Here is a 72089-nt window from a genome sequence, read left to right on the forward strand (position 1 = left end):
AAGTTTCTGAACTCGTGAGTTAGACTTTGAAGTTGTTCGATCACAGTCATAATTAATTCGCTCTGCTTTGCCGTACTCATGTCAGTTGGATTCATCTTGATAGACGCGATATTTTCGGAAGAGTCACTATCTTCAGAACGTATTTTGGGTTTAGGATTTCGATAATATTCGAAAACCAGCTTACCGAGATTCTTCATAGACCCTTCTTTTGATCAAAGAGGTGACCGTGGTCCTTCGCTGTAGAATCCGTAGACTTCCCTTTGAAGTTTCCCCTTGATGCGATGAATGGATCGTGGCAGGATCGCCAATTTTGTCACGTCGGAGACACAAAAGATTGCGAAATTAACAAATCGTCGGTGATGTACTCGCGTCGCGGCACGAACGAACGATTCTTTCACGAACAGGATGAAGGAAATGAAACTTTATTTGGGAAAATGAGATTTATTGCAGAAATCCAACAGAGTGACGGTTACAACAGATAGCTTCGAGATGCTACGGAAGACTGTCCTTTTGTCGGTTTGGGAAGGTCCCTCCACCGAGGACTTAGTCCCTTTGGAGGGGGTCTCGTTAGTCTATTGTTTCAACAGATGCGGCATGCAGGGTGTTCGGTCTATCTGGTTACTAAGCGGATGGTTTTCTTGAGTGTGTGACACTGGCGTGATCTGAGTGTAGTGGGGGTTGTCTTCCCGGAAGACAAAGAATCGGTCTAAGTCTCATTTGAAAATTCATACTGCACGCATCGAAAGCTCTGACAAATGAAATCGGTAAGTCTAACGAATATCGAGAAATATCAAAGGTCGAGTGGAATTTCTGTAAAGCATTAACTGTATCCATCGCCAAATAATTTGTGACGCTCTTATTATTGTACAAGTTATTGTTGAATATACACACTATATTAACCTGTTAACACAGTGTTAAATTCATTGAACCATCCCTGTTATCTTAATCGAAACAAGGGGAACGACAATTTCGCGGCGTCGATTATACGAATCGTAGCGAGAATTTGCGCCTCTCGCTGACGCGTTTTCCTCGCGACCGCGTCTCTTCGCGAACGGTCGTAACACCAAACAAATTCAGTCAGATATCTGGGCATGATTCTAGACAGAAGAATGACATGGAAACGGCACATCGTAGATAAATCCAAAGAACTGAAAACAAAACTAAAAAAATTCTACTGGCTCATTGTCAGACACTGTAGTACCAAGGGAGACGGAATACAACCTATAGTAAGCCTTGGGGCGTAATATAATGTATAACATATGAGTAGTATATAATTTATTCTCCGATGAAAATTTAGTTATAGTTTATTCTATTGTACAAATAATTATAATTTCTTAATGCTAGTAATTGCAATATCGGTAATTTGTTTTCTCAATCATTCTATACTCGGTATATCTATTATTTTCTTTTTATAAGTAATTGTGATTTTATATATTATGTCATAAGCTTAGTTCGTAATTAATTGCAGAAAACAATATGTTCATAACAACAACAACAACCAATGACAATGACAATGACAATGACAATGACAATGACAATGACAATGATATTAAATTCGATAATTTGCATCGAACTTTTCACACTGAACTTTCATGGCACTTTAAAACATTTCGTATAGTAAAATTTCACAGGTTCCTTCTGCCACTAATGATCGCTCAAATAATGGGAGTTCACGTTTAGATAAATACATAAAATAGGCAGGAATTTATTTAATTAAAATTAACTAAGTAACTAAAATTATAGATCAATAAATGGAATTCACATGAACGAAATTCTACTGTATTGGCACAAAATCGATGCATTTTCTGAACTCTTTAGATGTTAAGATACAAATTTGAATTTTAAGATATCATAAAGCTCTTTTATGCAACCAATTGTGAAATGACATCCAAATAGTGTTATCAATTTCCAGTCTCTAAATTTCATTTAAATGTGCGTGAAGATAATAAAGCTTCTAAAGCCTGTAAATATGTTGATTATGTCTCCTAAAAGAGATTAGGATAATTTTGGGCATCGTTTTAAACTTCATTACAAATTCTGCTACATCTGTTGGCTTTATGGATTTATTGTCCCTACGTGCTCTTCTAAGAATGATACGGATTTTAGAAAATGGTTTAAGGATTTTCGAATGTCAGGATAATAATATCGAATATTCTCTAATATATGTATCACTTATATATATATATATATATATATATATATATATATATATATATATATATATTCATATATATCATATATATATATTATTCTCGTATTATTTTTAACCCAATTGCTTAAGGGGATGTGTAACTATGTTGAGTTCAAATTATCGAATACCTTTGGAATTTTTTTAAAGTTTGATATGTATAGAAAATACTGTGGTGAAAAGGCATTTTGATTCTAGCAAATAAAGTTCTAGTAAAGTTAAAACACTGAATACGAATGCATTCTTTTATTTTAAAGGAAGATTAACTTAGAATTTGAAACGCGTTTTTCTTGGAACTTTGTTTTTCGATCTTGCATTCAATACATCTCCGGAACTCTTCGTCCGATTGATTTGAAATTTTTGCACATTATCCTGCGTAAAATTATCTACAACGTAGCGCATAATTTTCTTGATATCTTAGTTCGTTGAATTTTTATAATCACTTAAAGTTGGTTTTTTCAGCGAAAAATAAAATTTTATACTTAAAAACCCGCCATTTTCTCAGATTCCAAAATTATAGCAAAATCGTAAAGCCACATTGGAGATAATCTATTTTTGTATAAGTTCGCATCGAAATTTTTTACATCTTACAATCTAGTCACATTCCTCACTGCACACGAGTACACAGGGTTCCGCTAAATATAAGGTCAGATAATGTTGTATCACTTCACCATTTTGTATATTTACGTAATAAGAAGAATATAAATACAGAGTTAAGATGTTGGTTAAAGATTCCTATAAATATCTTGATTCTTTACGAAATACTTGTAGAGAAAAAAAGATATTAATTTACCCTATCTTTTTAGATCTCCAGATTCTTATATTCCCCTTAGTAAAGTTCTAATCATCCGTTCATTTCATTTTTCCTACTAAATAACGCAGGATTGATTTCCTATAAATACAATTTATCTAGCTCCCATAAATAGATCGTAATAGATCGTATCGTTTTTTATGATGGCTAAGAATAAAAGAATATTTAAGTAGAGAAATAGAAGTAGGAGTTTGAAGAAGTACGATGCAGTCATTCAGAGTTTTAAATGAACTCGTAGCCATTAGTTTTATAAGAATATGACAAAAGACGTGTCAAATATTGTGCTGAAAATCGAAGAAAATACATACGCATAGTAGAATTATAAATAAATAGTTTACAGAATGTCTGTAAACAAGGCCGGAATTGGAAAAGCAGTGTTGAAAAAAATCAAAGTTTCGTGGGCGTTTTCTGTGAAGCAATTGGTTTCAAATTTTTATATGAGTATATAATTATCGAAAGTGGACTAAAAAACAAATTTTATCGTAAACGTATTTTATACAAGATACTTCTCTTGTAATGGATATATAAAATATTTCTATTGAGTAAAAAAAAAAAAAAAACAAGAAACAAAGTATTCATAGTAAAAAGAAATGATTAATGATAATAAAAGAAACTTATATATACTATGTACTCAAAAGGTACATTCTGGAATTAGCAAAACAAATTCATTATTACATATTTCATTCAAATATAATTTATTAAAGCTGCGAGTGTGGTCAAAGTAGCCAATTCATTCATAGACATTTTGTACATTTATTACAATGCAGTTTTGAGGATTTGAGTGATTTTATGCAAAATTCATATTAGAATGAAGGCTTGTCTTCCCTCTTTCATTGTGTATTTTGTCATGTAGCTTTTGATTTCTTTGATACAAGTTTTATAGCGTAATCATGGGTAGTTTATCAAATATAGAATTTGGCCAAACTAGTGTTGAAGGAAATGCTACTAAAGCAAAAACGAACATCAATAGCAAAAATAAGAAAGAATTGACGCGTTCCGTCATTATTATAAATGAGATTTACACTAGCTGGCAGACGATCGAATATTTCAGTAGGCAAACCAATATATATCGTCGTTGTTGTGCGCGAGTCAGGGCGCATGCAAATAACAGAGATTGGCCAGTACGTGACAAATATTTGTTTTGACTTCTCATCGGGGACGAGCTAAAAGATCCTCTCCTAAAGGATATACACGTCGCTTTCCACGGGAATTCGCACCAGTTTTAATATCGTCCTGTATTTACACGACATTACTTGTAATATACGCACCGAGGGAGATGCGGCCTCGAGCGTTTTACAACGGGGATGCACATTTTACAATTGTACTAGCTGGAAGCTGCGTATGGTAAGAACTAGGGAACGGTTTACGCTTTACGCTTTACGCTGCCAGACTAGCGATACCACTTTTCAATGATGCCATGCTGGATATTTCACGCGCAATATTATCGTGCTTTTCTCGAAATAATAAATGCGGCGTTTTAAGCCAACGTTACCCAAGGGTACATTGAGTTTTTACGCTACTCTCATTAGCCGAGAAATGGCAGGATTGCTTAGTTGCTTGTCTACAGTAGGCAACGAAGAGGGGCGCCAATTTTGCGTGTAGATACCTAGCCAATTGAAAAAATATAGTCGACTTGTAACTGCTTTGGAAACTCGACAAATAAAATGTCCCGTGACTTTCTCGAAATGAACTTGCTTAAGGATATTTTATACCTTTCTTTCCTCCAACCGACGTTGAAAACGTGTGTGATAGGTAAGTTTTGTGACTAGGAAACACCTGCTTTTTAATCATAAGTATATTCATAAACATGTTTGTTTTTAATACTTTTGCTACTAACGCAATCACATCGCGTTTCATTGATTGTTTAAATTATGCTGTTAACATGGGCATTGCATTATTTTTATCAAATACTCGTTGCTGCCATATCTTCCCCTTTAAAAGGAAGATATTGTACCGCAACAATAAGTACACATGGTATTGTAATCGGTTTTTTATGAGTTTACCTAAATAATTTTACTACAATAATTAATAACAAATCTGAAAATAATAAAAACATTTCTATAAAAAAAGATAGAAAAATTATTATTGGTCTTAAGGAGAAAGAGAATATAAAATATCGACAACGCCAAAAATGATAAACTTATAAAATCACAATGCTCAGTCGCTTCAAAGATACAGTGCTCGATAATAAGTGTCTTTGAAGTCTATAATGTTAATTTCATCCAGAAAACGATGTTCTAATTCCAACAAACGAAATCTTTCGTAACCATCTCTTGTATCGAATTCATTTTCGGTAATCTTTTCGTTCCGGCATTCTCCATCGATACATTATGCTGATCCAACGTAATTAGTGCAAACAGGCGTCTCATTTTCTACGAGATGGTGTGTTATTCCACTTACGATTAGATACAACTTGTCCGGGTGCAAAGCTTCTTCGTTCTGTCATTTTCGTCCTTTTTTTCGACTTAATGTCTATCCTTTACAAAATGAGCTAGCATCTTTATACAACGTCTTTTCCTCCCTTTCATCTATTCCCTTCTCCTACCGACCTTCGAACTTTTAATCTCACTCCAACGCGTACCTTTATCATTAAAAGGACCATTCACGTGAGCAACCGAGGAGAAACGGAATGGAAAGGTATAAGGCACCTTTTTTTCTTACTGGTGGCTGTTCAACCGATAAACTTATTTAAAAATGCGCGTTATGTACCTACATGTACGTATGTTTACGTTGTTAAGAATGATAAGATGAAAGCGATATACTGATATCGTAGACAATCGGTCAGAACTTTGCATGCTTCGTGGATCGAAACGTTTTAGGAAACATAAGAATTTAGAATTTCGTTTCAATATCATACAATGCTAGCTCAAAACCAGTATTATACTTTCCCAATATTTACCTATATACAATAGAAAAGCAGTATTACATGTAATATTTGAAAAATGCTATCTTCTTACAAGGTTCTTATGATGAATGAGATGATTATGTTTATTTCTACACGCATCATTACTACCGATGGTAAAAGTTAAGTTCAAAAAATTAACCTTGATATGTAACCTACCTACGTGCGTTCAGAACGCGTATGGTTATAGAGGAGACTAGATCAGCCTACGTTATCACTTTGCTTTAATAACCTAGTAAAAATGTTATTTAGGGAACTCACCTTCAATGACCTTAACATTCTTATATTTTGTCAACCACCCCTTCTAAGATGACGTTTCGAAATTTTAGCCTTCGCTCATTATTTGTTAAGAAGTTATTAACAAAATAATTTTTATAAGTAGAACATGCCTTTTCAACACTGAGTACACGTTTAATCCCTTAACTTACAGCATCGTGTGAGAGGCATGGTACGTCGATGTTATTGATTTATTATTTAATTTAAGATAATAAATCTTTCTTGTTTAATGATCAATTCGTGGTAATTATTTACCATACATCTTGCAGAATAAAATTAGTTGTATCTTACACATGCATTTATATATCAAACGACATGTGCGATTTGCACAACTTCGAGCGCTCAGCCAAACCGTGAAATGGCTCGACGTGTGACCGACCATGTTGCTGCTTATGGCACGCACTATTTTAACTTAAACCGTAAGGCAAGGAGTTAAGGTGCCAGTATGTGATATATGTGTGTTGTATACAAATATTTCCACACTTACCGTTCTGTTTCGGTACGGGTCAGTTTGCTCATTGCTGGTTGCACAGTTTAAATTATTTTCTAACCCAAACTTTTTCCATATCAGAGAAAGAAACGCACAAAATCCTAGAAACTGCGGTTGAGAAAACACAGTAAGCCGAAAGTAAGCCGAAATATATTCCAAACTTCAGCCGAAAACACAATGTGATTTCTGGTCAGTGCTCTGAATGTCAACGTGGAGAAGTTAATATAGCATGGGTGAACTACGACAGTAACTGTAAGTCTCCTAACTACGTTATCACAATTAAGTTTGGGTTAGGTTTAGGCATTTTTACCTGCCTGACCTATATAGAACAAAACAATTATGTACCTATAGATCCAATATTGGTACCTCCCTTTTTACACGAAGCCTTAATAGTCCTTTAACAACGAGAGACATCTAAAATGTTCTGAAGGTCACTCAAGAGGATGACATTAATAACATATGTCAGGATCAAGGTCATTGGAATGGGTTTCTTAAACAACCATTCTTATCAATGGTTCCACTTTGTTGCTTTTGTCAAATATACGTCGCATCGTCCAAAGGTAAGAACTAGTAAGAAGCAATAAGAAATAAATTAAACAATATAGATATCTTCTCTAGGTACTTTTTAAGAACATACCGTAAATTGAGAGGATATCACCTGTATATAATTATTTCAACAAGAGGGAATTCACGCAGTTCAATTCGGTATCTGCGCATGTTTCGCTAATTACCCAAATGAATTCATGAAACAAAAAATTTCGCTAAGAATTATAAGCAATTAAAAATTTAAAAGGCCGGGAGTCTCTAACCATATGTATTGAATGTGCCCGAAGAACACGTGACGTCATAAATTTAATGGCGCTACACACTTTCTTAACTCCAACAATCAGCACGCGACATGGTAAGTATCGTGGTTCATAAAAGTATTCGAACACGATTAGTTGACTAGATAACGTGTAAAAGAATTTTCAATAAATTACAGTTAGCCGGGATCGCGAAGAAAATATTGATAAAGGTCGCTTCCTACAACTTTTTTCATTTCGGCTTGTACGGAAAATCTAAACAACAAAATTTAAAGAGTTATGTCGGATATACACATGCTGAGAATTTTATCGAAGTCGGTTAATGCAGAAACAAACAACAGACATCGAGATATAGACAAAAATTTAGATTTATTACAATTATAAGCCGAAAGTCGAAGAAAGCTACGATGTTCTTCATTTTTAACCATTTGTAGTTCGTAATAACGTTAACTGATTTCGATGAAATTTTCAGTTATAGCTATCATAACTCTTCGAAATGTATTGGTTAAATTTGCATTACAGACCCAGATAAAAGATTTGAAAGAAGTGAGGTCTACTATTTTCTTCGCGATTTCGACCAACTACGTTGTTTCAAAATTTCTTTTACACGTCATCTATCAACTAATTCTTCTCTAAGCTCTCAAAAAACTTAAGTCGTTTGGTCCAATTCTTAAAAAGTCATTCTATTTTGAATATCTTTTTCGTTCGAATACCCTCGTGAGCCATTGTATTTGACTGTGCATCAAACAGACAGAATCGAAAGAATCGTCGCAAAGATAAGGGCCAAGAAACACCTGTTTCTACGCCGCCAAAATATCAGCAAAGTTGTAATTTAATTATTTTGACTAATAAGTAGACATATGTGACGAAAATATGAATTAACAGTTTGTAATAACCGAAACTTTTACTTTCAACAATTTTTTTAATTATAAAAGAAATTCAGATACCGAATTCCGAATGACGCAACAAACATCGCTTTCTCCACATCTTTTTCTGAACGATCAAACCTTGCATACAATCCTTCCAACTTTATTATCCCTCACGTGTTTCTTGTTTTGGCCTTTAAAACGAACTCTGGATGCACCAGCATTTGAAGCGAAATTGAAATGTATATTCTACGAGGATTTGCTGTTAGGCACACGTTTTAAACACGTGCGTTGTATCAAAATACATGTAACATTAGAATAATGGAACAAATTGATTATGAAGTTCCTTCTAAATTGACACCAAAGCGAGAAAAATGTACGACGTTACGTCGCTTTTTACACCAGTTTAAACAGGATAATATATAAACTTGTTTAATTTCTTTATCTTAATTTTCTTTCTTTTTCTCTTCTCCTTTGCCTTTTGTTTTTAATTTTTTATATTTTTGGACTTTTTAACCCCTTATGATTTAAATTCCAACAGCGCGTGCCGTAACCATCGCCAGGCGTCGAGTCATTTCACGGTTTGGCTGAGCGTTCGAAGTTGTGCAAGGTACAACTAATTTTATGTTGCAAGATGTTTGATAAATAATTACTACCAATTGATCATTGAACAAAATTTTTAAGGGTATCGTTCTAATATTTTTCAAGAAAATATATCTGCACGTCCGAATACGGGCAAGAAAAAGAAATGTTTGTCGCATCTACTCCGAAGGACATACCACAAGTTTAATTCATGTTTCTTATGTTTGACCCGAAGAATGTACCGCGAGTCTAGCTTGACGTTGTAGGTTAAGGAGTTATTTCATTATGACAAATCACGACCAATACACGATGCATTTTATAGATATCAGTTACTTTATTATCAAGTTTTTTATTAACTCTCGACAGATTCCCCCTTTTATATATAGCCGAATGCGCGGGCGCGCACTAGACCGTTGCCTTTCTTTTATTTCGCGCACGGAATGTATCGGCCAGATAACAAAAGCGGCGCGGATTTTTTGTTTCGAATATCCCGTTCGATGACGCGACACCATGTGTCAAGAGACCTTTTATTGCATTTTCGCGAAACAAGCACACACAACTCCTCTTCTCCATTTCAAGCCGAAAATGTTTGACCGACATTGCTTTCACGACACCTCGTACGATTACACGCGTAAAATATCGCGTTGAAGAATGGTGTTCGCGCCAAATAAAGTTCCAGTCGAAGCGATTAAGATTTCCTACTACATTGCGTGAATTTTATCTTGAATCTTATCTTAATTTTATCGTCTACTTTTAGAGGTAATGTAACGAAGGGGTTAATTAAGTTGGGGACTTGCATTTATGTGAAAATTAAACTTTCATACTTGTGCAGCCACGAAAGATAAAAATAGAGAACTGATAGAGGGGAGGCCGAAGGAGTAAGTTTCGATTTTTTCGAATGGCGTCATTAATCTTTCTGCATTCCCATTGACTTTTCGTTGGTTTTTAAGAAACGAATTTGATTTTCAGATGCGGTACAAAATTCAGTAGATAGTACATTAACAGCTTTTCAATACATTCTTATAATACACATTGCATTATTGATAATAAACAAACATCACTAATAATCCCACATAATATATGTAAATGTCCAGTTTCACATGGTCAGGCTCTTATTATACAATAATGTGTCATCTAATGATATTAATTAATTGACAAAGGACAATTGCTAGATTAAATATTTTTGCTGTACAAACAATACAGGATAATCAACTAGGGTGAGACTTGCAAAAATTCGCTCGGATAATAATTAATTATTTTCATTTGCATTATTATTCCTGTCACCTAACAGAAATTATAAATTAATTGTAAAATTTCTCTGGTGTCTAGTTCGACTACACAAGAAAGTCGAGATATTCTATATTTATATCCTATTTTAAAACTTAAAAATTATTTTTAAGATACTTCCTTATATATTACGTTGATTTAATATTATACGATTAATAACGAATAGTACCGAATCAGCAAATTCGTTTATTCACGTTATTCGTTCATTATCAGTTCAACGATTAAACTGTAAAATCTTTTAAGCAGAAAACATGGCCGAGCATGTTCAAGAATAATCAATCTGAACGCGAGAATGCGATTAATTTTAAAATATTTAGGATAGGCACTTCTCTCGCCATTTGCAAATTTTGCAAATTGCATAATCTCTAAATGTTCAGTGCTTTTTATTGCCTCGTCATCTGTTTTCTATTACCTCCTTAGAACGATGATGTATAACCCTATTTGAAATATTCTCTAAAAGGTGAGAAAGTAATTATTTTAAATACAGCTGTGTTGGATAATCGACTAGGAAAATTTCCTTTTATTTGCAGGAAGAAACAAAATATTTCATGTTAAATTAATATTGCTAATATAATATGAGGGTGGTGGCACAATATGTAGTGGGCAACAAAGGGCTGACTCCTTCGAGATTCCTCGTTAATCAGCATAACATCCTGATCCCTCCTGAACGTTAGGATGTTCTCTACGTACATCGCAGCTCAAACCTCCGATATGTGTCACTCAGGTTATACCGCGTTATCTCCCGCGCTGGCATACTACATAGCATTATGGTGGTCGTGCTGCTCCTTGTACATAGGGGCCGTTTAGGTGCGGACATATTCTACGTACAGTAGTTGCAGCAGGAGATGTCAGACTGCGATAGACGGTCCAGTTACACATGGCGTCGAGTTTCTAGAATGATAAAAAATGCGACTCCACTCCCCCTTGAACGGAAATAAAATGCATAGCCAGTGAATGGAACAATACTTCCATAAATGTGTCGAACAGGATAGTAAGGAATGAGGAGCGAACGGTGCTTCACGGATAACGACAAGTATTTTATAGCTTTTTACGAAACCGGTCGTACCTTTGTCAACATTGTGCAAAGATGAACATTCATAAGTACGGTACTGGCTCTTTAGTTGCGTTTCAGAAAACAGATTCTTCCCTGTATTCTTGGTCAAGTATTTTAGACTAATATGTTATATTTTATACTATTTACGTTTCTACAATTCCAGATTATTCATATTCGCGTAAAAAGGTACTAATATTTCATCTAGTTATAAAACTTTTAATTGTTTTGGATTATTATCGTGATAGAATTTTAAATCTAATACAAGAAGTAGAACGCTCAAACTTTCCAAAATCAGTGTTTACATATCTTTTGTCATTTAACATTAACTACGTATCAAATATATAAAAAAAACAATTTTAAACCATTAAATTCGTTTTCACGAACCTGTTTCAAGTATACACATTAATCCACCAATTCGTGGAGGACCAACGAAAAATCAATGGGAATGCAGAAAGATTAATGACACCATTCGAAAAAATCGAAACTTACTCCTTCGGCCTCCCCTCTATCAGTTCTCTATTTTTATCTTTCGTGGCTGCACAATTATGAAAGTTTGGTCATTAATTATTTTCGTGATACACCTGACTATATATAATATAAGTATATAGGAAATAAATATGAGTAGTCCACGGAGGGCGGGTCGATACTTTTGCCAATGATGCCACATGAGCCCATCTCTTAATAATTCATATTTAGAAGTTATTTAAAAACCACTTTCCCGTTCGTAGGACACATCATAGAGGATGTAGCGGCCCCAGGTGGATCCTGGTATTCTCCTGTCAGACCGAGTCCTATTAATTTTGTTTTGCTAATCTCCAATCTGTGTCTCTTTATGTCGCAATCTTAGAAGGAATCCATGACCCTCTGACAGCCAATATTCATAATAGATTGTTCTGCGTCTTAAAGAGGGATTTTGGTAGTGAAAACCTCAATAAAATTATTGGAAAATATATAGTTGGAAGATAAAGCTGATTGTTGTTTGAATGTAGGAACAGAACGCAAGTAGAATAAATTCCATTCGTGATTTTCCATTCTACCTTCGAAAAAATTCAAGAAGATTATAATTCTTAAAGGTTTCAGTAATTTCCTATAATTTTCAGACACATAATAAGTACACGATTCTAATATGTTTAGAATCCGTGTTACACGCAGTCTGTTGATATATTTGGCACACCAATTAATAGCACATACATGTGTACATGTACAGAGTGTCAAAAAATTATTTGTCATGGGTTTGGGAGATAATACTATACTTTCGAATCGGTGGAGATCTGTTTAAAAGATGGACCACAAAATTGACTGAGCATGATTTTCACAGTCAAATTTTTGTCTCTTGTATCGTATAATACTCATTACGAGGAACAAAATTCTCACAGAAACAATGGAATGCAAGAGATCGGATTTCTTGGGAAAAAATGGTTAAAGTGTCATTAATCCTTAAACTGGTTGCATTTATTATATTGTGATAATATATTAGCAATAAAAGATAATGTTGCGAATTCTCAGCTAACTAGCGACCGGTCAGATCAACCGGTTGATATCGCGAACCGTGAATGAATTAACACTCAAGGTGGGGATATATTTAATATATCAAGTGTTAGTATAGTTTGGCACTTTATTTGCACTTTTAGTATACAAGCAGAGTTTGACGTTCTGATCAAGACGGTTGTACGATCTTGTTGAGACTAAATAAAATGAAGTTTTTCACGACCGGTAAGACGCTCTGATAAAGACTGTCGTAAGATGTTGTGGATACTGCCTCCGGAAGCTTCATCTTGTCCTTATATACTGAAGTCAGTAAAGTACGTTCCCGGGTTTTCCATGGTTTATTGTCCTTTTGTCGGCGCATATCCTCTGGTATTGCCAGCTTTTTACCTATGCTCTGAGCCATCGGTACTTAAGGTATTTTTTAACCTCTTAATGATGTCGGCGGCATAAGGTTTACAGGCAATTCGGGTTTTCCCAAAAAATGGAGAGGTGCTGTCCAAGTCATAAACGGACAGCCACTTCAAATCCCGAACGGATAATATAAGCACCAAAGTAAATAAATTGAAAAGTAAACAAGAACTAAATAAATTAATTAATCAAATAACATAACATTATTATGAGTGCAGTAATATGAATTATTCTCTATGTGAATCTAATGTGAATTATTCTTCATTCTGTGGTATATATGTAATATGTATATATACAATCGGCAAGAATTAACGGAAAATCGCAGCGTCGAGGAGAAGTTTTACATAGTTATGATTTCTAAAAAGTTCGACGATCCACTATTGTTACACCAGTTTCTCACTTGACGGTCCTCGTGTCCATTGGCGCAAAAAAGGGCAAGTTATTGTTCGTGTCACGTATGTACCCATTGGTATCTTTGCAAAAAATAGCTTATCCGAGATCAGTAGGGATTTCATACGAAGCAGTGAGAAGAATAATACGTGAAGAAGGTCTACATCCTTACGTTCATGCAAGAACTTCATAAGATATATTATGCTGTTTGAGAAAAATTTTGTCGCTAGATGTTAAGGAAGGTAGAAGGCAAACCATCTTTTACGGATGAGAGCAATTCTTGTAGCAGTAATCATCTCAATCGCCAAAATTTGGGCGTATAGGACTCAAAGTCAATTTTGCGTTCCACTTTTCTAAACAGATCTCCACTGATCCGAAGCTGTAGAATCGTCTACCAAAGCCACGACAAATAATTTTTTGAAACCCTGTACAGAGCAAGGTACGTAACTGGAACCACTTTAATTATTGCATAAGTAATAATATTACTGAAATATGTTTCAGATAGAAGTTGAATGATTTCTAAGGAGACATAATTTGGCATAATTATCTTCTTTTACGGGATTTTTAGATTCTTTTGTAGATTAAATTTGCTTTTTTAAATGGAATTACAATCTCTTTTTTATGTATATTAATTCTTCGGAACATTTTACGTCAAAAGGTATTGGGGTATAATATTAAAGAAATCAACAACTCGTGAGATATTTTAAACTAAAAAGTGAAATATTGTATATGAAAATCTGAAATATCTCAGGAATTATGAATTTTATTGGCATTGTACCGTAATAATAAATTATGCAAAATATTCGAAAGGGTTGTTGCATAATAATAAATATACCGATCTCTTATAAAAGCAGAAACTTCATCTTGTTTATACAAAATTGAACAAATTAACTTTTTTTATACAAATCTTCTGTTATTTTCTATGACAGATCTGTTCCTCAAAACACTTTGTCTTACAAAGCATAAAGATGCAGTGTCAACAAAATCAATAATTCATAAGATATTTCAAATTTTTATATGAAGTATCTTACTTTTCAATTTAAAATATCTCGAGAGTTATTGATCTTTTTGATACTGTACCTTATTACTTATCGACGAAGAATGTTCCGAAAAATTGATACGTTGATATGTGCAAAAGGATATAATATTGTTGTTTTATGTTCTTCAAATTATGTTCCTCTCGAATCCAGCCAATTTTTATTTGACACATGTTTCATTAAAATCATTACTTGCGCAGTAACCGAAGTGGTTAGTTAGCTCTAGTTAGCTCCGACTAGCGAAATGATATGTGATGCTATGTACTAGGTTTTCCCAAAAATTTCTCTAGTTTTATAAAGAAATAATAGATGCACACTTTTGTTTTATATTATTTTATTTAATTTTGTATGATCCAATACATATATTTTAATGGAACAAAATGGATCATACCAAATTCAATAAAACAATATAAAACAAAAAATGTTGTTTCCTTATAAAACGAAAGAAACGTTTGAGGCAATCTAATATTATAAACCCTCTTCTACTCTTGGGAAACGCATGTATTTATAAAAAATTTAAAATATAAAATGCCAAAAATATAAATGAATTGCTCTCCACAGTTCAGAGAGCATTTATATCAAAGTACATATTTTGTCTTTGTGCCGCCCCATTTGATGATCGATACCGCACCACGCCGCACCGCATCACATCGTAGATATTTGCCGAAAGAACGAATAACAAAAAAACAACAGAGTGACGAACGATTATATAGTGTATTCACATTCCTCGTCGAATAAAGTTGTCGTGATTACGGACCTGATTTCTTTTTTCTTTTCGTGTATTACTTCTCTATAAAAGTATATATTCCCCCATCATTTACCTATTGAAAATAAACGCTTTAGTTTTTTAAATATACACTCTTTTAAATACATACTCTTTTCAACCCCAGCTTACAATGCTTTTTAAATTGCAGCAGATGTCGATTATACTCGAAATTTACACTAAACAAAAACAGAATTGCGATTACTAGGAGTTGATAGAGAATTTTGCAGAAAAAAGGTCAATTAAAGGTCTTAGTCTGTGTTAATGCTTTTATTTCTTAAACTTTGCAATATACATGTATATGTGTATATAATTTCCCTGAAAGTACAATCTTGATTTACAAAAAATCACACTGTATGCGATTCACACAGTTTCGGAACATAAAAATATCTGAGACTTAATCGTGTCAGAAGATAAGCCTGGATCGCGCTCGAAGTCTAAACGCGGTAATCGAAAACAAACCATAGAGCAAAGAAGAAATACGACGAGTAGGTGAACGTTGAAAGAAAATTGGAACAAACGGATAAACAGAAAGTTAGTCGTAAAACGTGTTTAAGTTTGTGGTTCAAGGTTTGATCCAGAATTTAATGACATCCACGTCTTTGAAAGGATGGTCTCATTGTTTTTCACCCTTAAACCGTGAAATTTTCGCTTTACAAACTCCATGCGGCAGTTTATTGAATTATTCACTAGATAACAAGCCACCGCGGTTCGTACCACTAAGAGGGAAGACAATTACCAGGAAACAGCTCGAGATAACAACAACAACCGACATCCCAGACCCGATGGTGTCGCAGGACTTTGTCGTCGGATATGGTGCCGTGACTACTTGAACAACAAGCTTGCATAGCTGCTTCCCATTTACCCAGCATAGAGAAAGAGAAAGAGAGAGAGAGAGAAGCACCTCCTTGCACTGGCATATACTGTTATCTTTATAGTACGGCCTCTATATCGTGATCGGCAGCGACTGTTAATTAACGCGCTTCTTTCATTAAACGCAGCCCGCGCTCTGCCGCGCCGATTCCTTGCGTTTCTCGTCCACCTCCCTTAGCAGTTCCGAGTCCACCAATTGTTCGACCGTGTCATCGCTCCTTTGGTCCTCCGAGTATTCTGGGATTCGTTTCGATTTCATGGACAATCTTAGATCTTTTATTTCCCTTCGTAGAGAACGTCTGCTTTTGGCTGTACTCGGAAAACGAATTTCGGCATTATTTCGAAATAGTTTCGAAGAGGAAGATTGATGTTGAAAATTTGTGGCAAATGTTATCACTTTATTTTTCTATAATCGATCAGAATCGAAGAATTGAAGAAATATGAAAGACAAGGAAAGACACGAAGCGGTGTTCTTGTGTTTAGGTTGTTTCTCATATATTAAAAATGATAAATTAAAGTCAAAATATCTGCTAAACTAGTAGTTTTTCGGCATACGTAGATTAATACTTTCTTGTAGAGAATACAGAGATGGATCGACTAATGTATTTTAAAGAACGCATGATTCCATTAAAAAAAAACAAAAGTGATCTTCGTGTATCTTCTACGTATCCACTTGTCAAGAAACCGCTATTAGCATATTCTGTATTCCTTTAAATCCTATAATATTATGATACTTGAATACGCGCAATTCTTAATGTAACAGTTCATTTTTCGGATTTAATGATAATTGATAAGTAACTTAAATCGGACTTAATTTCATAACGAAAAATCAAGTATGCATCCCTATTCCCGTATATCTAACCCAAAGTTGACACAAGTTGAAACAAATGTCCGAAATTAAAGATATGATGTACATATAATTTCGAATATAAATACAATATCTTTGTGAATATCTCAAAAATTAAGGTCGAGCGACGGTAATATATATAGGGAAAAGCTGTTCAGAATTCCGCACCCGATAACATATTTCAACGTCATCGTCATCAACATAAATATTTCATTTGTTATGTGAAACAAACAAGTTCGATTTTAGATAATGTTTACGTTGTATATCTTTTATCTCCAACATCTTTATAACATTTGGATGTCACAATACAATTCAGAATATTTACGACTCGATGCGGTACCTTGGTGAAATATTTGATAATTTTTATTTGGATTTATGTTACGGTATACGTGGTCCAACATTTTGTTGCGAGTTGCGAAAACGTTGAATAGGAATGTATATTATATATTCTGCCATCATAGTATGGACTATAGAAAATTCGTTTTTCCATAAATGTGGATCGAGCTTCGATCTCGCGCAACAAAATTTTATTTTACACTGCTTTTTGCATTTACGTAATAAATTCAACTAACATCACTCATTTATACGCGTCCTACCGCCCCGTCAGTATATCTGAGAAAATTTCCATCGCAGTATAAAACGGATTTATTATATATTTTCCATTATTTTCTCACTAAAATACCTCGAGAATATTCCATTTTTCCAAATAACAAGAAATATTTGTATGATCGTTAATATTTTGTTCCTCTTTTTCTTTCTTCTTCACAAGAAACTAGTTGACTATTTTAACTCACATTTTTATCGCATTGATTAGGCTTCGATATATTGTACATAATATCTACTGTTGCGTGTGTTTTCCATCTGCTTGTTGTTAACCGTTATTTCTTCTAAACTTTCCATTTTTATTATTTAGATATTTTTTCAGTGTCTTCGCATGTAACTGCCCGATTGCCGATATTAAATTTCCTACCTGTCAACAAACTCCATAATATTTTGAATAAATATTTTAAACAAATTTTCGATCAGCAGTTAAAGTATACGACATTTCAACATGTAGTATTATGTACATATGTAAGAACCTTTTGTCAAGCAAAGTATGGAAATCTTTAAGTGAAGTTATACCTAAATGTAACAACAGAAAAAATGTAAAATTTAACGACAGAATATAAATAACGATCAAAGCAATGTGGTAACGGTATATTTATTTCGGTAATATTTTGTTTAATAATCGCATCATGCTTCTTTTAATCCCTTTCTATTCAGAGCGAATTATGAGCATCAAATTATTCATTCGCAAGCGTTATCCTCGCGGAATAGTTGCATTGAAAATGTAGGCCAGGCCCGGGCCATGCTGAGACATGTTTCGAGGTGCAGAAATATCGCATAACTCAGGATTACTTTCCTCAACGCACAAACCAGACGAGGAATCGTCTTATCACCGAGCCTGTACTGGCTTTTACTCGCTGGGGAAGACGTTAAATTCAGCCAGCCAGTCAAATTTACGGCGCTTTATCACTGCAGCAGACTTTTTTTCGTATAAATCACGTCGCTGCAAAAAACGTTTGAAGATTGAAAATAAAACGGTCACGTATTTGTTTGGTTCTCGATCTGCGCTTTCGCGAACAAGTTTTTATTTATATCGGGCATAACGCAGCTTCCGTGCATAATTTTTTGCCGTGTTGAGAAACGAAATACGAAATATTTATTTATTAATCAATCATACAGGATTTATCTCATTTTTCATTAATAATTGCTATTCTTTAACAAACATGAAAATTTCAATTCCGATATAAAATATTGAGAATCTATCAATGTGTTACGCCCTCAACAATTTGGATAAATTTTGGATATGTTGTAGAAATTAATATTTTGAACATCTTTTTCCTATACATATGACTAACGGTCTCACTTGGTTTCCGAGGTACTCACGATTACGACAATCAGATTAAGACTCGGTACAGTCGAACGACATTAAGACCCGATGCAGACGAGCGATTTGAGGCAAATCGCCGCAGCGGTAGCGGGTTGGGCGAATAGGGAAATATATATGTATTTATTTTTCTTTTATGAGACAAAGGAACATTGTTTCTCTGTTATTTCAGCGGCAAGTCAACGGTGCGATACGATAAAATGTCGCTCGTCTGCACCGAGCCTAAACGACGCCTGGATTTAATCTAAATCAAATTCTAATCTTTATATAAGCTATAAACATATACCATGGCCGCCGTGGGATGGCCAACAAACCATGGCCAAAAATACTGACGCATATTCTGTCACAGTTTCCTGCAAATATCTCGAGAACTAAACGAAACCGCCGGTTGTATGTATAGGGAAAAGTTGCTCAAAATATCGATTTCTACGCATATCTAAAAATCATCCAAACTGACGAGGATGTAGCATAAATTCACCAAATAGTAGATTGAATTGTTATGAATTATCTATTGTTCCGGATTTTAATTTCCGGTTCCTAATCTAGACAAACATAATATGTTTCACTTTCAAGGATCACTGAATATTTCTATATGTAAGCGTATAACCTTACTCAAGTTTTTCCAATTTATAGAGTTATGCTTATAAAGTACTATTTCCATCGAATTGTACACGTATATATGTTTATGTCCTAATAACACTTTCACAACATAATTTTTGTTTAAAGATGAGGATAATATTTATGCGATATTTCTTGTATACCAAAAGATACTTATACTTCAAAAATATAAGTAAGAATATATGTAAAAGAATAAATTCCATGTATGCTATGTATAAAGTATTCGTATGAAATCTTGTCTTTTCTCGTATATACATTAAATTCAATATATCTAACCTAGTATCATCGATACATATGTATACAACGATTTGTATAATTAATTTTAATTCTATTTTATTTTAATTTAATTTTCAATTAAAATAAAACAAAATTATCACTAGAATTATTTCTTGATATTTCAAACGTCTATAAATTATAAATTCATTCAAACATCTATAAATTCATCGTTTATCGGTGAAACGTTGATTTTATATTTTATCATGAAGAGCCACATTCACTTGCATTACATAACCCAACGTCGGATAAGTTCCGTTTTACATGAAATATTCGCTTGATAATTATAGCCGCGTCCTGCTGTCCTTGGAGTTAATCAAATTCAGAAATGGAAAAGGACTTTCCTAGATGTCAAACAAGGAGCGAATATACAAAATGAACAACAGTCCTTTACTGTCATTTACCGTCCGTCAATCCTGCCATTACGCTCATCTGTGACCAGTTCAACATGGAAAAGGAAATACACGTTTATTCGTTAAACATGAGGATAATACGTATCCTTATCCTACGTATTCTATGTATATTACTGATTAATTTGGTGCAATTTAAAATGTCGTAGTATATGTCGCTCGTCTATATACTACATTTTTTCTTAGACTCCATTCCGATCTCTTACTATTTCATTTGTACAAGGAGCATAATGTGTAATTATATACAAATATTCAAATACAAACATTACAAATATAAACATTATACAAATATAATATGTAAATACATACAAATATTCATAAACTAGATAATGAGTTCATCAAATTTTATGTAGGAATTGTGTAATTATTTAATTAGTTTTAACAATTATAATAGTTGTATATATTTAGTTATGAAAGAGAAATCTTAAAGTAGCAATTTAATTGTGAATAAAAATAATCAAGGTAATTGTACTTGAAACTGCTGTAATAATAGTTAGTGGGAGGATAAGATTATCGGTACTCCTTTAATAAAACACTCTTCTTCTTATCAAATTTGCCTGAAGGATGTGAATTAGTAATGAGCCTGCACAGTCAATCTCCTTTCAAATTATCGTCGGAATATCTTTGAAATAGATGTGACTTTTTGACAGATTAATCAAAGTTGGAACAAGAGCAAGGCATTTGCGTATCTGCTGTTCGACCAACACACGAACAAACCGATTTTACATCGGAGGTGGAATTCAGAGTAAATGAGATTGAATTTCCAAATGAGAATTCTTCTGGTATTTATCCCAAATTATACGCCGAAAATGATAATTTTCTACGTCTACCAAAAATCTACACGTTTCATTCGCGTTGAATTTGTATTGATTATCAAATGGATTAACTAATACATAATATGTAACAAATTGTATTTAAACAATTTTCTTTCAAGTAATAATTTAAATTTTGAAATTTCATTACAGGTAAGTAGAAAGTTTAAAAAATTGATATGAAACAGTTAAAGAAATATAATAGTAAAATTGTAATAGCGATAAGTACCAGAATAACGAACTTTTATTTTGAATGCTCTTTCCTATTCTTAATAAATCAATTTGAATGCTATCAAGCTCTTTTAATGGATTATAATTCAGGTATTAGTTTCAATAATACAGTTAATGTAATTTTTAGAAAAATAGAAGTAGCTGTTTGCCGAAGTATTTCATTTCTCTGATGTACAACTCATTTGACTCCTGACGTTACAAACATTATGGAAGGATCAGCGATAAAATAACGACTATAAACTAATAATTATGCTCTGATTATCAAATATTGATTTCTCGTAAATGTATAATTGGACGCTGATTATTCAAATAAGCACGATAGTAATAATTTTCAATAGCTCTTGGTCTCATTTATTCAGATAAAATTATTATTTCTTAATTCCATATTTTTAGATGCATGTATTTAAGTAGTGAAAAATGAAAAAATTGGAGTTCATAAATTCTTATGGAGATTAAATTCCTATTAAGACTAAGTAAAATATTTTGCCTAGAACACTTTGTCTATGAATAATGTTAAACCGTTCCATTAAGTAATATAATTTAGTTCGATCACTAATTAAATTTTAACTTGTGTCTCCAGAATTCGCTTGAACTGCTTTGAACGTAGGTAATGGAGTAATAGCCAATTAGTGTTTTTTGACTCCCTGAGATTTGCATATGTAATAATATGCACGTTATTGCACATTATTGCACTTGTTGATAGTCGCCACTTTTCCGTGCCTTTTCCTGGTGAAACGATATCTAAACTGACGCGAAACGTTGTGTATTTTTCAGAAAAGAAAGCGGGTTTTTCTCTAGTACCGTTAGATGACATCTTATTAAATTACTTTTTGTATAAAAATACCATTTTGTGTAAAATAAAATTTTGTATAAAATACCAAATTTGTATCACGTTTTTATCGATTGCGAATATGAAACAAACTAAAAATTCGAAAAACTATCTATGCTGTTTATTAATTCCCCTTTGAATTTAAATATTCTAACTGAAAAATAGCCTTTCTTCGTCATTAGTGCTATAAGCTTTATTAACAAAGATTCACGTGTTCATGTGTTTCCGCCTTCTGAGTTAATAGATTTCGAAGTTCATTGCTCCCAAAAGTATGCAACACTGCCGATGAACAGAATTTTACTTTTCAAGAAAATATATGAATCAGTATCACACACATCCTACTCCATGAACACACTAATAGGAAGCAACAGAATTTTCAATTTTCACCATATAAATTGTAAAATAAGTGACAAAAAAAATCCATAATGAGATAAAATTTCTTTTTTTCCCATCTTCTCTCTCTTCTCCTTCTTCTTCTTCTTTAGTTGTCTAATTGTTGTAACGTAAGCACGACGAAACGTACGTCAAATGGACGCGCCCGCCGACTCGGCATATTTTATTAGAAACAAATATTCATGTCACATACCCGGTGCCGGCTGGTGCCAAGTGTTTGACTGTTACGCCACGTTGCACCTGCGTGAAAGACCCGGCATATCCTTCGGCATATGTTTCGGAGAAGTTTAAAATAATATTGAACGAATTTTTCCTTCCACGTCGTGGAACCTCCTTACGCCCTTCCATTTCATGCATAATGCGTAATCGGATGTTCTTCCTCTCCTCCAGATAAAATGTCTCAGTAGACCTATTAAATAACATTCAATTTCCGAATCCTACAGTATCTATGCTATTAGCGGATATTTTTGTTTGAACCTCTTCTCTGGAATCAATTTCATGCACATCGGAACATATCGTTTTAATTGCACAATCACAGTTTCCTTGCTTCACTGTTGTATTTTGATTTTACACCCGAACTTTGATTTTCCTTTTATTTGCCTTTCCTTTCTTCTAGTACGCGAAACATTTTATCTCAAACCGATTTTCTAAAAAAATGTACTTTTCTCGAATAAATAGCTATGTCGCTCCTCTAGCCACGTGACAATAGGTCGTATGATTGTAAAAATGTGGATGTCAAATACAGAGCATTTCTGTTTATAATTTTATATTAATTAATTTCTAGTTTAAATCTGTGGTTCCTTTAGTTCTTAGTTCTGGGATGTGAAGTTATCTTGATTTCTAGGAAAATTTCTTGGTTAAGAACTGTTTTAGTTCTACGAAGAACACGAAGGAAATTCGAAGATCCAATAAACTTCCAAGTTTATAAGAAGCAAATAAGTAAAATGTTTAAGATGAAATTGCAGAAAAGCTACCTTTTCTCAAATTTCGCCGATTTTGAATTATGTTATAAAAATCAACATTATTGAACAACTTTTTCTCCTTAGACATGTGACCGGCTTTAGTTTCCGAGATAGCCACAAAATACGGTCTGTATTACCACAGTGAATTCTGCCCATAATTGTACGTCCGTGGTAGCGTATGTCGCCACTGTCATACCGCCGGCTACCAAACCGACGCATACGCTGCCACAATTGTAAGCAGAATTCATTATAGAGGCACTGACAGTTTTTTGCAAATATCTCGGAAACTAATTCCGATCGCCAGTTATATGCATAGAAAAAAATCGATCAAAATATTAAGCTTTACAACGTATTTGAAAATTATTGAAATCGGAGTAGAGCTTTCCTCCAGTTTTGCCATATTTAATTTATTCAGTAGTTTAATTTATTAGTAGATTAACAAAAAAAAAAGACACTTAAGAAATTTTCTATTAATCTAAGAAACAAATAACTCTTTCACATTAAAAGTTTCATTTTGGTTTCGAATACAATGTATTATACCAATGTAAAACATTCGTGGAAATATTCAAGATGTTTCATGTTGAAATTTGTTCTCGATCAATAGATTGATTCAATTTAAATCGCTTCTGGTTATAAAGGAGAATAACATTGGCAGAGAATTAATTTCGTTTCGTTTTATTTAAAAGTGTCACTTCCGTGGTAGTATTTGTATCCGCAGAGTTTAGTTTCCGCTTTCTGTGAACGTCCACGGAATTTTCTTCACCTCCAAAGATTCGTGTTGCTTGTCTTGCTTTGCTTTACGAGCACGTATTTCACATGTGTATCCGATATCAAATTGCTGGACTGTATCGATCTATTGGCAGACGCATACCAAACAGAATGTAAAACCCAGAAAACGCGTATAAAAATATTTCATTAAATTCAAATGAAAACGATATCTATCATTTTTCTCTGTTACTTTAAGAAGTACGTTCCTTTCCTCGATAAATATCTCTGTGGAATAAATGTAATATGGAATATAAAATTGATACGTACCTTACGCATATTTCCTTCCATTTGATTTCGTTTCGCTTTATTTCTGATACATATGAATAAACCTGATCAGCTGCTACGATTTTATTTTTCCGTTTTATTTTTACTTGTTCTATTCTCTGCCGTTCACCAATCTCACACCGCATTGGCATACACTTAATGTTTACATATATATGTAAGCAAAAGCTAAAAGAATAAAATTACTATTACGCATCTGAAATTTCCAAATACTTCTCAGCTGTTCGTTACTCACCATCAATGAAGAGGCATCGGACATTCTCTCGGTGTTCAGTTATATTACATTATTTTAATATTGGTATTAACAGATTGGTAAAATACGGCACAGAAATTCCTTTCTATTTCAAAGGAATAGATTTAAATTACACATCAGTTTTTTAGATAAAACTATAAAGAAGTTACTTCTTCTCTAGTTTTAATGACTTTTGGATATTTTGTGGAAATCAACATTTTGAACAACTGTTTCCTATACATGTAACACTCGGTCGGTCGTGGTTTCTTTCACTACAGTGAATTTTACCTCTAGCTGTGTGTTCATGACAGCACACACGTTAGTATTGGTTGCCGATTTTTTGTTTATGGTATATACGGCAACAATGAGGGTTGTGCGTGCTTAAAGCTCCGTACGCAACTGCATATGCGAGGCTGTAAGAATGTCTATTATAACTCAACTAAAAATGAATATCATCAATGTATTGGGTTTGGGTTTCAATTAGATTTTTTAATCCGCGGGACGGCTGTCAGCGCTCTCATAAGATAGTAACAAATTAATTAAAAAAATACTAGACAGCTGAATAATTAATGTTATTTCATGAAATAGAAGAATTGTTATTGTTTTGTAGCGGCACTCGACAGTAAAAATACCATCACTCGACACTAACTAGTGTCGAATGACGGCAGCGCAGTAGCTAGCGCCTTAGGTTACGAACGTTCGGAACCCGGGTTTTCAAATCCCGGCGACCGGAGTCCGATTTTTCTTCCACGGCATCAGATATGAGAAGGAAAATGCAGCAGTACACTCCAGCAGCGACACTGGCGACCCGCAGCAGAACCTGTCTCACGCTACACATTAGCAATAGCGCACTATCACCACAACTATCCCGGCAAGCGGGCTACTACAAACAACTATTGCCACCTCAGTTTCATACAAGCGTTGCTGGTCGCTTCTCGCTGGATTGAAAAGACCTAATTCCCAATACTGTCGTTGATGATATTCATTTTTAATTGAATTATAACAGGTATTTATTACAATCTCGCATTTGCAGTTGTGTACGAAGCTTTATCCAACCTCACCATACTTTCGTTTGTATACGTAAACAGAAGCTATTACAAATGCTGCCACGGATGCACAATTTATAGGCAGAATTCACTGTAGTGGTATCCATAGTTTGTTGTAAACATCTCGAAAGCTATGGCCGAACCGATTCATATCAGTTACATATATCAGAAGGAAAAGATTGTTTAAAATGTTAAGTTTATTACAACATATTCAAAAGTCTAAATCGAAAAGGAAGTAACTTTTCTACAATTTTGCAATTTTTTATAATCACAGATATCCTAACCGGATGTGTAACGTAAAATAAATAGATAAACAAAATAAACAGTTTAGTTGACATTAAATATTGTCACAATGCAAAAGGCATACGTATTTATCTTGTGAATTAGACAAGAAACAAACAATTAGCAGGAAAAGATAGTATCTCGAAATGGAAAAATTGGATTTTCTCCATGTTTCAGTTTTGTTTAGTGAATTTCTGTTATTCTTAGTTTTATTACTATCCTACTTACTATTCTGCTACTATTCTCTTCTATTACTAATTGTTACGTCGGCCGACTCTCTACCTAGACCAGGCCACACACCGCGGACAGAATGGCAGCCAGATCCTTATTGCGTACATCCTTATTGCGTACCCTTAAGATTCTCAAGGACCGACTATAAATCTCAGAAAATCTTAGCTAAAGTCTTTCAGATCGGACAAAGATCTTTTTACAAAAGCGTTTTCTAAGGTTTATGGTTTGTTTCGGGAAAACACGTGAAAGTTGGTTTTTCACACGGGCGATGCTTCTTACTACCAACTTTCTATCGAGGGCGGCTAAGACCCTTCTTAGTCCACCAACAGTCTTAATAGCCAATAGAAACAATGTCTGTTACCCTCACTTTCCCAGCCAAAAACTGTCATCAACAAATCCGATGGTCCCGTGCACTAGACACACCCTTCTCTAGCTCTCCTCCGACACAGCATCGTCACTTTCAAAGTAGTTCGTTTTCGTCGTCAGAACAGTCAACAAGTCTATAACGGTTCCACCCTTAAATCAGTCCATTTTGTAAAGCCTAACTGCATACATCGAGAGCTTTGACGAATAAAGTCGCTTAGTCTAACGAATTCATTGAGAGATATCGTAAAGTCGGGTCGAATTTCTGTAACGCATTCACTGTACTTATCGCCAAATACTTTGTGACGCTCATATTGTTGTACGATTGATTGTTGAATATACACACCTGTTAACACAGTGTTAAATTCATTGAACCACCCCTGTTATCCTAATCGAAACAAAGGGAACGACTATTTCGCGGCGTCGATTAGCCGAATCGTAGCGAGAATTTACGCCTCTCGCTGACGCATTTTCCTCGCGACCGCGTCTCTCTGCGAAAGGTCGTAACACTAATATTCTATATTATCTATTTTGACAAAATATTTTTTAATGTTACGAGAGGCCTATTTCTTAAGCAATTGCGACCGGAAGGAGTTAATACATTACAGTTTCCTTTACTAGGTAAATCATAGTACAATTACAAACATATTCCTCCAAATAAATGTAATGTTGAAAGATATTATTGCCAATTATTTTCAACGTACATTTCATCCATTTGTTATAAAATTATAATCAAAGTTAGCAATTACCAACTTTTCGCTCTGTTCACTTCATACTTCAATTGCTTTTTTACAATTTCCCCATCGTATTGCAAGTAAAAAATTGTGCTTTTATAATTCCTTGGAACCCTAGAATGATGTCCTATAAATATTTTTGGTGCCTGAGCTGCACAAAAATTGATCACCTTCTATTATCCTTCTTTCCCTTACATTCAATATCATGGAACTAAATTCAAATTACGATAAGTATCGATAGTTACTGAAACTGATGACATTTTGAAAAAAATCAAATGTAAAATAGTAAAATGTAAGAAATAAAATTACGACTAGCAGTCGTAACGTAATTGTAACCTAATTAGGTGAATACAGCAAGAAGACAAAAGGAAAGAGGCGACGAAATAATCTATATCGTACAGCTTCATATGGGACATACGAAGTATGTCTCTATCTTTATTTCTTCCTGATACTGACTACAATATATGTATTCACAAATATTTACAGGATTCCGTTGCATCATTCTACATCTTTTATAAAGAGTTCTGCATTCGTCGATAATTTTTGCCAACTTCCTGGAAAGAAGTCGGCCATTACGACACGAGTAGGTATATAAAATTATCGCACACACCTAATATACATACATTGCATTGTCAAACTAATAGGAAACCGTACGCTTGGTTGTTTCATTTATACAACCAATTATGTATCTCTCGTTTTCTTCTTTCGCTGACAAATTAAGGGATCAGTTATAATTATACGGCCATTATACCTAACAAATGTCATTAATTGAACATTATTCACGAAATAAATGTTACAATATAAAGTAATTGAACCTTCATTATCATACCCTATGAAAATTGCGATTGACTTAATTGTTATGTTCGATAAACAGATATCGAGTACAGATGGATACACATCCGAATATTACGTTCATTCTCAGTCAACGGATAGTAAAATACTTGTAATTTCAACGGTCCCAACAAATTATCAATTGCTTCGTCTCATACCGTAATTTAATTACTGTACTGCCCGGATTATCGAAATCCTATCAATTTCTTTTTCTTTACCGACAAAAATTTTGTTTACGATATCTGCAATATTCGCCATCCGTGCAACTTAATCATTATATACGTAATTTCATTGCATCCCATTTCACAAGTGAAACACGAAACAAAGAAAAGTAAATACACACCCTCATTTGCTTCGCGTGTACTTACATATACATATGTATATAAAATTATGCATTTTGTTGAAAAAGAAACTGGAACAAACTGGAGGAAAGAACTCGGACAATATTTAAATACCTCTTTCACTGGGAAGTGTACATAACTATATTCGTCGGGAAGAAAACTCTTTAATATCACGAATGTTTGAACACTGAAGATGTTTTTACTATCGATGATTTACAGTAACTTTATTTCCTTCCTTAAATACGTTCGTTCGCTGCATTTATCGTCATATTCGTTATATAGAAAAATGTTAATACATGGAAGCCATGGATTTGCAACGTTCGTCGCATCGCATCAAATATTCTCTTTTCTTTTAGCAATAAGTTTCGAAACAATGACCAAAGAGAAATAAGAAAAATTAAACAGAGAGAAGAGACAGAAACCTATGTTCAACACTAACCTTACCACGGCCGATCAAATGACCGGTTTCAAAATTTAATTTAAAATTGTACATTCATTGTTATTTCTTTCTTTCATCCAACTTTATGTAAATTTTTATATTAACAAAAATTGAAAAATTGATTAATCAGCTAATACAGAAATTTACATAAAGTTAGACGAACAAAAGAAGTAACAATGAATGTACACTTTTTAATTAAATTTTGAAGCAGGTCATTTGACCGGGCCTGGTAAGGTTAGTATTAACCAACGAGACACTTGTACAAATTACTGTACAATTCTCGCCGCGCAAAAATTCGCTTCAGACTTTGTAGTCATAAAATAACTTCTCTCTTTCTCTCTCTCTCTCTCTCTCTCTCTCTCCCTCTCTTTTTCTTTCTTTCTTCTTCGTGAAGATTTTTCCTTATGCAGAAAAAATAAGGACAAATCCCGCGGCAGGCAACGGAGCCTATTGAAATTAACTTTATGGTCCTCTCTAATATGCGTAAGTACGAATTCGCTGTCGTGCCTATAGATAATCCAATAACAATCCAATAACTGATAACAATAACTGATCAATTAAATATTTCGAAAGAATGGAGAAAATAATAATCAATATAAAAAATAATCAATTGACTGCGATAATGTACATACGACAGATTCTTAGGAAACCTAACTGTACAATTTTTATCGCGTTTACCTCCTTCAAAGACCAGTTTTTTCATTCGTATTGTCTAGTGTTATAATCGGAAAAACGTTTTAAAGCGTCAGCTTTCAGAGATCATCCAGAGTTGACGACGATGTATAAATAATCCTCGGTTAAATCGCCTTGACACGGGTTAGACATTACAGATGCCAAAGACGATTCAAAGATCCGGCTCGTTTACTTGTGCGTATGTGTATGTTACAGGCAAAGATTATTCCAGTATATATCAAAAAGGCTTTCTCCCGGTATGCAGTCGGGGAGTCGGATAAGCCCACTCTATGTCAAATTTCGTAAGATTTATCACCATGGTTATTAACGTTTTTTTAACTTATAATACTTGTCGATGTCTTTGGAAAACAAATTTCCTTACATTCCCTTTTAGGTTTGTAAGTCTTTGAAGTCGCTAATAGTAAAAAATTTCATTAATTCGATGTATGTATTATGAATTCAAATTATTATTATTATTATTATTTCATTGTTGTAATTTACATTATTTTGTATATACGAATAAATCAAGCTGATTAAGAACCTTCGCGCGAAGCTACATACAAATTATATTTTGCATTAAAAGTACCGATTCTAGAACCCGTGTTGATTAAATATTTTTTGTTTTCCTTGGTGAATACTAGAATCGCTTAAACTTCTTGAACTCTTCTTAGACCCTTGGATTCTCAAACTTCTTAGACTTCTTAGACTTACAAACAGTAAAACTAATAGTTTGAATAAAAGTGAAATTCGATTAAAGAATAAAACTCGATTGAACAGAGGCTACTGGGTAATCGATGTCGGTTAGTTTTTATCGACGAAGAAACTCGGATACTGGATCCTCTGATTGTTCGTATTATTGTTGCCTATAACATACACTCTGTTGCTCGTTTGTTTGTTCGCATGCAAACTGCAGAACTACAACGACTTCTATAAATTATATGTACATTCATGTAAGTAGAATTTTATATAATACAAATTATTCCTCACATGTGCAACATAAAGTTATTCTTTGCCCTTTTCTGTTTCTTTACAAAATTCCTTGTTATCGTTTTACTTTTAGTTTAATCATGCAAAATTCACTTACGCGTGGATATTGTCTTCTTTTACAAGAGAATTCAAAAATAGAGACAGAGCGTGAATGATCAGACATGAGAATCACTCGATGATCACCTAGAGGTACATACAAATGTTACTTCGATATGCTACGAGACATTCTTAAAAATAAATACTTACATACGTTCGATCTTTCTTTGTAGACGCTTATAATTACAGAAAAATAAGTCTTCTACGTCTGTAATTGTCGAAGGAAAGATATGTTTAGGAAGATATGTTGGAGTTAAAGCGTGAGTATAGTTAAAGTGTACGCTCATTGGTAAACGTATGCATTTATTATTTGCATGTAGCGGAGAAACACATGAGAAAACACATGTTTTACATATAGATAGGATGGTTATACTCGCTTTTAGCGCACTGTGTCATGATAAAAAATGCAACTCCATGATGGAAGCGAATATTACGTATCATAATACGATAAATACACGTTTTAAGAACAAATAACTTTTTAATAATTTTCTTGGTAATATGATCCAAGTATCATTTTATTTTAATTAATTGTAACATGTTGTTAGAAAATGTAATGCATTGTGTATATTCGTTGATGAATTATTGAGCATGTTCGTTGCTCGAAGAAATTTGATTAGTGCATACGTCCACTGTGCATCTTACGCTTTAACTGTGTGTGTATATAAACAGAGGAAAGTGTAGATGAACGTTGAAAGTGACAGTCCTAATTTCAATACCTAAATAGCAATATTGTTGATTTGATTTTTTTGCCTTATTCGAATCATTGGTCGACAGGCGCGAGCGACATGCCAACCAAAGTGGCAAGCTACGAAAATTCCATTCAAGATTATTGTCCTGGGACGGTAAGGATGAAGAATGTATTGTAATTGTCTCCCTGATCGACAATAGGCATTTATCTTGGTTAACATCGTATTGAAATTCCGTAAACTATTTTGAAGTTATTTACAATTAGGAAATATCGGAGAGGTAGAGATTGAATTTGACAACATTGAGAAGCTCTTAAAAACACACTATTAAGTAAATGTTGAGAAAATAGTTTAAGCAAATAAATAATTGAAATTCTGTGCAGAAATCTCAAGAAATGATTAAACTGTTGCTCTTCGACGTACTTTTTAATTATAACATTTATTAGGTATAGAAGTTTTGTACCTTATTTTGTACATAATTCCACGTTTGAATTTATTCGACTTTTACTAATTGTAATAAAAACGAAGATAGACGATATTTGAAAGGAACGTGTAAAATGTAAGTTTTCTTAAATCAAGTGGCAAACAAATCATTTACTCTGAGCGAGCATAGGGACTATATTTAGAAACTCTACCTAGAAATATTGTCCTCGATAACAAAAAATCGTCTAAAGAAACGTGAACATAACGTCGAGCTTTGAAATACTACGAGTTTCATGTTAATTTTGAGTTTCGAATGAAAAGAAATTTTTTTCACGATATACATTTACTAAGAAATATACATTTCGTACCGATGTACAAGCTTTCTCCTTAAGCTTTTAATGTCAAAAAACTTAAAAAGCGAAATTTCATAAATTTCTTTTTCACGCTATTACGTTCGACTCAGTAAATCTATCAAATAGAAACCAAACTTCATTTCGCTCGATTGACTATTAGTTTTTAATGAAAGTAACCGGAAATTCTGATTTTTCGCAAAAACGAACCTCAACTATTTCATATACTTAACACAAGTCTAAAGTCCAAAGTAAATTTCTAGATGACAAAGCAGGGCGCCGCACCGCTCTTCAGTATTTGCTAAGTGAGTAGATAACGACTTGAGGCAAATTTTATAGAGCTTTAAAGACCATCGACCTACCTATCTGAAAATCTACGAAACCCGCTTTGGAAAGAAAAGGTTTGCGCTAGGTTAACCACGAACATCCTTGGACACAGGCGGAAGAAAATAAATTGTTAATCGAACGAAAGTAATTGAGAAGATAAAATCCTCTAGAATCTGGGAAGACTGGGATCAACGTCGATGATTTTCAGCGGGATGTGATATCCTGTTGACGACGTGCAATGGTGTACAGGCTCGTTCGATGGGCCATATTTCACAAGGCCATTATGCCGGCGCGGGGGTAATAATACCGCACAATTACCGTGGATCTCGAGTTCTCGAAAGAAAGGAAATAAAATCAGCATAAAGTGAGCCACCAAATGGTGCCGGCAGACCTTTAATGAAAGTACCAGTGGCGGAGGAGAAGGAAAGGCATAAGGAATAGCGGCGCGAAAACCGGGGTAAAGAAGAAGGGGCCGGCCCTTAAATTAATTCGCGATGAATTACGTCCGCGCCAGCTGTTCGGACAGTTGTGTTTATTTATGAAGGAACTAAGATCTTCTTCGCGTAGTCCTTAAAGCCGGATTCCGCCCATATAATTCCCTGCGATGACCGAATTCTTTCTCTTCCTTTTAGTCGACATGCCGCGCCACGTTAGCTTTCCTGATGGCTGAATTCATAAACTTGGGGAATTCTTGGACAGCCTGCAGGGAAATGTATCGTGCAGAAGAACATAGGATAATGAACTTCCCATTGATGTTACGTTAATATAGAATAGTTTAGAAATGATAATATTTAGAAGATATACCTCGGTGGATTTTTCGAAAATACAGTACCGGTTAACAATTTTGAATCACTTTGTTTTGAATCATTCGAGTTGTATCAGTCATAAATCCAACAAATATGGTTCGTGTTAACGAGAACAATTCAATTCTACAAATCGTATCATTACTTTTCCAAAACGCGATATTGCAACAGTATAAATTAGAAAACAAATCAATTATTAAATGATTTATAAACAACAGAAGTCAGAACAAAACAGAATAATAAGTAAATTACGAAAAAATAGCGTTTAAAGAATCAAAAGGGATTATCATGTAAATTTTTAGTCTCATTTGGTAGCTCAGTAAGTTGAAAATCGTCTCTAACGATAGCATGATACTGATTGTGAAATCCTTTTTGCGTACTATCATTTTCTCCTTTATACAACAATTCATTTTATCTATCTTCAACTTCAAAAAGTAACAGTTTAGTAATATATTTATTTATAATTTAATATAACATTCTTCTTAGAAATGACATTTATAACTACAACGACAACAACAAATAAACAAACGACAAATTATCACTTTTTATAAAATAACACAAAGAAATCAAACAATGTATGACACATAATACTTGTAACACGAAAAACGAGTCAATTAACGTACCAATAATTTCTGAGTTTCTCAGTCTCACCCCATAGTTAACATCCTAGCTGTTAAATGGTAAAAAAGGAAAATTTTTTTAGCGCGATATCGTGCAAGTACATGTGCATATTATAATATTAGGAAGCAAAGCGTGTATCATTACATCTTATTAATCATGTTCAAATTGTTGTGTAAAAGTGTTCTTAATCTACTTCTAATCCCTGGTAGCGTTTCGATGTTAGCCATGAGACATTTGATTTGAGGGTTTGGGAACTTCCTTAAATCTTCAAGACGTTACCTTCAAAAGAAAAAACCGCTTAAACGTTGTAAAGAAATAAATCACTCTAGCGATAGAAATAGCACAGTAGAGAAGTACCCACGCAGCCTCTCGACGAGGAAATAATAGCAGCAGTCGCTAATTTAGTCGTTCTCGAGGTTCGAGAACCGAAAAATGTGGAGGACATTCATCTATTTAGTAACTGTCGTGTCAGAAGCGCCCGATGATGCGAAGTCATAATCAGACGTTAAACTTGTCACGCTTTAGTCCCCGATTACACGATTTTCAGCTAGCTGTACAAGTTCTCTTCCTTCCTACTCTCATTCTTCTTCCTGCTGATACGAAGGGATTAAACCGAACTCCCCGCGTCGATAAATAACAATTAACGGGAGGGAACACAAAAGAAAATGCTATCAACGGTCGAAAATATGTACAAAAATATCACGACTATCTTTCTTTTTCACGCTCATTTACCGTTGCCGCCTGTTTCTATTCAACCAAAATACTTCAGAAAAAGCAGGATTCGCACATTTACGGAAAACACAACACACTCGCTATGCCTCTTCATCTAGAGTTTAGAAGGAATGAACGAACAAGCGGGATCCTCGATGAGGAATCGTACGATCTGTATGAATATAGAAAAGGATTAACAATAAGTTGTCTGCGAACTTTTTTATTAGAAATATGCGAAAGCATATATACATTGTTAGAAGGAGAGAAATTATTGTTCAAAGGTATTATTTTGTAAATGGCTCTACGTTACATTTTAGACAACAAAGTTCAGAAAACCTTCGTTTCCAAACGAATCGAGGCAACGCAAATGAAAATTTTCATTTTAACTTGCACATACTCATACCTTTTCATTCATCTTTTCGATATGAAAGTTTGCGATACGATTAAACAGTGAACTGGTTCCGAACCGGTTCTATTAACTCGCGATTAATACATTTACAGAGTTTATGGCAAATGAAAGAGCTCAACTTTAATTCGAAAAATAAAAAAAGAAGAAAATAGAAGATTATTGTAAGTATTGATGGAAAAATCAGTTGGTTATGAAAAAATTAATGTTTTGATTTTTATCAAAGACGATTACGTGGGAAGACAAATGTACAACAACACTACCTAATCGTAACTATTCATATAAATGCTGCACTGCTCAAATTAATATCCAGTGTATCATATTCCGAAAAGATGTATACATTTATTTCTAAACAAAGATATAATAATGTTAAATTGACGTAGGTAAATCAACAGATCGCACGTATCTAATCAAGGTTCGATCTGTCGTTCGTGAGCGAGTGTGTGTACATATAGATACACGTATATACGCGATGTCTAAAATCACTTGGTCCGACCGAAGGAATCCGTCCGTTAAAGCATCCGGCTTGGCCAAGATGTTTGATGCTCAACGCATAAAAGGCTGTCGTCGACAGTGATTAAAAACGCAATACACCCTATTAATATTTGCCGCTTACGAGATCTACTTACATATACAGACAACTTAGTTACCCTGACGTGTCAATATGCACACACATGTACACGTGCGAGCTTGCATGTGTATGATACATAGATACGTGTACAAGCATATATACATGCACATCACGCGAATTTATTGCCGTAGAAACTGACATAAGAAGTATACACCTGGCAGTTTGTTTTGCGAATATAACGTATGTGTATCATATGTGTATGCGTGTCTATATGTTGCCAGGATTGTAGGTTTTATCTTCTTCTACCCTTCCTTGCTTTGTTTCCTCTTAAGTTTCTTATTCTTACATCGTCGTTTCAAACCTTTCTACTTTGCTAGCTTATTATCATCTTCAAAATTAACAGGATCGTGCCTTTTCAGAATTTTTAGATTAGTCATTATTATCGTATAAATTTAATCAGAGCGTAGAATGACAAGGATTGATAATGGTGATCACGATGAATCTTTAAATTAATCACGATTAAAGTTGTTAGAGTATCAAAATTTTCACAAAGTGTATCGAATTTAAATCAGATGAATTTCTAGAAAACTAAGTAGTTAGAAAACTAAACTTTTACACGATTTTTGTGTATTAATTTGATAAAGGAACAGTGATTTGTAGGAAAGAAATTTTAAACCTATTAAAGATATCAAATTCTACGAACTAAAAATATTCCAGAAAAATAAATTTTTATGAAATTTTTCGTGTAGGTATGAAACGAAGATATAACTTTTATATATCCAATAGTTTTATTGAACATTCGCGATGCAATCGTATCGTGTATTTATGTGTAGCATTCCCTATGGCAGACCTTATAAAAGGCTTAAAGTCTCACTTTTTTCTCAATGAGTAAACGAAACAGGATACATGTCGATACGAATAATCAGATCGATGCAAACAACATATCCACATATATCTGTATGAATGATCTTGTTAATATAAATATTTTATCCATTTTGTTTTCACTCAAAGTAAAGCTTTAACATCTCGTTTCATTATACGTTCGCAAATCACGTGTTTCGTTTTCTCTGTTACTTACCTATGTAATACATACATACATATGTGAAACATGCTTATATGCTCGAGTTAGATTGTCCACATTTGCATTTATCTCGGACTGTCTACAATTTAGGGTGTAGCTACTTTAATTTCATTCTTTACTCACGTTAAGAAACGTACGAACGACGACGATCTTAAAAAGCAGAATGCAAGCCCATGTTTATAGCATAAAACACATTATACCACTCACGTAAAAATACAAGTTCCGTGGTCCGTTCGTAGACTACTAATCACGTAAAAGTTAAGTGATATACCATTTTATAATGGGAAATATCTTTTCTCAATCTCACGATTCTTCCTTTATAGGAGATATATTTTCAGCAATTTTCAAGTACCGAAAGCAAGAAAATTTTTTAGATTTTTCTCTAAAATGTAAATCACGGATTTCACACATCTGCACGTATCAAAGCGTCATTTTTTCAATAACAGTCTTCATTTTGCAGCACTTTGGGATACTTAGACTTATTTGTTTGAATTTGTATGAATAGAATATGTTACGCCACGAGACTTAGTATGAATCGTGTTTCTAACCGTCGCTCGCGGTCCTACAGCGTCACAGACAGATCGTCTTATCTGTCCGACGAAAAATATACAATGTATCGACAAGCGCATAGTTATCGCCAAGCAGCGAGTTCCAGAAATGTCGATTTCGGTCCGTTATTTCGTTTTAACGAAGAAGGTGACCTACGTGATCATAGGCGCGAACAGTGGCGTGATCCCAGCGTAGTGGGGGTCGTCTCCCCGAGAAGACAAAGAAAGAATTGATCTAAGGGAAATTAGTCTCATTTGAAAATTCATACTGCATACATCGAGAACTCTGACGAATAAAGTCGCTAAGTCTAATGAATATCGAGAAATATCAAAAATCGAGTCGAATTTCTGTAACGCATTAACTGTATATTCATCGCTAAATAATTTGTGACGCTTTTATTATTATTTAATTTATTGTTAAAAATACAAGCTATATTAACCTGTTAACAAAATGTTAAATTCAGTGAACCACCCCTGTTATCTTAACTGAAACAAGGGGAACGACTATTTCGCGGCGTCGATTATACGAATCGTAGCGAGAATTTACGCCTCTCGCTCACGCGTTTTCCTCGCGACCGCGTCTCTCCTCGAACGGTCGTAACATTTTGGTCCTTCGAGCCGGATTCAGTGGCAAGTGAAAAGTGTTGACATGTAACCGGTCGAATCATTTGGTCTTCTAAGCCGTATCACGTGTCATACGAAAAATGCATACCAGCGATACCCACTACCAGCCAGTGCCACGTGAATCCAACTTAACCAACATCAATAGCGTTACCACTCCAGCGAAGTCAGTAACGCCAGGGCCGTCAATTCTGAAGAGGTAAAACCCGGTGGTTGAAGAACGCAATCACGGAACCTCACGCCAACAACTAGAGAGCCAACTTCCGTAAGGAAACGTCTCACACGTTAAACGTGACACACGGTGACGAGCAACAGTTAAACTCACAGCTACAAGGTAAGATCGTTCATTGCATTGTCTTTACAATCCGCTATAAAAATAGAGAATACAGACAAAATTATCTCCTTGCATCGGAGACGAGGTTTCCAAATCGGTCGATTTACTACCATATCCAAATGATTCGACGAATTTGAACAATCCACTCAAAAGAAAAAGGCCTATTTAACGGCCCACCAGTCATTGCTCGACGACGCGTGGAAACAATACCGACTATTGCAAGAAGAACTAGAAGATTTAGGCGAGGAGGAAGACGCGCGCGTTTCCGAAATTACAAACATATATTACGATCCGGTAGTACGAATACACACGCTCATGGATGATACACCAGCATCGTCGTCGAAACCGCCAAGTTGGGACTCATCCAATATCGCCGAGCCGACTTCGATTAAATTACCAGAAATTCACCTACCTACTTTCGACGGTACAATTGAAAATTGGCATTCCTTTTATGATTCATTCTCGTCCACAATAGATCGAAGTGAACGACTGACACCTGTCCAAAAATTCCATTATCTTCGATCATCTTTGACTGAAAAGGCCGCGCGGAGTATCCAATCGTTAGACATTACGGAACTCAATTATTCGATTGCTATTGACGTTCTTAAAGAAAAATTTGACTGCCACCGTCAAGTCTGCATGCGCCATTGGGATCTGATTTTCGATTATCCGAAAATAACCAAAGAGACACCCGAAGCAGTAGATGATTTTCTCGAGACAGTTAAAGTTAATCTTCAAGCCTTGGAGAAACTAGATGAACCAGTCGCCTCAAACGTCGTTCTGATCAAATTATTCACTTCGAAACTACCATCAGCCACCATTCGTAAATGACAACGCACCCAGCTTGACAAAAAAATGCCGTAATACACGCACTTGATAGACTTTCTAAAAACACGAACAAACGAGGATAGGACAAGCTCCATCACAATCGTAAAAAAAGGGCTTCCGACCCACATAATCGTCAGCGACAAACCGCGCCGCGAACCCACACTTTTACCACTATACATGGTGTGTCCAACTTGCCAAGGACCACACGAAATTTGGAATTGCGATGTCTTTAAGGCGAAGTCGGTCAAAAATCGTCTTGAAACCGCCAAAAGGACATCGCTCTGTACTAATTGTTTAGGTAAAGGGCATTCTTTGATTCACTGTTCCGCCGGTTCATGTCGCATATGCAGACTACGGCATTACACGTATCTACATCAAGATCAAGATCAAGGTCATGTCAAGTCACGATCACCTAGCGGCCGATCATCGAGCGGTCGATCGTCGAGCGACCGATCATCAGGCAGACGATCATCACCTAGTTCACCGATACCTCGTTCGTCACATCGTTCGAGACGATCATCTCGTCGATCATCTCCCCGATCGTCTGCTCGATCGTCTCCCCGATCGTCTGCTCGATCGTCTCCCCGAACGTCTTCTAAACGCGAGTCTCGTTCGACACGAACAAAGGTAACCGGATCAAATCTATCGTCGAGTCCTCAACGACAAGAGAAACAATGACTGCATTAGACGACTTTATTAGGGACCGAATCGCACAAAACGGATCAATTGCCTCGCTTCCTTCTAAACCATCGTACCACGATCTGTTAGTGACAGCGCAGGTTAACATTCTGAACAATAAAACTCAACCATTCCGTTGTAGAGCTCTGCTAGATACCGGCTCTAGCATGAACTTCATCACCGAAAAACTTGCCAAATCATTAAAACTCAACCAACGGAAATATTTGGTCCCAATCGGAGCCCTAAACTCGTTATCGACGACATCGAAACGTTATATCACGGCTACAATCACCTCAATCGACGGCACATACGAACGTACACTGACGTTCCTAATTATACCAACTATATCGACTTGGGTCCCAGATCAGCCCGTAGATCGCTCAATGATACAAATACCTAGGAATCTCCAACTAGCCGATGCAATATGCATATACCTGCTCCGATCGAAATCATATTGAGCGCCGGACCAACACTAGCATCACTCTGTGTCGGCCAACTTGACATCAGTCACTCAAACGGGCCTGACTTGCGTCTGCAAAAAAACGCGATTCAGATGGGTCATCGGGGGGAGCCCAACCTCGCAATCATCAGCACATACGTTTCGCGCCTCCACGACGGCTTTACAGGCGGACCTCGCCCGTTTTAGGGAGATCGACGAAGGACCGCCCACTTTACACATTTCAGAGGCGGAACGACAGTGCGAGGAACACTTCCGAAATCACGTCCAACGCACCGACAAAGGGCGATACATTGTCGCTCTTCCATTTAACGAAACGACTCCTTCGTTCAGATCTTCTAAAGCCATGGCGATGAAGCGTCTCACATCTCTCGGCCACCGATTCCAACGAGACAAACAATTTGAAGCCGACTATCACGCCGTAATACAAGAATACTTGGAATTAGGACACATGACGAAGATTACCACGAACCATTCAACTGACGACGGATATTTTCTGCCACATCACGGCGTGATCAAAGAGTCCAGCCAAACTACAAAGCTCCGAGTCGTGTTCGACGGATCTGCACCAACCATCACCGGAGTTTCATTAAACGACATACTTCATACGGGACCGAAACTACAAAAGGACCTATTCTACATTCTCCTGAGATTCCGTTCTCATCAATACGTCCTTACAGGCGATGTCGGAAAAATGTATCGACAATTTCCTGTGCGTCCAGAGAATCGAAAATTCCAACAGATTTTGTGGCGTAACACGAAGGGAGAAGTTGACACCTATCAACTCAATACAGTGACGTTCGGACTGTCAGTGGCCCCGTATCTAACCATTCGGTGCCTCAAACAATTAGCGGACGACGAGGGACATCGATATCCACGAGCGGCAACAGTCTTACAACGAGATTTTTATGTCGACGATGTTCTCACAGGAGTTGATACAGGGGTCGAGGCACGATTATTAAGAACAGAGCTCACAGAATTGCTTAAATTAGCCGGTTTAAACTTTCGAAAATGGGCGTCGAATGACCGGGAACTACTAAACGGACTTTCCGAACAGGACATAAAAGACAAGCTTCTTCTAGGCGAATTTCAAACTTTAAAAACTCTGGGTGTTGTTTGGAATTCATCTGACGATTCGATCCTGTATTCCGTCAAAATCAATTCCATCACCTCTCAAATTACGAAGAGAACAATCAGCTCCGAAATCGCCAAGATCTACGACCCTCTTGGATTGCTTGCAGCAGTAATCGTTCGAGTTAAGATGCTGCTTCAACGACTCTGGACATTAAAAATCGATTGGGACGAATCGCTTCAGGCCGACTTACACATAGAATGGAGCAAATACTATGCGCAGTTACCATTGTTAAATAACGTAAGGTTTCAACGCAAAACCATAATCAAGTCCGCAGCGGAAATTGAGTTACACGGATTTTGTGACGACAGCGAAAAGGCGTATGGGGCATGAGTTTACCTTCGCACGATCACTCCGGATGGCCATGTATGGACACGACTCCTCACTGCGAAGTCAAAGGTAGCTCCGCTCAAATCACAAACCATTCCAAGACTGGAACTGAGTGGAGCACTTCTTCTCACATCATTGACTACTACAGTCTTTCAAGCTTTACCAAATAATATTTCTCGATATTCGTTAGACTTTATTCGTCAGAGCTCTCGATGTATGCAGTATGAATTTTCAAATGAGACTAATTGCCCTTAGATCAATTCTTTCTTTATCTTCTCGGGGAGACGACCCCCACTACGCTCGGATCACGCCACCGTTCGCGCCTATGATCACGTAGGTCACCTTCTTCGTTAAAACGAAATAACGGACCGAAATCGACATTTCTGGAACTCGCTGCTTGGCGACAACTATGCGCTCGTCGATACATTGTGTATTTTTCGTCGGGCAGATAAGACGATGTGTCTGCGACGCTGTAGGACCGTGAGCGACGGTTAGAAACACGACTTATACTAAGCCTCGTGGTGTAACAGAATATTTAATTGCAAAAAAAGAATAAAATAAAGGAAACTAACCCTTTCAATCTTAGGATACGAAACGTTTCATTTTATATTAAAGTTTACTTACATAAAAGTGACTATTGATTACATAAATATAAAAACATAGTCCGATTATGGACATATTTAAGAAATAATTTATCGGTTATCAATTAGAATGAAACGTCTAATGGTGGTTTCATATCCCAAAGTCTTTAGGATTATCTAACCCTACCATAAAACTATTAAATTGCTCTTAAAACTGATTACAAAAGATGTTTTCAAACAAATAAGTGGCTAGTAGAATTATATGCTATCCCCCACAAAACATGTTTACTGAAAAGGGGATACTATACAGTATGAACCTCATGACAGAAATGCCATGGGATATAAAGCACATTATATATGTATATGCACATTTTGATGAATTTATAGAAGTGTTCCGTCATACCTGATTTTGATGATTTTTTAATATTTTAGAGAAATCAACATTTTAAACATTTTTTTCCTATACATATAACCGTCGATCTGACATAGTTTACGAGATATTCGTAAACAACTGCAGGTACCACTACAATGTATTTCTACCTATAATGGTGTGTCTATCGCAACGATGTATAAGTTGCCGGCCACCGGTAGCTTATTTTCTGTTTATGAACGAAGATTAGCAAGGTTAAAGGCTCCGTGTACAACATGCATATGCAACGCTGCAAGAAATGTTTTTTTATAACTTATAACTCAATTAAAAGTGAATATCATCAATGTATTACGTCTAGGTTCGCGTGAACTAATAATGATTGTTTGATTTCATAAAATAGTATCAATTATTGATTTGCCTATTACTATTATAATTAATTTGTTATTATTTCACGCAAGCGTCGACCATCTCCCAGTGACCGGATTAAAAAATACTAAAACAGATCAAAACCTAAACCCAATAAATTGATAATATTCATTTTTAAGTGAATTATTATAGACATTTCTTGCAGCCTCACATATGCAGTTGTGCACAAGGCCTTTAAGCTCGCCCAACTCTCGTATATAAACAGAAGATACGCAACCGGCAACCAATGCTGCCAATGCTGACGCATATGCTGACACGGACGCATAACTATAGACAGAAATACATCGTAGTAGTATCTACAGATTTTTGCTAGGAAACTATATATATAAATATAAATATAAATATCTCGGAAACTAAACGAGACCGACGGTTATATGTATAGAGAAAAATTTTCAATATATTGAACTTTACAACATATTAAAAAATCATTAAAATAGGAGAGGACAAACCGATTCTACAAGTTCACCTACATTTTTTTTTATAATTTGAGCATTAAATTCAAAATTATTAATTGTTCGATGAATAAAACTTACGCTACTACTGATATCTCCTTCTCTTTATAGGACATTTCTTTTAAAGACACAATCTTAATATAAATTCGTTTAATTTCTTCAAAAGTTTTTCATTCACAATCTCCCAATTTCAAAATCCTGTTCCTATACATTGAAACGCGCACTATCTCATTTTAATCCAAATCCTTCCATCGTTTCACCGATTTGCCAAAATCAATTTATCTTTGCTCTCTTATCATTAAAATTACAATGTAAGAATAAGTCACTGAGGAAAGTGAATACGTGCTTGGTCTGCACCAAATTAATGTAAAATAAAGCGCATCGTACATCAATCCTTTCTTACATTATTATGATATCAATATACCTATATCTAATAACAGCAGATTTTCCAAACCTTTAGCTGCCTGTTTGTTCACTGACATCTCTCACAAGCAATGATCAGCATTAGAATGATGAGGAGATCAGAGGCTCGTCGACGATGATTCGCGTTAGAATTGGCACTGATTGTTGGCCTTTTCTTACCGATCCTTACGGTCGGCACTGGAGTTGCAACCGATGGATATCCTACGTGTCCATTGATCGTATTGTCTACGGATAGAGGTTTGTTCTCCATTTTCTCGATTTCCGCCGAACCATAGACAGTCTCATCCTCTTCGTCGTAAAAAGATGGCCGAGCAACTGTTTGAGTTTTTGTAGGCCCTGAAATTTCTGAAATAAATACCAGAAAAGACATTTCATTTTAGTTACTTTTTTAGAAGATAATGTTGAAAGGAAAAAATAGTTTTACTTTCCTTAGAATTTTATCAAATGTAAGAGCTTCTTAGAATGAAAAATTCTGGTACATTTTTAAAAATAATTTATGCAATGAAAAATTGTCTAGAAGGAATAGATGGAATAAGATTTAACTTTCCTCGAATGATAAATTTATGCTTTCAACACATACCATGCCTTTTCTTCTACATTTAAACTCATACAAAAAAAAATTACTCAAATATTATTGTTATTTACGACGGTCAATAACAAGGCTTTGGTATTTTTATTATTAATATTCCTAATATTTGATGCACGTAAAAAGCTTACAGCAAATTTGTCCTTTAACGTAATCGATAACTGAAAAATTAGGTATTGAACTTGGTTCTTAATCTTTCCATCGGAGATTCTGTACGTGATGATAAAGATACATCGAATTGTTGTTATTTAGAGATACCCATTTCATCGACAAAAAAAACTTTAACAAGAAATCAATAATTTTCATGAGAAAATTAAGAACATGGTCGATGTAAAGTGTGATCGTGGATAAACAGAATATTTTTGTAGTTGATTAATTACAGAGAAAACCAAAATTTTGGGAAGGGCTAGCAAGAAGAAGAAAACATTTCGACTAGATGAAATTCTTAATAAACTTTAACTAATCAAAGTTCTAGTCATACTTTTCGTGACATACATCATAGTTTTCTCGTTTACCTTCCTTTTTGCAGCCTGTATGATAAAATCGCTGGTATCTTTCAGAAGGGAAGGAATTAGTTTGTATGAAAGATTTCTCGCAAAATTATCTTATTATGTACAAAAAGTTGGTAACGATTTTGACAGTTGATACTTTCCGTTAGAACAGGAAGAGAGGGGAGAGAAAATATTTTTGGCGCATTAAGAATGGTAGCAGTGAATAATTGGTGATGCTCTCACGAGAAAGAAGAATGTGCACACTGCAGAACGCTGTGTGATAAGTAAAGTAGTAGGTAAATCCCTGCGTCGGGGAACAACATTGATTCCTAAAACACGAGAGGCTCTCGTGACGATTTACAGAGGACACGAGCGTGCGAGCGAAGTGAACCAAAGTGCACGGGCTGCTCGTGATTCCCCTGAGTCTGACTCTGACCCGATTAGGAAATCCTCAGGATCGTATGCGAAAGGATAAGGATTGACCGAAAGAAGCCAAATGCTGCCAGGGGGTAAATCCTCTGGAGGATTCCGTGACAAAGTGAGGGTGCCTGTAAACGCGAGCGTGTTTGAAACGTGCGAAACACTTTCTTATGTCTATCACACCGCGATCAGTCTTTTATCTAATACGCAACCCAGCAAGAACAATTTCCACTCGGATATTCTACAAAGATTCGTTAACCCGTCGCCTAGACTGCTGTTATCAGCCGTAAAATAACATCAGAATGGAGACAAATTTTCGATATTGAGCGCAATAACTATCAACCGACTAAGCCCTACTTTGCTTGATACTTAACGATTCTTTCAGCTGGTCTTGTTAAGTGCGACGCTATTTGAGTGTAGCTAATCGTTCATCTTTTCTAGTTACCTAGTGTCAGTCCGATGATCACAATTACTGTCGTCGTGTCGTTAATTTTCGATTCGGCGTTTCTTTTAAATTTTTCTTGCGGTGTAAAGTGAAGCCTAGTGACAATAATGAAAATACATTTACTTTTATATATGTGTAATACAGTAGCTACATTTCATGATCTACCGGAGATAGAACTATCACTAAAGAGAATACGAAAGTCACGCAAAAAAGGATCGAGTCACAAGTGCTATAATTCCGAAAAGAGGCATTTCTGCACATTAACGCGTTTTTATTAATTTATTTTGCTAGGTTAAAAATTTGAGACCGATAGTTCAAAGAAATACAAGTAAATAAAAGCAAATGTAAAAAATAATAAAGAAACAATGACTAAGAAGAAAACAATAAGAAAATAACACGATACATATAAATAAAATATGAATATTTTGTTAAAAATCTATTTTATGATGAAAACATAATGTTAATCTTAAGAAAACCAGGAATAAACAATTTTAATGCGACTATAGCTATTTATAAAATTGATCGGACGTAGATATGTAATTCCAGGTCATACTTACCATACAATCGAATACTGCTCTCGACGTCACCAAGAGAATTTTTGGCTACACACTTGTAAGTACCCACGTTATCTTTTTGTAAATTGCGAATTGTTAACACCATCCGGATCTCGAACTTCGATTTTTCGATCATCTGCACGTCATGTTGTTGACTCGATATTATCATCGCTATGCAGACAAATTTTATATTATTTTTATTTAGAATATACATATATTTACTCATAATGAACGTATCGTAATCATATCGTATAAATATTGACAGAAACCTGCAGATTTTCACTCATTATATATATATATATATACTTACATACTATAAGGTAATCAATCTATATTTAACAATAAAATATAAATAAGACAATAAGAATAGGATAATTCTTGTAATCCTTCGTAACGGAGATTATTGCCACGCGCAACCAAAGCGATATCATGCACTATAGTTTATCTACTTATGCATTTCCCGAATTACTGTTCGATCTTTATCGTTCTACGCCGTCTACACGGAAATCTATCCTGACGATTATTTGGTTTGCGATATAGATCATTATCAGAAAAGACTACACGAATACCAGTGATAATCCATATGAATTTTTAACGGTGTGTTCTAATTCATGATAAATGCTATATCGAACTTACTGAAATCACTTTTTCTACTTTTGCAATGACATCACAATTGACTGCATATAAAAAATGATAACAAAGGTACTGTAAGAAATATTTTCACTTGAAAAATCATTGCGAACGTGCGAACAGAACTCTACAAATTTGGAATTGAAAAGCAATAATAATTACTGGATTAATACGAATCCGAGAAATGGAAAGAAGTCGTTGGTACTATTAGTATTAATAAATTAAGTACGTATTCTATCCATGGCTATAAAATGCGTACTTAGATAGTATGTATATCTGTATAGATACATATGGCGTAGTATATGGTGTAACCTGAGAATATTACAAACAAGCGGAAAGAATACGTAATGACGTATAAAAGTATGCGAAAATAACTTCTTAGTCTCCGACGAGTCTCTTTATTACAGTTTGAAACGTTCCTGTACACGCATACACACACACACACACACACACACACACACACACACACACACACACACACACACATGTAGGATAGGGAAAAAGGGTACATTGGATTTTTTGTGTTGGGTAAAAATTACATACGAATACATTAGAATGAACTGCTCCGTAGGAGTTGCGCTGAAGCGAAAGCATGTTTGCTGCCAGAGCTACAAATGCTCGGAGAATATATTTGCGAACGATCTAATGCAATTCACTCTCACGTTTGTCTGTAACTTTTCGTCAACTCTGCATGAAAATATTCGAACTTTTAAGAAAAGCGAAAACGCGTTCGTTCTCTGTTTCTTCCTACGTGGAAGTTTCTTTCCACGTTCTAGAAGAAGATCATAAAATGTTACTGGCCGCTTTATTTGAATCGTGCGAGTTAATACTCTTAATTTTAACTAAGATACTCGCCTGTAGAAAAGTAATTTTCAACTGCGAACATATTTCTGATTCCGTCTCTCGTTTTTAACATAAAGTACCTTTTAGCTTGTTAGAAGCCGCGTATCTATTTGAAATGCGTCGCCAGGGTATGTAAACTGATCGGTATGGAACACATCGGTATGGAGTTCTATGTTATGTAAAATATATTTGCACATTACAAGGCTTTGTTAAATATTAATTTTGTTTTGCTCCACGAAGTGAAACTGTAGAAGAGCTCCGCCTAATTCCGACGATTTTTGAATATGCTGTACAACTCAACATTTTGAACAACTTTTTCCTGTTTATATAACTGTCGGTCGTCTACAGTTTCCGGGATAATCGCAAAAAACTAGCAATATCACTACAGTGAATTCTGCCTATTATTGTGCGTCCGTGACAGCGTATATGTCTGTATATTAGTTATTAGCGGTCGGATAGAATGATCTGGTCGAAACGTAACACTTATACTTATTTGTCTACATATGCAAACCCAAACCCGATACATTAATGATATCCATTTTTGATTGAAACAGACATTTTTTGATCTCGCATATGCAAATGTGCACGCAGCTTTACCCAAGCTCACTCAACTCTCATTTTTATGTACTGCATATATGTTACAATAAAAGATAAGTGCTAGGTTTCAATTGGGTAATTATACCCGTTCGCTACTAGGCTTGCGGCAAGCAATACTAATACGATGCTGTTACGGACGTACAATTGATTTCTACAACATATCTTCTTTTCTACAGTTTTATCGTTTCACAGTAATTACTTTGTTGTGACAGATAGATAATTTTACAAAATTCAACATAAAGAATATTAGAATTTATCACACAGATATTACCATTGTGCGATAAAATGTTTTAGTATTATGCTAAATGATTATAATTAAATTTGATGAAAATACCAAAATACAAGGCGAATAAATCGATTGGACTTTAAAAATAATAAATATACAGAAAAAGAATATGTACCTATTATCATTATCAGAAAGAAGTCTCGCGCCGCGACACAGTACTGCTCTTTATCACTCGCCGTCACGCATTCCTATATTGTTTTATTTACTATATTTCATTATATGCACGGTGATGGACTCTCATTAAAAGATCCTCATTTGTTAGAGTATTACTAAAGAAATAACAGTAGTGATTTTGTGTAGAAACTGTAGAAAATTAAAAAAAATTTCTAGTTTTGTGAACTTATCGAAAAGCCCGATTTCGATGATATTAAAATAAGTTGTAAAGCTTAACATTCTGGACAACGTTTTCCTATACATAAAACCGGCGATCGGACTTAGTTTCCGAGATACACGGAAAAATATCCCGCTGCTCGGCCTTAGTTTTCAAGATGGGTTGGGTTAGTATTGATATTAATATTAATCCGGGCGACCGCACTGTGAAGCGACTGGTCGACTCTGCGAATCTCCTTATTGATATTGATATAAACAATGTTGGCTAGCCACCTTACGGCGCGGCATCCGGATTGCCAAATCAATACAGCTTGAAAACTAATGCCGAGCAGTGGAATATTTTTGCGCATAAAAAGGTTGTTCAAAATATTGAACTTTGCAACGTACTTCAGAATCATCGCAATCGAAACAAATAGCTTTTCGAAAAGTTCACCGAAACGATGTCCTTTAAAGCACAAAATTACTAGTATAACACTTCTCTATTGATGTTCCAATGAGATTCATTAGCTTGTATGTAACAAAATGTAGCCGGAACAAATCAAAGTTGTTATACTTCCGTGCTTAAAATTATTGTAGGTGATTATTTAGATCAAAGGCCATGACCTCACTGATATGGATAATTTTTGGATATGTTGTAGAAATCAAGTTTTCCCCTTGCATGTCACTACTGCGCCGCTGAGCCCTAGTTTCCCAAATATTCACGAAGAACTACTGGTACCACTACAGTGAATTTCGCCTATAATTGTTCGTCCGTAACAGCGTATGCGTTAGTATTGTTGCAGAACATAAGCGAGAAGGGTACCTTCGAAAAACGATGAAAACGATAGAAAAGGTGAAGAAAAGAGACGACGACATTTATACGCAACTCGGAAAATGAAACTATCCAGCGTGGCGAGGCTTTTGCAAAGTGACATCAAATTACAAAGCTAAATAGCCAACAGAGGGATATTACCGTTATCCTTGACCCAATAATTAATCGACTTGGGCGAAGCCTCGACAAAACATTCCAGGACAACATCCGTACCCAGAGGTGCACCTACCAGTTGATTAGGTACATGAATTACCGGCGAAACTGTGAAACAGAATCTCAAATAGTATTTGTAGATGTAGAAGGCTAGTGTATTTCTCTTCGATCGTTTCAAAAGAAATTGGTAAATTATCGGCCAGGATAATCACTATTACTCACAATGAACGTTGATAGAAATACGTTTGCTGACCGCCGGTGGCACACCGTTGATGGCGATACAGAGATAAACTCCCATTTCGTTTCTCGAGATCTTTGTCAGTTTCAGCTCTTCGCCGTGGTACTCGTTTACTGAAGTCACTAAGCCAAATAAAAAACGATAAACATTTTGTTAATCCAATTTCACGAAATTTTCTACAATTAAATTTTCGATACAATTAAATAACAAAATTAAATATACATGTACACAAATAAAATAGATACTTTTTTATTTTTCGTAAAAGACGCCTTCTTATTTGTAATAAAACTTACAAGATCTATTTGCAAGAGTATAAGTCTCACAAATGTGTGTTGAATAAAAACTAGATTACGGTATTCATTTGGAGAAAATTTAAAGTGCAACAGAAAATTAAAAAAAAGATGAAGTCACGCTTTATTGTTATGTATTGTACGTTTACAATACATGGCAGTGAAGCATATGCGGTACTTTGTGTATGATTTCTTTTATTATTATACGTATGTATTTAATATCTATCGTTTTTAATATATACAATTGGGATTTCCGTTTAATTTTACGTAATTAAAAGATTTTGTATTATGAAATAAGGATGCTGCTTAATAATTTCTAAGCTACACTAATCGAGTTATTGAGCGAAGTTTAGCTTGAATTGTCATAGTCTTTGTGACAGACATCTTTGTGAAGCGATAAGAAAAAATTAAAAAGGAAATTCTTTACCGTTGCATTAACAATTTATGAATAGAGTCAATTTTTACCTGGAGATGAAAGTTTAAAAAGCATCCAAAATTTCTTTAAATATATACTTGACAATGTGTTGTGACTTAATAGTTTGTACTTTAGTTTTTACAGTTCATCAAATCGTTTCGAGCAAGGTTATTTTTAGTTTTAAAATAAATTTAAAATAAATTGCTATGGTAATGAAAAAATCTTGACATTGAAAATTAAAACTTGCTCTCCAATTTGAAATAGGATTAAATATACGATAGTTGAAATAATATCAAAATAATATAAAATAAACATCACGTTCAATTATTTTTAAAGTATATTTAAACTGATAAGAAAAACTGACCAAAGTACCTAAAATAAGCGTTGTATTGCAGTAATAAACAGGTTACACCTGTTCTTTTTCTGTGGCAGCGAGAATATTGCACTGAAACGCACTATCCTTATATGCTATTCTTAATGTGTATTGCTATGTCTTAAACACGTGGAAATATCGACTTTCTTATAATTTTAAGATGTAAGAGTGTTACTTCACAAAAATCATAATTTCTTATTTAACTATAATGTATAGGAGCAGAAAATAATATAGTCGTTTGCTGCGAGCAAACATACATCGTGCGTTCCTATAGTTTCATTAATGATAATAAGATTCTATCTAGAGATGGATAGAAATCTCTGTTAACAATGTTATTAAGATCTACAGTCGTCAAACAGAAATTTTCATTATTAAAATTTACGAATGTGCTCGAGGCTGTCGTTTTTGTTCTTTGTTTAAGTTGTTGTCCGTAAGGAAACGATGTTACACCTTATCGTTTAAGATGGTGGCCCTATTTAGCCGTGACAATTAAATTTCTTCGGTACAATAAGTGTTTTTTTGTAGTGAGAATTCGAATTCACCATTTTACATATTCTTTTATAACTCATAACAAATAGAAAATTTCTCTACAAATCCTAAATAACATCACATAATTATGATTCTATGGCACATTGAGATGATTAATACATACGTGTTTCACATCCAAATTCACATTCAAACTAAATACTATCTTTTTATCTTCTTCAACAAAAATGTGGGTGAGCAACTCGCTAAATAAGTTACGTATAATTCTCACAGAGGAAACTGTAACTGAAAAGGTAACTTCCGTAAAACCGTCGAACTGCTTGCTAGCCGTCCCAACAGAAATCGCTAATTAATGAGTTAGTAAATCATAAATCATCGAGTTTCGTTTAAACTCCCGGCGAGGTTATGTTACGTGGTATAACATCGGTAATTACAAAAATATAAGATCCGCGATTTATCAGGAAAACACCGTTTCTTGATCACATTAAAAATTAAAATTGAATGATTAGTTAAAGATGGAAATACAAAGTAGACAACTTAAGAAACTTGGAGCTTTTAATAATAATTACTGTCATAGAAAATATAGATAACCTTTAATGTATATTATAATCCAAAAATCAGAAATGCAAGGAGGGTCGTCATAACAAATAATTAATTCTTTCAGATAATAAGGTAAAAAGGATATACTAAAAAATATTGCTATTACTGCAACTTTAAAGACGACAATATTAGATATTTTTATAAATCTAGCGCGTGTAACATTTATGCATAAATGTTGCACAATGTTTTATAATTCAGATTTCATAGCATATATCATATTTCAATGTTCAGATCACCGAGATTTTACGTTTCTCAGAATAGTACATTTATCGTCATCAGAGATGGAGACTTGATATGGAAATAGCTGCCAACTTCTAGTACAGAATTATACCTACAATATGGCGAAGGTTATAAAATGTGTGATAGATCGTGAAAGATTGCTAAAAAGTTAAAGTTCATCTTTATAAAAAGTGTATATCCCACAGTCACAATAAGATGAAATTCCATATTGAAATTAAGATCAAGAAACAACAGTTTCAAATAATGTTTTCATATTATATGCAAACCGTTGATTTTTAGACGTTTAAATTTCCTATAAATGTATTAACATCCACAGTTTAGTAATCAATTGGAATCATATCTCGTTATTTTGCTGTTTATTGATAGACATATACACGAAATCGAAGTAACGTCTTACAATGGATGGAGTTACAGACCTCGTAGTTAGGTTGACAACGTTTCCCCCACGATATCCAATAATTATCGGCATTGTAGGCCAACAATAAGCTTTCCCGTTTGCGCGCAGCTAGGGCTACTGCACTTAGCACATGTCGCGTCGCAAGGGTTTCATTCGCATACATTGCCGCGGCATCCTCGACAGGGCGCTGTAATTCGCCTGCTATTAGTAACACCATGCTGAAGTGAATACTAAATACGTCGTTTAGGTCGAAGCATCAACGCAGAGCGTAGAGAGACAAGGAAGAGTAACTCCGACCGATGCGACGCAATGCGATGCGATGCGATGCGATGCGATGCGATGCGACATCTCTATACACCATCAAGTGTCCCGCGATTTTATGAACGCTATCGGCCGATCGTTTTCGCCGACGTGACGCGACGTGAAGTAACGCTATGGGGTGTCTAACGGTTTCGTTTTATCGATCGCCACGACGATCCAATCGTATCATTACGCAACATTTCAAGAGCGTAATACAGTTGTACGAATAGCCGATGATATTGTTAAAAAACGGACTAAGTATTGGAAAGAAATCATTTTTCCTTCTTCCTCATTTGATGTTTAGTTTTGACGCAGATGTTTCATAATTATATACATAACAATGATATCCGAAATACCATGGTATCCGAATATTAATGTGAGTCATGATCTTGATTGCCCTTACTAATTAGTAGTTACTAATTAGTAACTACGGCAGTTGAATTCGTCAGAGCATGGATTATGCATAGGAATATAAAGTAGAAAAAAAGAAACAAAACCAAGAATATTTCAGAAAAATAGATATTTAGTTGTTAATTAATGTGTTTCAATCTGTACCGTGACATTATCATGAGAGTGTTATGATTTTCTAAAAAATTAACTTATTCTATCAATATCACGCTTGTAGTAAATACGCATATCTCGAAATTATCCGCGAACGTGTTTATGTTTTAAGATAAATCAATTCCGCGGGTGAACCGTTAACGTGACCCGTTAAAACCAAGGCTTCTATTGATTCCTTAGGGTGTTGCACAAACTGTTACTTAACAATTTCTAGAAAGTTACGTCTCCTGCAGGCAGTTTGGGGCGAGTCCGTCGTGGCGTAACGGTTCGCGGTGAAATAAGGAAATTAAAATACCAAGTGAATCCAGCGACTGGGTTCGAGGAAAACATAATTGTATATTCCGCGTTATATCGGCAAAATGGTTGGAGCGTCATCTACATTAAATCTTACCATGAGACTTTTGGTTCAAGGCGCTTCCTGCAAATGGCTTCCGAATTATAATGTTCTTCCCGTCTTCTCTACGCCACGATATGCTGGGTGTAGGCACGCCTCTTGCACGGCACGTTAACTTCACCTGTACGTGTTATGAAACCAAAATTATAAAGAGAATCGAGTTCGTTATTGCCGGCCACGGACTAGGGCCGAGTCACGTATAAATATGTTTGGAAAAATTAGCTATCTGAGCAAAAACCATTTTATTTGCTTCAAATTATACCACTTGTCGAAAAATTGCTCGCACAAATTAAATCAATCATTTGATAAATTAGCTAAGAATCCAATGAACAGAAATGGGTAAAATTGTGATACGCTTTACAATCACTATTTTCATAAAATTCGCGGAAGATTAGTTCTTTTCCTGCGTGGGTTCCTTCGATTCTCATTGTCATTCAAAATTTTATTCTACAAAAATTCGAACAGATAAATTCATAGCGTACCTTGTAATTTGTAAAGTGAAAATTCTAAAATTTATAATAAATGGAAGGTGGTAATCTAGTTGTAAAAGATAAATTTTCAATGGCAACGGAGGCCGTTAACTTCAAAATTTTCATGATCCGATATTATTTTACTATGCCATTATACTATGAAATGAAAGTTTACAAAACTTTTATGTGAAACTGTATGACATAAATGTTAGTGACCGAAGAGCTTTCTTCTCGCTTCTTTACAAATTCATTCTAAGTTCGAGACAACAGTTAATAGAAATTCATACTTTATTCTCGAATATTGTTCATTATCAAATGATTCATTTTATCGCTACATTTCACAATTTAATGATTGTTTATTCAATTGGATAGACGTAAAGACTTTTAAATTGTTTAAAATAAGCCGTGTTAAAGAAAACCATAAATGACTTGAATTAACAATGTACATTGTTTCGCCAGTTCGCTGTCATGAGATTTTGTAGCGAAAATATGTCATACAGGCAAATTAAATTGTCCAACCATCTTAGGAAAATATTTTCTATTGTACGTAGCGAACAATACTAACAAGAATATACATACCACTTCTCGCAATCTATCATTTTCAATAATCACTAAGTCAATAAATATTTGAACGGTGAAACATATAACACAAATGAGGAAATACATATATATTATCTATATGGCTGAAAATAAATATAAAACCATTACGTAAGATCGTTACAGAAATTTCATTTATGATATTATACATAAATTAAAAATTGTCAGACATAAAAAAGTGCTCCAACTTTTAAAATTGTGTGATTTTCTCAATCTTACAATTGTCTAATACTTAAATCACATAACATAAATTATATTACGTGTTGTTATCAATAATTACCAATGAAATGTCGGCAAAGTTTTGAGCTTCGATATATTGAATTGAAATATTACATTCGTAACATAAGTATCGGAATTTAATTTGATATACATTTACTCGATGAACATTTATTCGATGAAAATTGATCGATATCCACGCGCTACTCTCAACTTTTTGCACCAAATTCACGACCGTTGTTTTATATTTGCAAATGTCGCTTTCGAATTCAAAGAGTTAGTTTATATTATTATATGTTTAAGGGCCATAGCAAAAATCTATGCCAAAGAACGTGTGGAGTCGAAGACAATCGGTAGCGCTCGGTGCTTGGATGAAGCAAATTCGTAGCATTGAACCGCGCGCGTATGTGCTTGTGTGCTTTGTGTGTGTGTGTGTGTGTGTGTGTGTGTGTGTGTGTGTTATGCAGTGAGAAAACACAGCTGAAGAAAGGACTCGAGAAACGCGCGAACATGCCACCTGAGCACTCGGACTGTCCCCCGTAGTGTATGAAGTGTATGAAGAGTGACAAATGTACTATTTTACGCCCCATGTATGAATATATTCGTCCTGGACGTGTTTTCAAATCGTGTAAGGCGATGGAAGACGCTTGAAAATACAGCAGGACGCCAATTGTTAGAGAATATGAATAAATCAAGTTGTTAGTATCGAGGTATTTATATGATTGAGTGATTTAATTTATCAGATTTCTTCTTTAGTATTAGAATTTAACTGATGCTTAATTCGACGTTGAAAATTGTCTCTTTTCAATCTTTCATTAACATTTCTCAATACGATAAGTGGTTACGCATTGTGAAAAATGATATGTCATGTTATTTCAACGTGTGACACGCATAAACATTTAGGAATTTATTTGATGAGAAGTTGAATTAATTAGATAAGATCGATATTATGTAATAGCCTTAATTTATTTTTATTATTAAATAGAAGACAAGAAGAGGAATAACAAGGATGAAAGAGATTTTACGGTGAACGAACAAACGAGGTACAGCTGGAATAATCGAGATTCTCTTCGAATAGAATTTTGTCGTCGAATGGAACGAGGTAAAGTTTCCTCTATTGGTTTAAAGAATATCGAGTCCCGCTGATCAAATTGTAATCAATTTAGCATTAAACAATAGCAAACGTTCGATTTAGTCAAGGTTTCAAAGTGAAAAACAAAAGCGAAATCATGTAACATGTGCACGATTGGAAAATCAATGAAATTCGATTGATCTGAAGAACGTTGTGTATCTGAAAATGGAATCAGCTTAGTATTTTGTTCATTTCCGGGATGAGCTTGCCCTGTTAACGTTAAAATACATTCGTTCGACAACTCGCTTCAATAGTTATTTGTTGTTCGGGGCTAGGAAGGAATTTTTCCTTTTCAGTAGAGAAAGTATTGCGAACAGACTCGGATCGTTTTCTCGATCTCGTCTCGTGTTTGTATGATCGTCTTCGCAAATGTCTTTATCAGTTTTAAATTAAGGACACAGGTAGCTTGCGATATGCTAAATGTGGGATGATACAGGCAGGCAGTTTCAAAGTTTTAGCCCCAGGTCACATTGAAATTCAGATAAAGTAGGAAACGTATCGTGTCGCGGAACAGAGAATCTCGACACGCAACGAGAATTTTATAAACACGAGAACCATCACAACCGTGGAAACCGCGCTAGCTACGTGCCATTAATAACAATACTTATCATTTGGATGAAAAAGTATCTTCCATTCGATTCAGTGTTCGATCCCATATTCTCAACGACAAATATTGCCATGGATTCCAATTGAAGTTTTCATTTTGTATAAGCTTGATCCTAAATTCATCGTGGAACTATGTACATATTTCCTATGACAGCAAAATACGAGGTCGATGCCTATTTTCATGCACTTATCGTTCTTTCTTACAACGATTTCTATCCCGAGATTCAAAGTTATTTTTCCAAGTTGTGATTTTCTTTATGGACTTTGGTTTGTAAATTTTAATTTATTTTTTAAACGAACGCTGAAACTTATTCGTAAATGTTAAGGTTATTCGATGTTTGTGGAATTAAAAAAACGCGTGGGTAAATTGTAAGGTATTGTAAGTATACGTGTATTGTGAATATAAAGTACAAAGTGTGGAATACAATGTAAGCTGGTCCAGATCCGCACGCTAGCAATGTTACCCTGAGACTAAAAGAACGCCGAAGCCAACGTCGCACGTGTACCGCTTATGGTTTGTCATCGACGCATTCTTTTGTCTATGCGCTATCGATGACCTCAGCGCTTGAGGAAACCGAAGACCAGATGTAGAGTTTTCTTAGAAGTGTCGATCACTTCAACAGTAAAATATTAAACAATGATTATTTAAAAATTCATGCAGATTTCATTTCTTTGATTAGGCATATTTGTAAAAACACGAGTTTGCATGAATATCCGCTAATAATAAACATCGTTTCCACAAGGAAAAAGCAGTTATCTCAATTCAACTATTTCATGCACTATACATATATAGCGTATACGATGGTTATCAAAGTTACAAGTTACAATATATGGAAAGTTTGATAAATCTTAGCGATCCGTTCTACGCTAATTAGGCGAGTAATTTTATCGCAAAACAGGCAAGAGCTAAATACAAATTCTTCTTTGCTCTCGTTACATAAATTCTCGTAAAAGAGAATATATATTACGTCATTTCATCGTGATTTTTTAATTGTCCTCTCGTGAAATATAGTAGGCGAACTAGCTTTAAATGTCGAATTTCACAGAGATTGGATACTAACGCGATATATACATGATACGTTGTGACTATGCGTACAGAATTTTAACTTTGTAATTTACGCTTCGTATACGCTGAAACACTATGTATGTACTGATATAAGAAATACAATAAGCGGAACTTTTGGAAGGCACTTTATCAATAATATTCAGAGAGAAGTAATACATATTTCCTGCATCACAGCATCAGTTTTGATAAGAAAGCTGGAAAAAAGGGAAATCCGTACACGTTACGTATACTAAATGTATGGTTCGAAAATACGAACTCCTATGATACGTAAACACGCAACAGGTTAGTAAGATCTCTTAGTAATAGAATTCCTCTTTCCTTTTTTCATAATGCAATAAATCATTGTGAATATTTTTTAATCTATAGAAACGATAATATCCAAATATACTACGGTGTAACCGAGAAGTAACTTCCATGATGAAAAGTCGATAAAACTTAAGCTTAACGGAATTTTAAACCGAATACATATACCCTCCAATTATAATAGATTGGTATCTTTACGAACTGTTACGATAAAGTGCGAGTTAAACGTAGGTACATCGTATTTCTTGACTAACAATAAATAGTATGATAAGAGGATTGATTAAGTGTCAATTTACCTGTCCTCCTTCGCGTATCATGACATCGCTCGATGTCTCTTCCGGAATAAAGTCCGGTGGCACGACGACTGACAACATGCCTGTCTGAAAAAATATAACATTATCTTTTATCAGTTAATTTTATTCGTTTATTTATTTTACTAATAGGGGGATTAATAGGCCGAAGAAACGTTCTCTCTAAAAAAGACAACGATTATTAATTTTGACCTATTGTGAAAATTTCATCGGAAATATTTCATTTCATTCGATATCGGCCGCGTTAGTAATCCATGAACAAGCATCGTGTTATAACTAATGAAAACACGTTTCAGTGATAATAATACGCTACTATTTCGGAGTAAAAGCGCTAAAGCTGAAAATATAACGATGAATTTTCGTTATAAATACCGTATCTAGTCGATATAATTGCCGCATATTTTATATGTCGATTAATTAATCCACGAGTGGATGGAGAAAAATTTTATGCACGTTGAAAAAAATGAAAAATCGCAAACGAAAATTTCTTCCTAACGAAGTATTCTTCATTTAGAACAGGATTTTCGTTGGAATTATAGGAGATTGGCAATTTCTCTGTTATCCCGATCAAGCTCCCAAGGTAGAGTAAACTTCTAAAAGAAAAGAATGTGAACGCACTCAGATAAATTTCCTGATGTGAGTATATAAAATTAGGGGTGAAAACCGAGCGTACAATTTTATCGGAGGGCTGCTGCGCCTTACCTCTGACTCCTTCGAGTAACGGTATTTCAACGAGCATGCCAAAACTTGCTCCGCGCTACATATATTTTCCGACACGCACCGGAACCAGCTGAAATTTAATGTTAATGATACGCTTAACAGCTGCACAATGCATCAAGCCCTTTCTTACTGAATCTCTAAATTATATCCGTAGGCATTACTGTATTCGCGAGCGGAACTGAATAACGTAAGAGCTCCTAAATCCTGGCTGTATTTCGCTTCTCTTAACCTCTGCTGTAGTAGAAGCTTGAGCAACATATCATGGGGTTGTAAAGCGGAGCTAGAAAGGGGCGTATGAACCCCACCGATGCCGACGACAACGTTGTCAATGAGTGCCGTGGCTTTTCGTTAATTAACGATACACCACCGGCCGATATAATACGAAAGTCGACGCGGATGCTACCCAACATTGTTGCGCTGGTTAACAATCTTGAATTTTCACATGTCTCGCACCGCTCGCGCGCTGGTTAAACGTAAACTGCACGTACGCAAATGGATGCGACAAAGAGACGGCGACGAAAAGAGAATACAAAGTTCCGGATAGATTCACCTAGTTTTTCTATTTGCACAGCGAAACTACCGCTCGTTCGTTACTCATTTTCTGCATGATTTCGCTTCTGACTACGCTAGGTTCGAAAACTCAGCAACTTTTATTTGTCCGCTCTCTCTCGCAGGTGTTTTACGTGGGACAAGCGTCTTTTAGTGGTTTCTTCCAACTATGTATTCGTCGCTTTCTTGCATTAGAAGATTTATTACACCTGACGCTCGCTGATTGATTGCGGAAAGATTCGTTCGAGAATGTTTTACTAAAATATTTTCCTTTTTGCGAATGATTCTTAAGCTGGTCAGTGGGAAGGAGGTAAGCTCTCTGCGCTTCTTCATGATAGATGCCGATTATTGAAATAGATTTCGGAATGCTCATTTTCTTGAAATCTCCAGTATTTAAAAACCTTCAGCGCTATTTAATTGAAGGTAAACTCTCTTCGATCCTATATAAGAACTGACGATATTCCGTAAGTAGGAGAATGTCCTATATAAGTACCTATATAAGTACCTATACAAGTAGTGCAGGTTCTAGTCCGAAACGATGCTGGTTATTGATACAAGTCATCGTCTGAAATAATCGACATTATTGAAGTAGCACCATACACGGAAAATCGCGGTAAGCGCGAAGTTCTACTAGCCGAGTATCTATCAACGAGCAAGCTACTACATTATTTAGTATACTGTTATAATTCCTTTCAGAGATTCGTGGAGAAAGGGACATAGAATGTGCAAGTTCAATCTGCGTCTGGATTTTATGAAATGATGATGCATCAAACGACAGGTCATCGCGTCGCGTCGTATCGCGTCCTGTCGTCGGTATAGTCGAAGGACTTGGTTTCACTCTAATATCTTTCCACTCCACTCATGATTTAAGGAAACTATCCAACAGTCGACAGAAGATGGAGGCACCTGCTCTTACGTCCTACCGCGAGGTGTGCGCATAATTACGAGGATGTAATCTACGCTACGACGAAACTTCAATCGTTATAACCGAGTTGTCTCGCAAGTCACTGAACTGCTTAAAACAGTCTCAACGAATACGTCATTAAGGAGAGACAGGCGGGCAGAGGTGTGTGCCCTTCTCGTCCTCTCTGTTTCTCCGTGGTACCCTTATCCTTTATCCCTGCCACGTGACAGTTCAGTGACAGGCAGACACGTGCCCAAGCGCGTAAACTTGCCGGTGTCACGAGTGAATTATGAAACTTGGCTTCATTCCACGAATTAATTATCGTCTAGTCGGGTAGGACTCTATCAAGGATGTTGATAAATATACGTGTTAATCGAAATAACGCCTGATCGATCAATTCGTTTAGCAACTTCAAATCCGAGCCAGCCTTATAATCGGCTTTAAAGGATCGTTCATCTTTATGATAATCCGCAGTTCAACGAGGCTATTAATTCCTATCAGGAATTGCCGATTCCCTTGGAAAATGCTTCGCTGTTGTTATTTTGTGTCTTTCTCTTGTGAATATCGATCAAATACGTCAGAGATTATATCTCAACAATAAGATTGGTTTCACCAAGTGCGCATTAAAGAATTCAATTAATTAAGAATTCAATCCCATCAAGTATATGCAAATATAATCAGAGTAATTAGTTTGACAAGTGTAATTTAGAATTGAGCCATTTGGAGAATTCAAAGTTCAATTTGTATTTCAATTATTCGAATACATTCGAGCAATTCATCCGTTCTATTAAAATTATTTCCGATGTTATAATTTTATGTCAATTCAGATTCAGTTCAGTATTCGTTCAATTCGACTGGACTTGTTTTTCTTTCAGGTTCTAATAATCAATCTTTGTTTTGCATAATACGATATAGCTTATTGATAGCAGTTGATATTTATGATACAGAGTTAAATAAGCTAATTCGTTGATAAATTATTATTCTCGAATGGTATCGAAAAGTAGGTGCTAGGTAATTTGTATTATGGATTCGTCTTAAATATTATAAACGAACTGGGAGAGACTATAATTAAACGATCAACCGAAGTTATCTGAAGTAAAGTTCGGTCGAAGTTTCGTTTGAAGAGATTACATATGTAATTTTCTTCTTGCCGATTATAATCAAGGTGTCGCAACGTTCAGAGTGAAAAAATCGCTATCCTACACGCGTCTCCCACTCACATTCGTCATTCTTTTTTGACAATAAGCCTAAAATTGCTACTTTTGGGATTGAAAGTAAGAGAGAAAATTTTTAGTAAAGAATTTTTTAGGATAGGATGTAATATCTCTTCGAACAAGGCTCTTTATATAATTACGATCGAACTTTGGATAAGTCCGTTTTGATCATTTAGTTATGTATCGCGCTTCGTTCTTGAGATTTTACATTTAGTTGTTCGGAAACGGCAGTTTTTGATTTCATAGTATCTGTGTATTTTATATTTTAAATGTTATTTATATATGTTAAAAGGTTTAAACAGTGAACTTACATCTCGAACAGAAATTATGTGGCGGACTAGGTCTGTGATAGTTGTTGGTAGTTGGCTGTAGATGTCGCTGCTGGGAGTCTATTGTATTTACTTCCTAATTATTGTGTCGTGGAAGAAAAATATCGGACTACGGGACCCGGGATTCGAACCTGAGTCCTGAACGTAACCAAAGGCGCTAATCACTGCGCTATCGTCGTTCGGTTCTAGTTAATGTCTAGTGGCGGTATTTGTTGTCGAATGCCGCCACAATTATATACTTTTTTATCCCTATAACACACATAGCTTCGGCAAACGCTTTTGAAGTTACCATGTGTCTTCTGGAATTGTTCGAAAATATTGATATTTTTATCCCGCTTCTGTACAATGTTCCTTTGATCCACAATAGTGACTGAAGGTTGTTATTTTCTTAATAGATCTCTTTTATCGAAATAAACAGATTTATGATCTCGCCTCTAACTCTTCTTGTTCTCTCTAAATATTCAAGGATTGCCAATGTTACACGCATATTTCTATGGACTGTACGAACCTCGAGAGTATCAATAAGGATTGATGCCGATTTTGATCCGAGGAGTTTATTATATCAGGGACCTTTTTTTTTTACACTTCTTTCACTGTTTTCTTTATATTCTCAATATTTATATTAATTAATATTTATGCACTATATATTCCGTAGCCAGTGTTAACAACATCGTAGCATATTTCCTCATGAAGTTCTTTATTGATTGATTTTTTTAATGGATATAACGTCTTTAAATATTCTAATACCAGAGCTGCATCCCATGTCAGAGCATACTCAGAATTGATTGACTATAGGCGCTTCTTCAGAATCAGCACCATGGAATTTTCTTCTACTTTGTCGGTAGGAGTGAGTGGTATCATCGATCTGTACACGTTCAAGGTTCCGCAGGATACGTCAATTTCGAAGCGTTCCATCAGAAATTTAAGCAGTTTTTCGAATCGAGCTTATGGTGTTTACGTTATTCTTTTCGCAGGAGTCCGCCATATTATATTGACTTATAGATGTTTATGATATTCTTTCATCGTCGATGATGCCAGCGATTCTAATAAGATAGCTAGCGTTTTCTGTGGTAGTCTTTTCAGTAGGAATGCCTCTCTGATACTCTTCCTACAATCAGCTGCAGGTGATCCCTTCTCGGGTGCTGCTTTGTCCTTTATATGGAGACAGCAGAAGATTGGGGCTCGGGTCCAACGTTCGCTCGCATGTAGTCGTTTGAATACGGGATATCCTAGTTGACCAGCCTAATCCAGATAGCCTCAGCCTTGTTGTTCTTAATTTTTATTAGAGTCTTCAAAATCAATGCGAGTAACGGAAATGCACAGAAGTTTAACCTAGTCCATTTTATTGTGAAAACATCAATTGCACTAGCCCCTGGTTTTAGTAACAAAGAGAAAATTTTCTTGCATTTTGCGTTTATGATTGTCGCAAATAGGTCATACTCCAGTCTACCGAACACTTGTACAATCTTATTAAATTATAAATTGCATAATTCCTCATTTCTCAATCCTTAATAATGCAGCTATATCCTTGTTTTGAAGTGATGGTATATATGATGTGAACAAGTAGGGTTTTTCCTTTTTTATTCCATTTAGCTGAACCAAACGAGTGGATGTTCTATTTAGCTAGTTTTTTCATGAAACTTGATTGTATACCCTGAGATATATTCTGTGTTACCTCTTCCCATTCATATAAATATTCTTTTAGTTTTGTCAATTGAGCGCCACTAGTCGACAGTCAATAGCTGCAGTCGTCGATAGCGATGTTAACTACACATGTTAACGTTAGGCAGACCATATACACCATAATTGCAAAACCATTGGGACCCGCTAGTCCACGACGCAGCAAACCAAAGGACGTAATTTACAGTACAGTACAGTCTTCGCTATCTCTTCCTAGAATCGAGGGTAACGAAATTCAGGCGTCCGTTCCGAGCGTTAAAAGATTCACGTTTTCTTATAATATTATGTTATATTATAAAATAAAAATATCTCTTCGCGAACTTTCTTGCGTTTCTTGACAAAATTTAAACCACGCATTCAATGCACAGTTCAATATTCTCAAGTTTTAATTATCCTTTTATTCTGTTGGAAGCATAAAGCGTACACTTGAAAAATATCGCGTAGTAACTTTACACTAATTACATGCATTTCACCATTAAACATATTTTGCTATTCATACAAGCTGAATTATAAAAACAAACGCGCAACGAAGAAGCAGGACATTCACCAAGGTAGAGGGAATTAGAAGAAAGTACACTTAATGGAAACCACTTTGCTGAAAAAAACTAACAGCACCTCGTGATTGCGTACAGAATACTATTCCGAATCATCTGATTTACAGATTTTGGTAGCTTGTATATGTGTATATATAGTAGTGTAGTATCGTCGGCAAAACAAGGCCTAAAAAATATCGGGTAAACCATAAACATCGTCGAGGGCAAGATTACAACCGGATGTCTACACATCCTTGCCGCTTACCCTCAATATTCTAAAGGACTCACCATAAAACCATTTTTATAGTTAAGGTCCTTCAGGCCAAAACAAAAACAAGCGTTCTTTATAATTTTGCCTATTACGGGAGAAGTGGGGGAGTGTAAATCGAGAAGCTAGAGAGTGCGAGTTGCGTTGTCGGGAGAGTGTTAGCGTTGTCGAGAGAGTATGGTCCGCGTGAGAGAGTGAGCGTTGGATTCGTTGTGACGAGAGTTGCAAATTAATTATTGAGTTGTCTAAAGTACAGTACGTTGTTGCGATTAGTTCATGTTAAATAACCATCGTTTCCTGTCTAATCAACATCTGTCTCAATCCATATTCTTAAATAAACCATCAATATAATTATTTAATTGAGTAGTATATAATTCCGCGATGCTACAGTAGATAAAAAGCGAGGAGTTAGTAAGTTTAGCTCTCTAGCTCTTGCCCACAGTGTGATTTATTCGGTGAAAAATTAGCACCGTTCTAACTTAGTTGTTTTCCAAAATGGTTTCGCTCGTCTGTTAATCGATCATGATTAATAAAGGGGTAATCATGTAACATCAGACTATTTAGAAATTTCTTATTATTATTATCTTTACGTGTTTCGAAACAATATATGCGATAACGCAATTGCCCAAATCTCAATATGATAATTTCTTTTAGAACATGTGGCCTAATACCTACCATTGACTTCTGTTGACTATTTGTCGACTATTTGTCGATCATAGAAATAATAAGCTTGCGCAGTTTGTTGAGCTCGTCTCGACGATAACGGTACAAAGGAGAAAGGAAAGAAGCGGGGAAAAAAGTAATGAATATTATTTCAAAAAACATCATAAAAAATCGCACATGTGTGGTCTGATAACATATAAAAAGTTATTTTTTACACACGATCGAATTGATATTATTGTAGTATCGGGTAAAAACCCTGGAGAAAATCCCAATGTAGTACATGTAAAAAAAATTAAAGTGCTGACAGGTCTAGGGGAGATGGGAGGTCCCGATAAAATTTTCTTCGTTACCTAGGGACGATTATTGAAAAATGGTACTACAGCTAAAGCCGAGTCAATTGCTTGAAACGATTCATTTTGAGCCAACTCCGTGAATATTAACAATTAAAGCGACTGTCCTCCATTAAATGTACAGCGCGAAGTAACCAGATGAAATTCCCTTTCACGGCATCTCCCATAAACATATTTCATTCCGAGGTGCATTGTGTTTGCTGCGCAATCGGCACTACAAGCATATCCGAAAGGAACCACTGTTCAAATCGCACGAAAACAAGCAGGAAAATATGGTTAACCGAAACTAAACTGCTTATAGAAATTCCCTCATTTCCTACGGAAAAGTAACATAGAGTTTTCCCACTCGACCAAAGTGTATAGAATGGGAGGGAAGGATGGAGGAAAAGGTAGAAATAGAGATAGAGACAGAGAGAGAAAGAGGAATTTGAAACTATGGCGTTTTCGACAGTATTCCTCGTGTTCAGTACTTAGAGATCTTGTAACACTCAAAGCGAAGAAGTGGATCTTTAAGTTGGCGACGATTGCTGTTCTTTCTCCCTCTCTCTCTCTCTCTCTCTCTCTCTCTCTCTCTCTCTCTCTCTCTCTCTCTCTCTCTCTCTCTCTCTCTCTCTCGTAAGGAAGGAAGGAAGGAAGGAAGGAAGTACTTTGCACAGTAGTTTGGAAAACACTGCATTTTTTTTAAATCTAATATAACTGAAATATAAAAAAAGTGACGCAATAAATGAATACACGTTTATGAAACAAAACAATAAAGAATGATGTGCGTAGTCATGATTAATATATGGTTTAATTATATTCATGGCAAAGTTAGCTTTATCAAGTCTAGTAAACACGAAAATAGTCATCGCTATCGAAGAAGGATAATCTAGCAGATTTTGTTTTTACAAGTTCCTTCAACAGGAAAAATAGCTTATGAAAGAAAGTTTCGTAGTAACGATAAGAGGTTACGGGGGAATTGGAGAACGTGGAATATGTATTTATAAACGAACTAGAAAATTTTATCACAGAAACAACTGTATTATGAAACTAGTACTGATTAAAAAAATACGTTATAGTCTTAACAAACACAGGGTGGGTTCCTTGAAATAAATATTTCTCAACCGTATTTAAAAGTGAAGGAAACTATTGGAAGTTACATTTAATTTTACAGTAAACTTGACTTAATATTTATAGAAATTTCAACCATTATAAAATATCGATACATTATATTTAAAGTGTTAATTACAAAGTACATTGGAATTATAATCATAAATAATAATTGGTCAGTTTCGTAGAATGTTTAATCTAAGGCATGATAGAATCTGGAAAATATAAGAAAGATCGTTAAAAGTTATGAAGAGATTTTTTTTTAATTATACTTTCGAAAAACATCATTACTGCTTGAATAGAATGCGACTGTCATTTGCCAATTACATGGGAGGCATTATTTTTACAGCTTTATTGGTATCAGGAATGCATTGTACTCTTTTTTTTTAGGAGTAAAATTTTATTCCACCGTGAATTCTGTGTTCACGGCTGCGTTGAAATTTTTTGCGCGGAAAGGAAATGGGTCGTCCCGCTGCTCGTCAATTTTATGCAAGGTTATTTGTCTTGCACGCTTCTAAAAGAAACCAAGTTTGTGGAATAGATAAAAATACAAATTTTACGCGCGCATTTAGATCACAAGCTTATGTGTCGCAGATCATCGATAAGATTTAGCTTCGAGATAAGTTCTACGATTTTCCGAATTGTAGAATAACCCATGCCTTGTTCGAATTATTAGAAAAAACATTTTTTCTCAACATTAAGTATGAGAAAAAATCAATCGACATGTTTTACTTTCTTAAATAAAAAATACTGATAAGAGATTTATAGCAAATTTTTCATTAATAGTAACAGAAATACATGTCGTTAAGTAGTATCTAATAAAATTTGCTCTTCGTTACGAAGAAAATGATCGAAGCCTAAGTGTTATTTCCAAGGTGTTCATAAGCGAGAGCTGACATTCCTGAACTAGCTGAGACAGCTTGTTAAGTTTCCTGGTATGCCATGCTCCTGCAGCTTCTAGAGAAATACCTTCGATACTTGCAGAGATTGTAACATCGTAGGTAACTAATACAGCCGCCCCCGCTACCCGTACTAAATTTCCATATTTCAGTTACGTAGTATAGCAACTGCTATTTGTGTCTATCACGACGCCAATCATAAAAATCATTAGGAGCTGCCACAAATATGACATTGCTTGCTTAATTCGATAGTTGGTATTATTGTACGATTGATTAGATAAATATTGAACTAATATTGCATTACCATGCAGTAATGCTAGGTAATCAGAATTACACGGATACGAATTCCGTTAAAGAAACTCGATCATATCCCATCTCTGCCATTTAAAGATTTCGTAAAGTAATAGTAATAAGAGCAATGATAATTAATAAGTAATGTAGCAGTACGATATATTATACATTTATGGAAATGAGAGATTTCTCTCTGAAAAACAAAATTTGGCGTGTCTTTTCTTTGTTACTTTTATAAATATGAATAAGCTTTTTTTAACAGTTTACTATGTTCGATGGATCGAGTAACCACTCCGCGAAGACCATTTATTTAACTTGTTCATACATGAATCGCGTATCGACAAATTAAAATGTGTAAATTCCATCAGTCACGTGAAAAGAACCGTGTAGAACATCGTATCGAAAAAGAATACAGAGGCGAACACCTAATTGGGATTGATGTGCCCCACAAATGACATGCATCCTAGAACTTTACTGATCTAAATAGTGTAGGTGGTACCGTTTCCAATTAGTTATTTCACCAAGTTTCTCGATCTGCCACGATACGTCCTACCGGTTAAACTGTGTGCAAAAAGCTCTGACTCTGACCGTTTGATCACTGAAAACGCTCAAAATAGCAACCAACTAAACGTGCTTAATAGTCATCTGCATTTAAATAAATACTCCGTTTCTTGCATTGGTTTTCAGTCTTGAAGAAAGGTTAAATATTAAAGAAAATCTTTGAAATTCGAAGTTCTTAATTAACTATTTTTATAATCTTTCATTTTTATCTGTTTTTAGTGCATCCTTTAATCTAGTACTTTATATGTATAGTATAATTATTATGGTGTAATTTAGTTGGGTTTTCTATTATTATTATACAGTTTCACTATTGGAATAATTTCGAAGAAATGGTATCATAAACTTACCTGACTTTTCATCGGATCTGTGTTAATCTGACACATGTAGAGCCCCTCGTCTTCCTTTTGCACGTTCTTTATGTGGAGATTCCACGTGGTATGATCGCTATGAGATACCGAGACCCTGTTATTGTGAGTTATTACGTGATCGTGGATCGCCTGGATCGCCTTAGTATCCACTTTTAGCCACCCAACCTGCGGAAATATTTATTTATTACGAGAAATTCAACGCAAACAATTAATTTGAAAGCCTGAATATGCGGTATTGCAGTATTTTAAACTTTCGATAAGATGGATTCAATGAAAATTAGGAAAAATCGTTTCGCGCTATTCTTCGTATAAATCACGAAGAAAATTAATTATTCTTTTAAACTCGATTTACTGTCCTATTCTTTAACCATAACTTTGTTCACAAGCAAACGTACAACTTAAAGAAAAAGCTGCGTCATACAAAATCAATTTATTATATCGTTACATAGCTTCTAATTAGAAAAAACATACGTAAAGCGACGTTTCAGACGCAATGAAACGACGGTTACTTGGAGAGGTGTGGCGAAGCGTCGGCTTTTTGAAATTGGCTTTAATTCAATTTAGCGAGCAATTTACTAGAACCACGCAGGTTGAACCTATTAGTCAAGTGTAAGTCCTCCCCCCGGTCAGATCGAAAGGGTTAATGAGACGGTGGCACACCGAGCAAACGAGGACGATCAGAGGGCACAGACGTGTTCATGGATTTCGACGGTCGAGAACACCGCAATTTCCCTATAGATAGGTCGAATACGGAATACAAACAAGCCAGATACCTACGCCACGACCGGAGAGACACGTATAGGCGGCGCGTACGCGTCTTCTATCTCCTTGGCCAAACTTCGGAGCGATATTTGCATTTTCCTTAGAATATTCCAAATCTCGGTAAGTCGCAGAGACATGCTATGGGGGATCTCGAGAAACGCTTGTATTAACAGAAAAGGGGTTACCGGATGTGCTTGAGGGATGTCGTAATGGTGTTCGAAATTGTTTTCGGAGAGTAGCTCTCGCTCCTAGAAAGATGTAATTGAAATTTATTCCTACCATACCTGTGGTTTACTAGTGATTCTACAGAAGTGGCAGTTTCTTGTGGCTCTCACTTTTTAACACTTTCAAAAACGTTAGATTGTATTATATTTGCGTGGCAGAGGAAGATAAGAGCTATAACTTCATAAGCAAATTATAAGGAACTAACAATTTAATTTATTGATATTCAAAAATTACTTTTTATACATAAAAATCTCAATCCCTTACTATATCACAACTACAAAATTTACTCTAAAACATACACTCAGTGAACGAATCTTAAGTTTTTTACTAATTTTCCCTTTTTATATATATTTTACAATAGTCATATTTATCGTTCACATTTATTTTTATTTTAATCGACTTCATTTTATTGATAAGAAGTATCTGCAATCTTTGTCACTACTTTTATGTCCCAGTTTCCTACCTGTGAAATTATTTCTAAAAAAAGAATATTTATGACATTAAGAAAGAAATCACACGAAGTAAGGCAAAAGCAATCTAATGAAGTCAATGTACTTTGTACTCTTATATTTTGTAATCGGTGGTCATTTTCGGTTAGGTAAAATGCAATCACCTGTTGCAGCCAATCAGTTTTTCTGTCTTCTGGTTCGTATTATATTCCAAATTTATTATCTTTATTATGTTTTATTCAATGTAACGTAAATACAACGTTGGCATTCTATTTTCTTTTTAATATCAGAGTTGAATAGTAATTTGCTTGAGAATTTTTTACATTTAACCTCAAAGTTCTCAGTCCCATATCAAACAATATGGTAAGGAATGAAAGAAATATCCAAAGGCATCATAAAAGTGTTTGTCAATTGTATGTATAATATGTGTGTGTGTGTGTGTGTGTGTGTGTGTGGAATACTAGTATTAATACTAATACTTAAAGAATGTCATGCAGTATTTAGGTTAAGTTATAATTCAGTCCTAATTCTTACCAAATGTTACCTGATGTACAATTTCTTTATTTTAGTTTACAATACAGAACGTAAGATTGATCAGTAATTTTTTTATACAAGTAACAATTATTCATTAGTTTTAAAAATGCAATGATTTTGGTTTTGAAGTTTAACAGACAATAGTCAAGATTTATAACTACTTCGTTTATGATTAATAAGTATTGATTGTTTCTTAAATTTAATTATTTCTTTTCACTATCAAGATTAACTAACAATTATCAAGACTGATAGTTAGTTCGTTTATAATCTAGGTGATTGCTACGTACCAGTGATGTATGAAATTGGATGTCCAAATTTCGTAAATAATCCTTGAGAAGACTAATTATCTTCTAACTAATTCTTTGTGATAAAACATGTGAGGAAACATTTGTTTATTTTTCAAGTATAAGATCTTAAATACAACTGATTGCACGAGATTTTTACCTCAAATACCTTCTCAGTCCCCTGTAGATAGCGTTTAAAAAAGTTCCGATAGAATCACATATAGTTATTTAAATGTGTGGTCACTTTTGTAGCAATAGTGACACTCCTCCGCCAAATCTGAAGCTTGTTA

General features: G+C 35.0%; 3 protein-coding genes across 3 annotated transcripts; 2 read left to right on the forward strand and 1 right to left on the reverse strand.

Moving 5' to 3' along the window:
• Positions 1–38624: 38624 nt before the first annotated feature.
• LOC139993078 (uncharacterized) lies at positions 38625–39140 on the forward strand. Its single transcript, XM_072014492.1, has one exon. The coding sequence runs from the start codon at positions 38625–38627 to the stop codon at positions 39138–39140; it is 516 nt and encodes a 171-aa protein (XP_071870593.1).
• Positions 39141–40618: 1478 nt separating this feature from the next.
• On the forward strand, positions 40619–41737 carry LOC139993079 (uncharacterized). Its single transcript, XM_072014493.1, has one exon. The coding sequence runs from the start codon at positions 40619–40621 to the stop codon at positions 41735–41737; it is 1119 nt and encodes a 372-aa protein (XP_071870594.1).
• Positions 41738–42212: 475 nt separating this feature from the next.
• Positions 42213–60105, reverse strand: LOC139993080 (lachesin). Its single transcript, XM_072014494.1, has 8 exons — positions 59978–60105; positions 59830–59917; positions 59113–59196; positions 54424–54547; positions 50355–50492; positions 50121–50240; positions 46486–46653; positions 42213–44331 (listed from the first exon to the last, which is right to left on the reverse strand). The coding sequence occupies exons 1-8, from the start codon at positions 60103–60105 to the stop codon at positions 44036–44038; spliced, it is 1146 nt and encodes a 381-aa protein (XP_071870595.1). The 3' UTR covers positions 42213–44035.
• Positions 60106–72089: the final 11984 nt, after the last annotated feature.

Source organism: Bombus fervidus, chromosome 12 (assembly GCF_041682495.2).
Source record: "Bombus fervidus isolate BK054 chromosome 12, iyBomFerv1, whole genome shotgun sequence".
NCBI classification, from domain to species: Eukaryota; Metazoa; Arthropoda; class Insecta; order Hymenoptera; family Apidae; genus Bombus; species Bombus fervidus.

Coding starts and splice junctions, on each gene's coding strand:
- LOC139993078 (XM_072014492.1), top strand. CDS start 38,625: ATGGATGATACACCAGCATCGTCGTCGAAACCGCCAAGTTGGGACTCA.
- LOC139993079 (XM_072014493.1), top strand. CDS start 40,619: ATGGCGATGAAGCGTCTCACATCTCTCGGCCACCGATTCCAACGAGAC.
- LOC139993080 (XM_072014494.1), bottom strand. CDS start 60,105: ATGTTGCTCAAGCTTCTACTACAGCAGAGGTTAAGAGAAGCGAAATAC. Junction 59,197..59,829: donor GTTACTCGAAGGAGTCAGAG/GTAAGGCGCAGC, acceptor ATATTTTTTCAG/ACAGGCATGTTGTCAGTCGT. Junction 44,332..46,485: donor GAGCAGTATTCGATTGTATG/GTAAGTATGACC, acceptor TATTTATTTCAG/AAATTTCAGGGCCTACAAAA.